Raw genomic sequence first — 72089 nt, forward strand, 5'->3', positions numbered from 1 at the left:
CCAAAAATGTATCTACCCAAGTGACCATCTGTAGTGTGCTAGGGTAGAACTCCTTATCTTTTCTGTTTCAAATTTGCAGTTGTTCACTTGATGTACTAGAATGGACTTTATAGTTAATATAACTAAGAGACAAAACTGCTGCTATAGTTAGGTGTTGGAATGAGACACATGCTAAGTTAACCACACAAAAAACACTGATATTAGCCAGTTATTGTTTAGTTAACAAATTATGACATGCTTTGTCAGGCATGGGTTCTGATCACACATATTAAATCACGGACTGATATCATATACAACATAGATAACTTACGTTTTAATCTTTGCTCGATTGATGTCACTGTAACTGCCCCTAGGTGAAAACCATCTAGGTTATTTACTGTTATCCATCTAAAATTCTATATTTCTTCAGGCAAGTGCGATTGTTAAGGATGTATCTAAAGCACATCATTCAGTCAAATGATGTGACCGTATTGAGCGTGTGTGCTTGGGCCAATTCATAACAATTATATTGTCGATAAATCTATATACCAGTGGTGGGCACACATCACATCCTGATGATGTCCTTCATAATGCCATTGGTGATAATGTCAGCCAACATATATTTGTTTTATTTCTCTATGAGTCTGAAATGTATTCTCTAGTTTACTGCTCATATTTAATTAAGGTATATCTTATTATATACACATTGAAAATATATAGTTATTTTCAATTGCATTACTGTTTATTTTTGTGAATAGATTTAGATTTTAATATTTGACTTTTCTATGTTGAGATTTAAAAAGTAATTTAATTTTACTGAAGAAGTGTAAACTAGTTAGGGATGCAATGTTCAATCAATCAAGGAATTATAAAGTGCGCTACTCACCCAAGAGGGTCGCAAGGCGCTGGGGGAGGGGAGGGGGAGCAGCTTTGGTCAGTTGAAAAGCAAGGTCTTGAGGGTCTTACTGAAGATGTGCAGGGTGGGGGCGCATCTGATGTTGATGTAGGTGAAAGATCTTCCACCTGTTCCTGTTCTGCAGATGTTTGGAGGGGTATGCAGTCTAAATATCGAGTTTTTTTCTCGAATGGAGATAATATCGAGTCAGGAATATCGAGTCTGCAATAATTTGAGGTAAGTAATATCGATTTTAATATTAAAAAAAATATCAAAGGTAGTAATATCGAGTTGTTATTATCGAGTGTGTAAAATATTGTTTTTGTTAGTAATTAATTATCATCAAAAGTAAAAATATAGAGTGTCAGAATATCGAATGTAAAAATATAGAGTGTCAGAATATTGTTCTCCTTCGCCTGCAGACGGTGATTGCTGGGATTTGTCTCCTGTGCCTCCTGAGACCAACGCTACTGTTCGCCGGACCCGCTCCGCGGGTCCCGCTTCACTTGGACCTTCGAGGGGGTTCGTGGCAGCTTACAGGGCTGCGAGCGTGACGGCAGGGACTCCAACTACCAGGAGTCCCTGCGAGGCCAATCGTTGTCACCTGGCCCGCTCTCCCTGTAGCCACGCCCACATTGCACCGGTGGTAAAAGCAGCCTCTTGATCCTGCATCGGTGGGTTCTCCTTCGCCTGCAGACAGTGATTGCTGGGATTTGTCTCCTGTGCCTCCTGAGACCAATGCTACTGTTCGCCGGACCCGCTCCGCGGGTCCCGCTTCACTTGGACCTTCGAGGGGGTTCGTGGCAGCTTACAGGGCTGTGAGCATGATGGCAGGGACTCCAACTACCAGGAGTCCCTGCGAGGCCAATCGTTGCCACCTGGCCCGCTCTCCCTGTAGCCACGCCCACATTGCTCAAGTATATATCCAGCCTAATACCCGCGTACGCGGTTCGTGACCAGCAGTGACCGGACCGGGCCACCCCTCTTACTTTTGTTGTAATTCTCCCGCACGTATTATTGGTCCATATGGCTGCTCGGGAAACACGGAGTAAGTCCTCGCTTGCTGGAGGTTCTATAACCGGAGGTATGGACAAATTTCTTATCAGGGCAAATACTATCATCGGCACTGAAATTAACCTCCTTGAGAAACGTTTGTCCAAAGAACTGTCGTCTATCAAGAGATCCTCCCTGGGGACGCTTGCTTATGCTAAATCACTTGAAAGATCACCTGATCCCGCTATCAGCATAGTGGCAGATCATCCCCCTCTTCTTGAAGCTGACAACCTGACCCCTGTGGAACTTGATATTATTGTGAACGATATTTTACCCGAAATCAATCTAGTACTGGAAACTAACAATGTCTCCATTGCCTCTGTATCCGAAGTCATCTCTAATAATTCTTTATCACAGGGGGCGAAATTAGGGCTACCGCCAAAAGGAAAAGATCATATAATAAGAAAGCTGGTAGAAAATCGAAATCAGCCAAGACCCAACACGATTCTGCCCCACCACCCACGATTCCTTTGACAGTTCCCTCTGCTAATAGAATATATATTGAAAGCCTGGCTACTTTATTTAAATCGATCCTATTTCCTTTAGAGGCTAAAATTGAAAGGATACAACTTAGGTTGTCTAACATCGAGAAAACTACTGCCTCTATCCTAGCTAATGTTAATAAACCCAGTGGCTCTAATACCCTACAGATCACACCTACCCTTCCTGTTACCCATCAAGCTAATGTAGCCCAACATCCTACCGGTCCACCTATGGGACCCCCCCCAGTACTTCAGGATCCATTCCAGTGTAATAATGTCCCCCCACAGTTACCTCCCATACTTCAACCCAGTAATATCTGTCCACCTGGACCAATGATTGACGGAGCAGAAGGTTCCCCAATTAAAGTGTCTAGAGCCCGTAGACCTCGTCTGCCTGACCTCCCCCGGAAGCAAATCGTTATATGGTGGTTTTGGCTGGCGCCCCTGCCCTGGAAACTGGAGAAACCGAAACCTTTAGCTCCCTGAAAAGTAAAGTTGTAAAATGGCTTAATTGGAATAGACCCCTCCCGGCACATCTTCATAACGAGATTATTATGGTAAGGAGGGTACCTTGGGTAGGCAAGATGGCTAAGTCTATTAACGGGGATTGTATCACTGTTAGCATTAGAGACCCCAGAACGGTATCTCATATTTGTGCCGGATTTAACAGGTCCTTTGACTCGACCATACAGACCCTTCCAGTGTCCTTCTTTTTTCCACCTACTTATGTAACCCATGGCAGAGGAGGGCCTGACTGGTTAAGGGTTGAACGAAGGGGAAGACTAAGAAGTTATGGTATGAGACCAGCTATTCCGCCCCAGTACACCCCCCAGTATAACTCTTTTTTTTACTATAACCGGTATAGTTGTCTAGATGGCTTGGAGGGAGTGGACTGACTACACCCAACCTGTGATTTAATGTCTCCCCAATCTGAGTTGGGCAATGGTTCAGTGGACAAGGTAGATGTGGTCAATGAATTGTGTTTAGTTGAATGCTTGCTGCCCACTAAACCATCTAAAATGTTGTTAATAGAACCCCCTCCACAAGTGGCGAGAACGGATCCCCATCAGACGCTTGAAGCCCTGGGCACGTCAGAGGAGTTGTTAATTACCGTGATTTTCCCAAATAACCGTGTGCTGACCGAGCCGGCAGTGGTGTCTAGCCCCCGAGGCTACCAAATGGCTAGTTGGAATATTGCAGGTTGGCGACAGAGGATGTCAGCCCTGGGTTGGAAGGAGTTTATCTCCGGGTTTGACATCCTCTGTTTCCAGGAGACCTGGTCCACGTCCGATATTCACCATGATGGCTTTACTTCCTATAATTGCCCTGCACAAGAATCCATCATGGGAAGGGCAAAGGGTGGTCTGTTGACCTTATTGTCTGTGCACATTCCAGTACGCGTGAGGTCCCACTCAATTGTGGGTTCACACTCTCAAATACTCAGGGTGGAACACAGAGGGGGCCGGAACACCTTGCTGATTAACCATTATAACAATCTATTTGACCCCACGAGTACCCGTGTTGTAGATGAGATATAGTCAGCTATAAATAAAATTTGTAATGACACCTACAAGTCATATGACCTTATCTGGGGGGGAGACTTTAATATTAAAACCTGCCCCTACTCATTTACTAACGTATGTGGATACGATGGGGATAATGGAGAGAATTTGGCTCATTTTACTCATACCCCTTACGGCGATTTCCTTAATACCCTCCTGTTAAAATATGATCTGGTTATCCATCAACCCGCCCTGGACCACGAGGGTAATATTGTTCCAACTTTTACTGGGAGAAATTCTACATCTGGTATTGACTATTTTCTGATACCAACACAGATGGTCCCCCCTTGTTCGGTCCCCATTATCGTGGACTATGGAATTAGTGACCACAATGCCATTACTTTGTCAACTCCCATCTGGGGTCCTAAGATCCGTTATGACAGAAGGATAGCCGATGAGATTATACCCTGTAGACAAAATGGCATCCGGATTAAATGGGGTGGAAATAATTCCAACAAACTACTAAAGAAAATTGTGAACTCAGGTCAAGAGGTGATACTCTGTTGCCTCGAAGTTGATGCTGCCCCAAGTTGTATCATTACTGACTTCGAAGAACTAGGTAATATAATTAAAAAGTCCCTTACCATCACTAAGGGCATTACCAAGCGGGCCACGCTAGGCAGGTTGGATAAAGCTTGTACCTCTGCGCTCCAAAATCTTAAACGGGCCCTTTCCAACCACCCAAGAGATAGGGAAACTGTAACTCTTTTAAGGGCTACTTATAGACACGAGCTTAAGCGTAGGAAACAAGAACTAAGAGAACAAGCCTGGGAGGACTTAACTAAGGCGGCAGCACTCCGGGACTACAAGCTATTCTGGAGCACTGTCAACAGCCCTTTCCTCCAGAAGGAGGATTTCCCAGTTTTGACCGCCCAAGTAAGTGAGGATAGTTGGGTTCAATATTTTACTGGGATTTTCGACCCAACCTGTAGGGCACAGGATAGATCTAGTGTAAACCCCATTAATTTTAATGAATGTCTGGGGATTACCCTCTCGGAAGTTGACCTGGCAATTCGAAGTAGTAAAGGAGGGAAAGCCCCTGGACCGGATGGGGTACCGGTCGATCTGTATAAATCAGACCTGGCCTTGTGGAGTCCCCTATTGACCCAAGTGTTTAATGCCGCTGTTAATGACACTACCCCCTCTACCTGGAGCGTATCCGTTATCTTGCCTATCTATAAGAAGGGAGATAGAGAAGAGGCTAAGAACTACTGCCCTACCTCCCTTCTGGATTCCTCGCTAAAAATCATGAGTAGGGTATTGTTGCTAGGCCTAGAGGAGTGGGCCGATACCAATAACATCCTTGCAGTTTCACAATTTGGTTTCAGGAAGGGCCTTGGCACTATTGAGCAGTGTATCAATCTAAACCTTAATATAGGAAAATACACCAAAGCAAAACAGGGTTCCTTGTTCCTTTGTTTTGCAGATCTCTCTAGTGCTTTGGATCTGGTTGACCACACTTTGTTGTGGTCTACCTTAATTGAAATGGGTGCTCTGGCAGCGATAATCCATTTTTTGGCAAGACTGTATAATAATTTATCAGCTCAGATTCGCTATGGTCAAGAGGGAGAGTGTACAAGGAAAATCAGGGTAAAATCTGGCATTAGACAGGGTTGTGTCCTGGCCCCTTTACTTTTTTCTTTGTTTATAAATTCCATGGAGTCTGAAATGAAAAATGTACAAGCTGACGCCCCGCAAGTTGAGGGACAACCAATCCCGGTGCTGCTTTATGCAGACAATACTGTTTTACTTTCGAGAACCCCATTAGGCCTTCAGAAACTTATGAATTGCTTTTATGATTTTATACAGGGGAAGAAACTAAAAATTAATAACTCTAAAACCTATATCATGCCATGCGGAAAAAAGGTGAATAATCTTAAATCATTCTATTTTAAGGAAAACCGTATTGAGGTTGTGAATAACTTTTGTTACCTGGGCATTACTTTTAATAATGGTGGATCCTGCGCCCCCGAACAACTTAATGTTAAATCTAGGATGGGCAAAGCATCCCTAAGGGTATTTCGTTTTGCTGCCAAACTAGGAAGCCGCCGCATACCAGATATGTTGAACGTTTACCGTCACAGGTGTGCATCTATTGCCCTTTATGGCTCAGGGGTTTGGGGTCACAGGCAACAAAAAGACCTGCAAGTTCTGGAAAATGCATTTCTTAAGAGACTCCTTTGCCTTCCATCTTCGGCATCCACGGAACTGACCCATAAAGAACTAGGGCTGGACTATATAACTGATTTAACCGGATTGAGACCCCTGTTGGCCTGGAGGTCTATCTGGCTAAAGGATGAAACCGGCTTTACCAGGGGAATAATACAAGACTGTTTACGCCTGGATAATGTACACCGGATTCCGAGGCTAAAATACGTCATTTCAACTTTTAAGGAACTATTTGACCTGGACGTTCTTAAAGACCCCAAGTGTGTTGTTGATATACCAAAGTTGGAGGTTAAAGGTGTTTTTTTGAGTCATAAACTTAACAGATGTAGAGAACAATCTAGTGACTATTCTACCCATGCATTCTATTTTTCCAACATGGATGAAGGGACCGGGATTCCTATGTATTTAAAAGTTATCACTAGATGTATTAACCAGGCTGAGATTAGGCATTGTGCATAACTTGGTAGCATTTCCAAGTATGAACATACATTCTGCCACCCCTTGCCCGTGTGACGGAATTACTAAGCAAAGCACGTTGCACTTTATGCTGATATGCCCTTTGTATAAATCTTTGTGAGTTTTATACCTCAAACCGTTGTTTAAGAAATATTCTATGTCCACCACTGCTAATGCTATGAGATTTCTATTCACACTTGCCACCCCGGATATTTGTTTTTTTATTGCAACTTTTATTCTCAAATCAGTCTGGGTTAGAAAAAGTATGTTTTTTTAGTGTTGGTTCATATCCTTTGCTGCTAGTCCATGTTATTTTTGTTTTGAGTACAATTATGTACTTTACTCCCCATTCTTTATCAATTCATAAGTGCCTTTTTTATTATTCTGTATACTTTTGTGATGTTTTTATGAACAATCGAATAAAGTTTAAAACTTGAACTTGAATGTAAAAATATAGAATGTCAGAATATCGAATGTAAAAATATAGAGTTAAAATATCGAATGTAAAAATATAGAAAGTTAAAATATCGAAATTATAAATGTACAGTGTAAGAATATTTATATTTGTTTATTAGTTTGTTAAATATTAAATGTAATTTATCTAAAAATATATATATTATTATATAATGTTTAATAAATAATGTAAAATAATTATTTATTTAAAAAAGTATAATACAATTTAGGAGCAGGATGTGGGTTTTTAGGGGAATAGGGTGGAGAGTGTTTTAAAAATTTGATTTGTTTAATTTTTTTTTTAATTTTTTTATAAAATAAAATTGTTATTTTAAATTTTTAAATAAATGTATGATAAAATTTAGGAGCAGGATGTGGGTTTTTAGGGGAATACGGTGGGGAGTGTTTCAAAAATGTGATTTTTGAATTTTTTTAAATTTTTTTTTATAAAAATAAAATTTTTATTTAAAATTTTTCAAATTGTGTATAATAAAATTTAAGAGCGGGATGTGGGTTTTTAGGGGAATAGGGTGGGGAGTGTTTTAAAAATTAGATTTTTGAATTTTTTTTAAATGTCTTTCATAAAAATAAAATTTTTATTTTTAATTTTTAAATAAATGTATGATAAAATGTAGGAGTGGGATGTGGGTTTTTAGGGGAATAGGGTGGGGAGTGTTTTAAAAAAGTGATTTAAGAATATATATATATATTTTTTTAATTACATTTTTTAAAATTATTTTCATAAATATATTATAAAATTTAGGAGCGGGATGTGGGTTTTTATGGGAATAGGATGGGGAGTGTTTTAAAAAATTATATTTGATTTTTTTATTTTTAAAATTAAAAAAAAATAATAATAATTTTAAAACCATTTAGAAGAAATGTGGGAGCGGGATGTGCTTTTTTATGGAAATAGGGTGGGGAGTGTTGTAAAAATGTGAATTTTTAAAATAATTTTTTATTTAAAAAAAAATATATAAAAAAATATTTAAAAATTTTGAAAAAAAAATAGGAGTGGGATGTGGGTTTTTAAGGGAATCGGGTGGAGATTGTTTAAAAAATTTGAATTTTTATTAATAACATTTAAATTTAATAAAAATGTTTTTTTAAAAAAAAAAAAATTAGGAGTGGTATGTGGGTTTTTAGGGGAATAGGGTGGGGATTATGGTAAAATTTTAAATTGTTAATAATTTTCAAAAAATTATTAAAAAAAAATTAAAAAAATTTACATTTACAAAATGTATACTTGCATTTAGAAATGGGATGTGTGTTTTTATGGGAATAGGGAGGGTAGTTTGCTTAAAATTTTGAATCATAACCTTTTTATTTTAAAATTTCTTTAAAATTTAATTATTTGATCAAATTTTGAAAAATGTAAATTAAAATTTAAGAGTGGGATGTGGCTTTTTATGGGTATAGGGTGCGGAGTGTTTGAAATTGTAAAATATTTTACTAAAATGTTACAATTAAAATACAAGTAAAAAAATATATAAAATAATAGTAAATTATAATAATTTTGTGTACACTACATTACCTGAGTTTGTTGTTGGTGGAGTGGGATTACTTAAGAATATTGTTTGATTATCCTGCATCTTCCCTGAGTTTATACTTGGCGGAGTGGGAATAGTAAATTATATAGGTTGATTGTCCAGCACTTTTCCCGAGTTACTACTTGGTGGAGTGGTAATAGTAAATTATATGGGTTTTGTGTCCAGGACCTACCCTGACTTTGTACTTGGTGGAGTGAGAATAGTAAATTATGTGGGTTTTGTGTCCAGCACCTTCCCTAACTTTGTACTTGGTGGAGTGGGAATAGTAAATTATAAGGTTTTTGTGTCCAGCACCTTCCCTGAGTTTGTACTTGGTGGAGTGGGAATAGTAAATCATATGGGTTTGTTATCCAGCACCTTCTCTGAGTTACTACTTGGTGGAGTGGCAATAATAAATTACATTGTTTGAATGTCCAGCACCTTCCCTGAGGTTATAGTTGGTGGAGTTGGAATAGTAAATTATATGGGTTTTGTGTCCAGCACCTTCCCTGACTTTGTACTTGGTGGAGTGGGAATAGTAAATTATATGGGTTTGTTATCCAGCACCTTCTCTGAGTTACTACTTGGTGGAGTGGGAATAGTAAATTACATTGTTTGAGTGTCCAGCACCTTCCCTGAGGTTATAGTTGGTGGAGTTGGAATAGTAAGTTATATGGGTTTTGTATCCAGCACCTTCCCATAGTTTGTACTTGGTGGAGTGGGAATATAAATTATATGGGTTTGTATCCAGCACCTTCCCTGAGTTACTACTTGTTGGAGTGGGAATAGTAAATTACATTGTTTGAGTGTCCAGCACCTTCACTGAGGTTATAGTTGGTGGAGTTGGATTAGTAAGTTATATGGGTTTTGTATCCAGCACCTTCCCTGACTTTGTACTTGGTGGAGTGGGAATAGTAAATTATATGGGTTTTGGGTCCAGCACCTTTCCTGAGTTTGTACTTGATGGAGTGGGAGCAGTAAATTATATGGGTTTGTTATCCAGCACCTTTCCTGAGTTACTACTTGGTGGAGTGGGAATAGTATTTTAAATTGTTTGAGTGTCCAGCACCTTCATTGAGGTTATAGTTGGTGGAGTTGGAATAGTAAGTTACATGGGTTTTTTATCCTGCACCGTCCTTGACTTTGTACTTGGTGGAGTGGGAATAGTAAATAATATGGGTTTTGTGTCCAGTACCTTCCCTGACTTTGTACTTGGTGGAGTGGGAATAGTAAATTATATGGGTTTGTTATCCAGCACCTTCCCTGAGTTACTACTTGGTGGAGTGGGAATAGTAAATTACATTGTTTGAGTGTCCAGCACCTTCCCTGAGCTTATAGTTGGTGGAGTTGGAATAGTAAGTTATATGTGTTTTGTATCCAGCACCTTCCCTGATTTTGTACTTGGTGGAGTGGGAATAGTAAATTATATGGGTTTTGTGTCCAGCACCTTCTTTGAGTTTGTACTTGGTGGAGTGGGAATAGTAAATTATATGGGTTTGGTATCCAGCACCTTCCCTGATTTTCTACTTGGTGGAGTGGGAATAGTAAATTATATGGGTTTTGTGTCCAGCACCTTCCCTGACTTTGTACTTTGTGGAGTGGGAATAGTAAATTATATGGGTTTTGTGTCCAGCACCTTCTCTGACTTTGTACTTGGTGGTGTGGGAATAGTAAATGATATGGATTTTGTTTCCAGCACCTTCCCTGACATTGTACTTGGTGGAGTGGGAATAGTAAATGATATGGGGTTTGTGTCCAGCACCTTCCCTGACTTTGTACTTGGTGGAGTGGGAATAGTAAATGATATGGGTTTTGTGTCCAGCACCTTCCCTGACTTTGTATTTGCTTGAGTGGGAATAGTAAATTATATGGGTTTTGTGTCCAGCACCTTCTTTGAGTTTGTACTTGGTTGAGTGGGAATAGTAAAATATATGGGTTTGGTATCCAGCATCTTCCCTGATTTTCTACTTGGTGGAGTGGGAATAGTAAATTATATGGGTTTTGTGTCCAGCACCTTCCCTGACTTTGTACTTGGTGGAGTGGGAATAGTAAATTATATTGTTTGACTGTCCAGCACCTTCCCTGAGTTTATAGTTGGTGGAGTTGGAATAGTAAATTATATGAGTTTTGTGTCTAACATCTTCTTTGAGTTCATACTTGGTGGAGTTGGAATAGCAATTTTTTTGGGTTAAGGGTTTAGCACCTTCTCTGAGTTTATACTTGGTGGAGTGGGAATGATAAATTATTTTGGTTGACTGTTCAGCATTTTGGAAGAATATATAGTTGATGAAGTGGGAATAGTAAATTATAATATATGAATGTTTAGTATTTTGTGTAAGTACATATAATGATATTAACTATGTTGAACTCATGTTGTATGGTAAAAATATTATGAGGAAGTTATAGTTAGGATTATTTTCAATAGAAAATCTCAACAATCTATTGTGAATAACTTTGGCGCCGGTTGAGGAATCTGCCTGAAAATTTCCTCAAATTTGCCTCGCGGCGCTCTGGTCCTTCCCTGGAAGTTTGGGGGGGATTTGTCAAGCGGGGGCCGAGAAAAAAGGGGGTCCCAAAACGTGTTTTCCCCATGTTAATTTCCGTAGGGCGGTCAACCTCACTTTTAGCCCAAACGGCTGAATGGATTTCCACCAAACTTGGCAAAATTGTAGGGACTGGTAGCCCAATGTGCCTTTGCTATGTCTCAAGATATGTGCTCCAGTGGATTTTGAGTAATTTAGGTTCCAAAAAATATATATATCTATAAGCGCGCCCCGGTACGCGCACTGGGGCGCTAACCAGCGCGCTACGCGAGTTCGCGCGCGGAAAGCTGATTGGCTCTCGGGTGTCTGTAAACATTCCAAACAGTCCGGAGCGGCCGCCATCTTGTGTCTCGGTAGGATCGACACACAAGAGGGGGTAAAAACAAAGGGGGAAATGACTATAAGGGGGCAGAGTAGACCCCCCCTGACCCTCTAGGTTTGATGTGGGGGCTATAAAAGGGCCCCGTGGGGCAAAAACAATTTTTTTTTTTCGATTTGTGCGGGGGGAGCGCCCGGTACGCGCACCGGGGAGCGTACCATGGGGAAAAAAGAATGATAGAGTTTTCAAAAAATGTAGCCTTTTTTTTATAATTTGGAGGTAGTTCTAAAAAGAACTGTTTTTTTTCTTCTTTTTGTTGTTTTATATTTTTTTTAATGTTTTTTTGAACATTTTGTACTTTTTTTGGCTTTTATGAACTATTTTATATTTTTTTGTTATTTTTATGGGGAGAAACAAAAAACAGGGAATTGAAAACGGCTCAACTGGAGCAAAACAAAATCAGGAAAAAATTATGGATTTTTGGGGCATTTGTGGTTGTCACCAGCACGGTTGATGAGCGTTATGCTTTGCTCACCATAGGTGATGGTCTTACCACAAAAAATACAAGTGATCTTGTATTGCCCAAACTTTGGTTGAATGTTTGGGACCATCTCCCTTGTCTCTGGTCCCAGTGGAGTGGGTTGCTTTCATTTGGAGATGCTGGGTGAAGATTGGGGAGGGTTGCTGGCCAGTTCTCTCACCTCTGCCGCAGCATAGTTGTTGGGATGCCTGCGCTGCATGTGCCGAATAATGGTGTTATTACCAAATGAGTATTTTTTTATTAGGGTTACCCCTTGAAAGTTCCATCTTACAGATTAGGCAAGTCACCTTTGGCGCATTGACTTTCTTCTTGCCCTCTGGGACTGAAAAAAACTCCCATACAATGTGCTGCTTTGGCCTATATGGGGTATTGTCTTCTGGTAGGAATCTCCTACTCCCCTCCTCCTCCTCCTCCTCCTCTTCTTCATCTCCACCACTGTGGTGTTATGGAGGTCCTCTTGGTGGTGGTGGTGGTGGTGGTGGTGGTGGTGGTGGCAGTGCAGATGCTCCAGCGGCTGCTGCAACTGTAGCCATTTTAAAGTACAAAATATTATTCACAGATCTCCAAACAGGTCTTCCTCAGTCAAAGGACAAAGTCAGAATAAGGAAAAAAGGTGGGGTCTTTCATCATTTGGAAAAAAAAACTGTCCTGAACCCATGAAAAGTGTTATTTTCAGGTCACATGACCTGGGCTTTCATCATTTGGAAACCAAAACTGTTCTGCACCAATAAAAAGTGTTATTTTCAGGTCACATGACCCGACGTGCTTACGCTACGCGCCTGGGGGCGCGCCCCGGGGCACGTCGCGTAAGTGCGTCAAATGCTTACATTGCGCGATCGTATTCGCTCGAGTGTTTCAGGGTGCGCTTACGCCGTGTGTATCACACGGACGCGGCTACGCGATACGTCACGATGATGTTTTCGTTCGCGGCAATAGTGCTAACTGGACGCTCACCGGTGCACACCCTGGTGCGCGCCGCAAGACTGCGCTTACCGGTGCGCTCACCGGGACGCGCATCGGGAGCGCTCCAGGGCAAAAAAATACAAAAATAAAAATAATTTATGAACAATATACATAAAAAAAATAGTATTACATAAATATAGAATATATGATTCATTTTTATAAAATATTACATTTCATAGCTATAGAAATTTGCTATTAAAAAACGTTTGAAATTCACTGAAAAAACCATAGGTTTCACACCAGTTATAGTTAGGAATTAGCATTTTAAAATCCTATGAAATTCACTGAAAAAACCATAGGTTTCACACCAGTTATAGTTAGTAATTAGCATTTAAAAAACATATTAAATTCACTGAAAAAACCATAGGTTTCACACCAGTTATAGTTAGCTGGAAAATTTACTGACATAAAACCATTGAAATTCCCACGTTATAGTTAGTTGGACTCACTATAACTTGCACGCCTGCAATGCACTGCTGATGACGTCACATATTACATCACTCATGACATGGTCAGTGACATCACTCATGACATCACTGATGACACCATCCTTGTGACAGAGTAACAGACCTCCTTTCAGTGTAATGTAACCCTTGAAACACATATTCAAAAATAGAAACTAAAATTTTCATATAAATAGAGATACCCATACCAGTTACAACAACCAATTCAGTAATACCACCATTTATATACACATCCACTCATTCACCAATAGTTCTATATAGTCACTCATACATATATTCACTCATCATATGTAGTGAAACAGCTATACATCCTGTTACACACTGACAGTCATCCAAAAGTTACTCACACACATAATCACACATGCAAATAAACTATTGAACTTCCATTTATTTGCATATACAACTATACACACACTACCACCTTACTTATAAGGAAACTTACACATACTTACTCTCTTAAACAATCGCTTATAGAAACACATACTTATTTAAACAGGAACTCTTACAGTCTCTCACTCTCACATATGCTCACTTATATACATCAATACTCACATATACAAGATTAAAACATATCTAGTTACTCATAAAGACACTAGTGAAGCAGGCATTAACTCACTAACACACACATATACACACTCAGCCACCCATACAGCCCTGCACATATGCTGTCTTCAAAACATATACAAACAGTGAGTCAGTCACTAACCCATGCAGCCACTTATACACAAAGTGAAACACTGATACATATATTTAAATATTTAAAAATTACTCGCTAATATAAGTATTCACTAAGATATACTTTATAAGCCAGTTAACCAATCAATATTTTATTTAAAAAACATCCATTTACACACTTATTTAAACATTTATTCGTCCATCGACCTTTACAAATACATATATAAAACATATTTATTTTTCAGAAAGACACACATTCACTGGATGGTGTCATCAGTGATGTCATGAGTGATGTCACTGACCATGTCATGAGTAATGTAATATGTGACGTCATCAGCAGTGCATTGCAGGCGCGCAAGTTATAGTGAGTCCAACTAACTATAACGTGGGAATTTCAATGGTTTTATGTCAGTAAAATTTCCAGCTAACTATAACTGGTGTGAAACCTATGGTTTTTTCAGTGAATTTAATAGGTTTTTTAAATGCTAATTCCTAACTATAACTGGTGTGAAACCTATGGTTTTTTCAGTGAATATTAATTAAATTTTGTTATTGTTAGTAATTTAAAAAACATTAATTAGAGTCACGGTATGCTTTAAATATTTTATTATTTTCAAAAAGTAGGTTATAAAATAAGAAATCAGAAAATAATTGTGTTGACATTTTTCAATGTTATCTGTACATTTTTATTTTCATTAAAAAAAATTAAAAATATTTAAATTTTCATCACAGTTGTACATTTGTCTCAAAAAATTATTATTGCAAACATAATTTATTACAATTATTTTGAAGTAAAGTAATATTTATTAATTGTACATTTTTTTGTTTATTTCACAGTTTTTAATGTAAAAATAAAAATGTATTTGACAAGTCATAAATAACAACTTTTTTTATAATTTTTTAACATTGTGGTAGTATTTTTAAACATTTTTTGTAGTACACATATTTATAAACATTAATACAAAAAGGTAGGTTTTGTTAACATTATTATAATATTTACATTTGTATTTTTTTAAATAATTTTTTACTATTAATATATAAACTATTAATATTAATAATTTTTACAGATACATTGCTAATGTTTTTAGGTAAAACATTGGTTTATACAAACGGTAAATAATAGTAATATTAATAACAGTATTGTACATTCATACAGTCATGTAAGTAATTTTTAATAAGATAAATGTTTGTTTATTTAAAATAACATATAGTACATTGGAATAATATTTATAACAATGTTACATTTTTGTTTAATTGAAAAAAATACAATAGTTACATAATGTATATTGTAACATGTGTAAAATAATTTTTAAATGTTATTTAATGTTAATAGAAATGGAACTATTTGTTTGTTGGGGCCTATTTTGTAACCGCGCCATGTTATTTTGGGTAATTTCGATTCGGAAGAGCTCATGGTTGGAGCCTGCTTCGCGTGTGGAAGGGTAAGTTTAATTTTAAGTACTTCATATAAGTTATATGTTTAGTTTGAGTGTTAGTGGAGTGTGTGTAATTTTTCTATTGTTTGGTAGTTGTAGGATGTGTGTGTTTTAGGAGGTAGTTACGGTTATCATTTTGGTTCCGGTTTACTAATTTTGGGTTAGTATGTTGATGAGGTAGAAATAGGGTTATAAATGTTCTGTAATGTTTTGTATTGTGTTTAATAATGTTTTATATTGTATGTTGGGGTGTATTGTGTGCGGGTGGGTATGTATTTTTTCTATTTTACAGGTACTTTATGTGGATTTCGTTTTTGGGAGAAGATTGCGTTTTTTTTCGTAAGAAGGGTCTCTATTATTTTTTAATGTATTAGAGACACACTTTCTATCATTTTTGGTTTTTCCTGGACCGTTTTTTATGTTTTACTATTTTCGGGTCTTTAATGGCTTATTGCTGGATCCATTATGGAGAAGAATCGTTATGGATCTGTTTTTTTAATTTTAATTCTATTTCATTTCCATGGAGCGTTTTTTCTATTTTTGTGAACTATTTTGGGGTTTTTTAAGGGTTTCTGAGTGGATTGTGTTAGCGGAATATTTTTGGATTTCGTGTTATTTTTGGATGACCCCTTTTGGATTGTTTTGGTGGATTACTTCGAAGGAATGACTTATTTGGTTACAAAGGTTTTTCTTCAGCAACAAAGTGAGTAAGTTTTTTTCATTTTTTTATTGGGTGGGATTATGTTATTTTTTATGTTTTTTTATGGTATATGTTAGTAATTGTAAGGAAAATATTTAGATATATTTAAATAAATATATTAAATATATTTCAATAATTTTGCTACAGTTTCTAACATGTGTTTAATATATGTATTTTAAGTTAACTATTTGAATATTGTAGGTATGTGACTTATGTTTAAAGAATTGTTTTAGCTATGGTAGATAGGTATGGTAGGTCTCTGGTAGTTGGGTATAGTATTACTTGACTTTGTAATGTGTTGTACATTTTCTTTCGTTTCTTTAGTTAGTTTCGGGCCTATTTCTGTTATAGATTGCTCCATTCGGAGTTCTTGATAGCTTTCTCTTCTTGTAATGCTTGAAGGAGTTTATGTAGGGTTAGGGAACCTCTGCCTGTACCTGCTTGGAAAGCATTGTGCCATCCTTCGACAGCGTTGTTGCTTTTAGCTTGTTTATTTAGTGTACTTAGGTAGACGTTCCACCAGGGGATTTGGAATTCGAGTTGCCTTCTGTGTCCAGATCTGTGTAGTCTCTCTACCCATGTATCCTCGAAATAATCTAAGCGAGGCCTTAGTTTAGTTTCATTTTTTTTATAATAGGGGCTGTCTATTAATAAGTTGTAATGTTCCGCTACGTCTGTAACTAGAACGTAGGCCAGTGCAATTAATTTTTTTACCTGGTAGGCAAAAGTACTGTCAGTGCAGTATTGGGTGCTTAGGGCAGATTTTTGTATATTTTTCCATATACATTTGTTAAAGTGGTAGTAGCAATCTTGAATTGCTTTGTGAGGGTAGGTTTTTAGCATTGTATTTATCATTGCTTTCTCAAAGTCAATGATCATTTTTGAGGGGAAGTAATTATTTATAATTGTTAGGTCTTTTATTTTATTTAGTACCTCAGTTTAAGTTGCTTGCTGTTTTTTGGGAAGTAGGGCATATATGAAGGGGATATTGCAGTTTTGATGGTGTCCATGGATGGTGTATAATTGGTAGAAGGGTTTTGGGCACACTGGGAATTTGTCATCCATCATCCATGTTTGGCATTGGTGTAATTTCACCATATTGTCAGCTGTAGCAAATATTATAATTCTTTTTTCTTTACATGCATTGTCATATATGATGAAAGGTTCATTATTATGGGTTATAGTTAGTTCAGGGGGTATTTGGACTTCCTCAAATGTTTTTGGGGCAGGTGGTGTAGCTGTAGTTATTCTTTTTTGCCTAGCTATTGTCCTTTTTAGAGAATCTATAGAAGGGACTTGACTTGATGCATGTTGAGGGAGAGTTCTTAGATGGTCTTTAAGAATAGTTGTAGATGGGCGGTCTGTGTTAGTGCTTGCTTCTTTTAGTGAGTCAAGCATTTGTCTAATTTCTATTTTGTAACGTTGAGAGGGTGGTTGAGAGGGTGGTTATGTTCTGTTGTGTTAGTTACTGTTGTTTCATTAGTTATAGCACAACCATAACATTTATTACTGTAATATTTTCTGCATTTCCAAAACACTTTCAATTGATGTTGTTTTTCTTGGGTATATATGTAGCCCATATAGCAAAGAAGCATTTTCCCTTTCTGTGAAGTTACAAATTTATCTTCTTCTGTCATTGTTCTGGTTTCTTTCTACAGTAAATAAATGTTACATAGAGAAATTTAGGTTTGTTTTACGTTTATCATTACATTTATCACATTTGCACAGTATATTTACCAGTTTTTTAGTTGTTTAGAGGGCTGTGCTCTGTGTTTTGCTGCTTTTCTTCTATGTTTCTTTTGTTGATGGCTCTGTTGGTAAAAGAAAAATAATTTATTGTATACGTTTTGCTCTCAAGTATTGGATTCCTTTTCACTTGGACGTTTTCTTTCTAAGTTTTGTTTTATAACTTGTCTCTAATATTTCAGTTTGTATACTTACTTTTTTTTGAGTTGATAGGTTTGTAAATGTTGAATGTGAGCTGTATAATGTTTTATATGATTATATCATGTGAACTTATTGCATTATAAAAATGTTTTATATGTGTTAAATGTTACTGTTTATTTATTGTTTAATTGTAGTATGTTATATTTTATATAAGTATGCTGATTTATGTTATGATTAAAGTGTTTTTTACAGATATATTCCTATATTTATTATGTATAGTGCAGTCGATAATTTAATTTTTCAAAATTTTAGTGGTCTATATTTTAGTTTTCGATATTTTTGATTATTTCTTTATGTGTATTGAAAGTCGATATATTTTAATTGCAATATTTTATAGGGTGGATTATGTTGTTTTCAATGTTTTTTAGTATCGATATTTTTGAGTCAATATTTTTGTAGATTTATGTTTAAGTATTGGGAGTCGATATTTTTGTAGTCGATATAATTACGTCGATAATTTTTGTACTCTATATTCGGTCCGTTGATATTGTTTCAGTGATCCGTGTGGAGGTTCAGCGAGGGGGAGGCCGGGCGATTGGAGGTTCCTCTTGGGTACGTGGAAGGTGATTCTGTAGTTGAGATGTTGGGGTCTGGTATTGTGGAGGCATTTGTAGGCGTAGGTGAGTATCTTAAAAGTTACTCTCTTCTCGATGGGGAGCCAGTGGAGGTTACGCAGGTGTTGGGTGGTGTGTTTGTGTCGCAGGATGTCGAGGACGAGTCTGGCTGCGGTTTTCTGTATGGTCTAGAGTTTGTGGAGCAGAGACTTGTTGACCCCGGTATAGAGGGAGTTTCCATAGTCCTGTCTGCTGGTTATGCGTGCATGAGGAGCGGTCTTCCTTGATTCGGGGGGGATCCATTTGACTATCTTGCGGAGGGTATTGAAGCAGATGGAGGTGGCAGTGTTGACCTGTCAGACCATGGAGAGGGAGAGGTTGAGTATGATGCTGAGGTTTCGGGAGTGGTCCATAGGGGAGGGGGGCTGCTGAGGGCGGTGGGCCATCAGGTGTTGTCCCAATGCGGAAGGGAAGGGTCCGAGGACGAGGACCTCTGTCTTCTCCGAGTTGAGTTTCAGGAAGCTGCTGCTCATACAGGAAGTGATATCTTTTATTCCTTCCTAGAAGTTGAGTCTGGTGGTGATGGGGTCCTTAGTGAGGGAGAGGATGAGCTTGGTGTTGTTGGCGTAGGAAACTATGCTGAATCTGTGCTGTCTGACGATGGCAGCATGGCAGGCCATGTAAATGATGAAGAACGTGGGGCTGAGTGATGATCCTTGGGGTACTCCCCAGTTGATTTGCGTGGGTTGGGAGAGGAAAGGCGGCAGTCTGATTCTTTGGGTTCTGCCGGTGAGGACGGAGCGAATCCAGTCGAGTGCAGTGTACTGAATGCAGGCGTCGTGGAGTCTGGTGGTGAGTATCAAGTGAGAGACAGTGTTGAATGCTGCAGGAAGGTCGAGTAGGATCAGTGCTGCAGTGTGTCCTTGGTCGAGGAGGGTGAGGATGTTGTCTGTGGCAGCGAGTAGAGTGGTCTCGTTGCGTGGTTTCTGCAAAATCCAGATTGGGAGGGGTCGAGGATGGAGTTTTCTTTGATTTTGTTAGTTGGGCCTTGACGGTCTTCTCTGTGACTTTGGCCATGAACAGGAGGAGGGAGATGGGCGGGTAGTTCTTGAAGTCCGTAGGGTCTGCTGTGGTCTTCTTGAGTAGGGGGTCTGTCCTCAGCACATTTCAAGTCATCGGGAAAGATGTTGGTTTTGAAGGTGGCACTGATGGTGCTTCGTAGTTTTCGAGTGATGGCGGCGGTGGCTTTGTGGAAGATGTGCCGGGCAGGGGTCTGTAGGGGCTCTTGAATGGATGCCTTTCATGGTCAATGCTGTGTCTTCAGTGGTGACTGGGGTCAAGTAGGAGATGGTGGGCTGGCCGACGTTGCTGGAGGAGGAAGTGGTTTTGGAGTCAGGTGTGTGGTCGTTGAAGTTGTCGTAGAGGCCTTTGATTTTCAGATGGAAGTAGGAGCGGAGCTTGTTGCAGAGGTCCTGTGAAGGGGTGATGTACGTGTATTCGACGGGGGTTTGGTGAATTCCTGGATGACGCTGAAGAGTTCTTTGGGGTAGGTGGAGTTGACGAGGATCTTGTTCTGGAAGAAGGACCTTTTGGTGGATCTGATGCGCTGGTGGTATTCAGTCACAGCGTTCTTGTAGGCGGTGAGGTCTTCTGGCATTTTGCTTTTTCTCCAGTTCTTCATGAGACGTCTGCAGGTGTGTCTGGATTCTTGAAGGTCTGCGGTGAACCAGGAGGCCTTCCTGGTACACTGTTTTTTGGTGTGGCGTAGGGATGTGAGCTTGGTCTGGAAGTGAAGGTTTTGTGTGGTGGAGGAGGGGTCGCATGTTGTGGAGGGGAAGAGTCGGAGGGAGCTTTTGTGTGTAATCCTCCTCGGTGGTTGGGACGGTCCTTCCTCTGGATATTTTATTCATGAAGGATAGAGGTGGCGATGCCGGGGGGGGGAGGAGGCATTGGTCCAGGTTTCTGTGAAGAAAACGATGTCTGGCATGAGGGTGTCGAGGAGGTCCCAGATCTCTATGTTGTGTTTGTGCAGGGAGTGCATGCTGAGGGGGATGCTCTTTAGGGCTTTGGTGGTGTTGGCATCTGATGAGGGACGGGGGCCATGGGGGTACCGAGAATGAGGAAAGTCTGGTGACAGCAATGGCAGTAGAACTGGCCATGGGTGGTGCTCGGCGTAGACAGCTGGCAGTTGTTGTTCCTTCCAGGGCTGAGTGCACAGAGGGCAGTGGGAGGCTGGAGATCCAGGGTCCCCGGTGCTAGTCGAAGACGGGCTAGCATTTGGGGTGCCTTCAGCGCATCTACTGTGCGTGGCTGCACATCGGCTGCCATTAAAGAGGGGGGGAGGGAATCACAGCTGGGAGGCGAGAGCGGGAAAAACCAGCAGAAGGGAGCCGCAGGACCATCAGCAGTGGCAGCAGGTTGGTAGACCTGGCATGGGGACACAACAGGAAAAAGGGAAAGAGCAAAAACAGCAAAGTAGGAAGAGAAGCACAATAAACAAAATTGAAAGGCACAATAGCAACACATGGACAAGTCTGGCACAAACCTGGCACAAGTAGAGAGGCAGGCAGAGTCCTCGAACACCTATAGGAAGAAGTGACGCGGGGTCAGCGGCGGTGGCTCAACAGCTGAGCTGCTGAAGGAGAGAGCAGGTCCCTGGCAAGGAGGTCAGGTGTCCTGCTTGCGCTCCCTCGCAGCGGCCGCCAATAAAAAGGGGAGGGGGAAGGAAGGGAAGCACAGCTGGGGGGCGGCAATGGGAAAAATGGCAGGGGCCATGGGGTAGCAGAGCTGGGCGGGAAAACAGGGAACGAGGACACAACTGGATAACGGGAAAGAGTAAAAACTCAAAATAGGGAGGGAGGCAAAATAACAAAAATTAAAAGGCACAATACCAACACATGGACAAGTCTGGCACAAAACGGGCACAAGCAGAGAGGCAAGCAGAGGCCTCAAACATATACAGGCAGAGGTGACGTGGGGTCAGTGGCGGCTGCTCAACAGCAGAGCTGCTGAGGGAGAGAGTAGGTCCCTGGCTAGGAGGTCAGGTGCCCTGCTCGCCTTCATCTTTTAGGGAGATTGGATCTCCTACGCTGGAACTACGATACATTTGTTCGTATTTCCTTGTACAGTGAAAGTGAGCTGAATTATTGGAGGTGCTTGGCTCCATTCTGTATACTTGGGCATTTTCTTCAATATCTACATTGTTTAAAATGTTTATGTTTTTACTTTTCTCACCTTTATTTTAATTCACATTGTTTTTCCAGGAGTTTTCACCAAAAAGGAAGTCTTTTGGAAAAGTCAGGAGTTGCTTGGCTAAAAAAGCGCATCACCAGGTAACTACATACCCTCCTCTGCTGGTGTGCTTTATCAAGCATTTGCACGTCCACGCAGTGGATGCACACACTTTGACAATCATTCAAACCTAAAATCCGAGCAGCTACTGGACTCATTTAGTGGATTCTGCTTACACCAACTGGTCAGTTCCCCCATATGTCAGGCAGGATACTGCTCTAATGTATTATGACCATACCTGGTTACAGCCAGAACGCTCAATCCTCTCATGTGTCTCTACTGACCAGATTATTTAGCCATCCCTTTACATTTTACAGCTTCTGACTGTAACACCTCTTGAAAGAATGTCCCATCTCTCGTACTTCACCCCCATGCTTGAGCCAAATCAGGTCTGAAGAGCATTGTCCTTAGCTTATTAGGGATAGATAGGTACTAGGGACTGATACCTACAAGGCTGCTGTTGAATTCATCAACTTTATATCCGATCTCTGATCAGTGCACCAAATTCTGTCATATAAAATGTTTCTCTGTAGAATAGGTAATAACTGTATGAACCTGGTAATACCTTCCCTTTTCCGTGCATTTTACCACAATTCCAATGAAAAAACCACTGACATCATCCATATGCTCATAGTAGACTTTCTGGTGCCCTAATTTCCCTGGCATAGGACAGACAATATAGAAGTTAACAGTTTCAGCACCTCCAAGTGAAAATAAACTTGCATGGAGGTGGAATCAAACAACGGAGGTCAGGAAAAAAGATGGGGCTGCAACTCGCGTGGTGGCATCAGGGGACTAGTACACCATGTGGAAAGCACAGACAGGGAGGAAGGTTGCTGTCAGCACTCTGACCACAGGTGAAAGGGCGAAAACAGGGTCTAGATAACAGCTGCCAAGTAACTGCAGTACACCACCTGCCCTCTGTGGCCCTCTCCCCTAGCCAGAATGGTTTCCTGGCGCACTGAATGACCCCTGAAGCTAATCCTTTCTTTTGCTTGCACTTTGAAAAACGTTAGAAAATTTGTGAGTTAATAATCTCGGCAAATTCGTACCCAGAACCATCTTTTAGCAGTCTAGACCTTATTTCATCAGGCCTCGTAGAGCATGGCTTTACCATTCTGTCTTGTGCCTGGAATCAGAAAGGCAAGAAATTGAAGAAAGCCTTTATTAAGTTCCTAAAAGTTAGAATCCCTTCCTACTATCTCTGTAAAATACTTTCGACTTAGTAAAAGGCTCATGCCATAACGCGTGCATTTTAACAGTAAACTATAGTTTTTTTAATGGTTTTATATAGTCTCAGTTTTCTGTCAGACTCTTGTGCTAACAAATCATTTTGCCTTAGAATACCAATGCATGTTCTGAAAATATTTACATTCAAATGAAATATTAGATGACTTTGATAAGACCTAGCACAGGAGATCCCATTTTAATACATTTTAGGATACCATTGAGTGGCTCTGGAATGGGAGGATTTAGCCAGTTTAATTATCATGGTTGACCAGTCAATCTTAATATCATTTGAGTAGTCAAATTAGCAATATAGCTCTGAGGGTTCTCAATTATCATTGCTTATTCCTATTTTGATTAATGATGGCTGGTTATAACTACAGGGGGTATACACATGTTTAATGATGTATCTTCTTGTGTACATCATCAAAGAACGCCAAATTAAATTTGGTTTCTCAGGTGTGTTTGTACTTTTTCGTTGTGACATTAACACTGTGCAGATCACTTATATCTGTTATAGGTACCAGGAGGGAGTTCCAGGCATCTTTCAAAAGTGAGAGAACCTTTATCCTCCCATAAACTTCATGTACTTTGTTAAATTAGCAAGACATGTGAACAGCTCATAAGGTCATTGTCCAATCTCTATCGCTATTTGGTCAGTCTTAGAAAATGAGGAATTAGTTGTGTGGCTGGCACAAGTAATGGGTCTACATTTGTCCTTTACTGGGAACCAGACATCCCATTGTAGTGCTTGACTCTCAAAACGTAGCGAAGCAAAGCAGTCCAAGCAGTGGCGGCTGGTGACATTTGAAAGTGGTGAGGCGTAAAACAATTGTCTTACCTTACTGCGGCCAGCAAGCCTAAACCACCCCCTGGAGAAAATATAGAAAAGAAGAGTGGATAAATGGTGCATTTTCAAGCAAAGCAGAAGGTGTGAAAAACAGCTCAGTAAATACTTCTGTTTAGAGTTAAGGGAGTTAAGAAACCTTATAGATGTTTGACAAATAATGAGAATGCTCTAGGAATATAGAACTAAAATTAACGACAATTTGCTGGTACCGCAGTAGCACAGCTCTTCGTAATAATACTGGATAGAACCACAGTATACATCCAAAATGAAATAAATTCCAGTTTGGAGTCTCATATAGCTGTGAATAGTATGCTTTTCCTGCTTCCTGGTCCAAGCCTCTATTGATAGCATTAATAAGGATTCCTCAGGTAGGCACACACACAATCTCAGTAAAGAAAATAAAAATATGCGCCCTAAATTTTACAAAAAAAAATAAAATTTTACAAAAATATGCGCCCTAGAGCGCACAAGTAGAGAGAGGGCAATACAAGATTCTTATTTGTATAGCGAATTGACTACAGTGCTTCACATACAACATTTGCATACAATTGTGCATCACTGGTACTCCTTTTATCAACATCCAGGATAGCCCACCATTACACTAATCTGGAGATCTCACTCACATCTCAAGATCTAGCTCTCAACTCAGAGCTCAATGTGGAAAGGGTGCTTGAGTGTATCGCCGCCCTGTACGCGCCTGATTCAACAATCCACTCACACTTTAGTGGGAAGTCATGGGATTACCATTAAGCATTTGAAAAAGGTGACAAAAGTCCACCCCTTGTAAACCCAATATAAACAGTTGGAAGTGTGTGCGTTCAAAATGTATGTTGAGCGCTTGTAAATGACAAGAGGCGCCCTTCCCTCCACCGAAAGACGCTTTTTAGACCTAAACAGCATACCCGACGATCACTTGTACTATTGGTATGTCTGTAAGTACTTGCGGTAGGCCCTTCTTAAGCCACTAACTCCAATGAAAAGTACCCCTCACTACACCCACCCCACCAGACTGGCCCGGTATATTGAGAAGGGGAGTGGACCCCAGAAGGTCGTGAGCCACGTGTGTTTTACATGCTTGCAATTCCACTTGCTTAATTGTCAGTCACAGCTAGCAATGCTCACAGGGGGGTCGCGCGAGGGGTTACCTGACCCGCGCTGGCTCTGCTGTTTGGCAGGGGTCCCACATTGGCGCCTTCAATGCCTTCTGCGACACTGGAGTGGCTGGCAACTCCTTTCAGCCAATCCAGATGCTGCTCCATCAGCTCCAGGATTGGCTTGAGCAGGGATACTCCCCACCCATTAGGAGAACGGGGGATGCGACATCAAGCAACCCTCGCTCTCCTAAGGGGAAGGCTAGTGCGCATGTTCGGGCTGGTTGTAAAAATGACCAGCCCAAAACCAAACATGCGCACTGTTGCTGTCTGGTGCGCTGTCACTCAATCCCTGAGTGCTGCCGCAGCTCCACCCCCTTCAGCATCCCTCATTCTACTTCTGACGCTAATTCCAATCAGGAGTCCTGATTGGAATTAGCGTCAGAAGTAGAACAAAGAATTTGTTATTTGTAATTTATTAAAACTTTGAATGGGGCCGTGGCATTAGTGGGGCAACGCCCCAACGCCCCACTGCTCCTGCAGCTCCCCCTGCACGTTGGCACCATTTTGGTAGTGACCCTGCTCTCCTGAGCATTATTTATTAAACATATGATTGCTTTTGGATAAAATATATTGGTATATTGAAATATAAAGAGTACAATCGCATAAATCAAAGTATGGGAGATGCAGTCACAGAAGACTCGACACTGAAAACACATACAAATAATAATCCAAGTACATAGATAAATTGTGATGATGTTTAGTATATATTGTACAAAACCATATATATAATATCACATGTCCCATGTAGAATATAACCCAAGAAAAGACATATACAGAAATAACTGTGACCATACAAACATAAAAACAAGGGTTTCCAGCACAAAAGACAAACCGCCTTAGTTTCACACAGTTTTACACCAAGCCTTTCCATTCAAAGGATTGGAATGTAAACTTTGTTGACTATTTTCAATGACGTTTCGACCCACTATAAAATAGGTCTCATCAGGAAAATATAATAAGAGTGACACTTGGGAAAAAGAACACAAACAGATGCTCAATAACAAAGTCTTATAATACAGACCATCATATACCTGTAGACAAATGATGAGGCCTACCTGATAAAAACAACACGCACCACCAAAAAGTGTACACCACAGAAAATTGACCAAATTGAAATTACATACATAGTGATCCAAAAGGAAACTATGTGAAAAGAAGAGAAAGCCATTTAGTCATTTACAATATATATCAATCTCATGAGGAATAGAAACGCCTGGTAACAATATACCCCCATACATGAGAAAACTGAAAACAATACTACAGGATCTGTATGCCACCAGAGCAAAACATGTCACAGCAATCCGTCTTAACACAGTCACAGTCACAGCAATTGTGCTTTCTATATTTCAGTATACTAATATATTTTTTTCCAAAAAGATCTGTATGTTTTATAAAGAATGATTTAAAGTTCTGGTTCTTTTTGAGTAGGGTTGCCTTTGTGTTTTGATAATCCCGCTGTCCTGGGGACACGACAAGCCACAAACAAGAGGTTTTCATTTTCAAATGCGGGTGAAACTGATGAGTCCCACAGGGCACTATGGGGCGCTTATCAACACTTTCTGTGAATTTTATAGCAGTGACTCTCCCTCTGCACTTGGGAGAGCCACAATTCCTTTCCTTCGTTTTATTTTTTCTTTCTTACGCAGTCTTGCGCCACTGCTTTTTTTCCCTTGGGTTGCCTGGTCCCACCCTGGCACCCCGCGAGCACTTACATTGGAGGACAGCCCAGGGAGCTGTTCTTGCTGGCTCCCTGTGCGGACTTCACTTGTGTGTGAAACCGTGGGAGCCAGCAATTCTTCCTTGTCTCCTGACCTCTGCCAGCAGACGTGCTCACTATACCTGGCCTTCCAGCTGGACACAGTGGGGAAGGCTCATTGCACTGGGAAGTGTGGCAACACTCCCTCACCTCCTCCTGTGGTGTCTCGGCCCAGGGGGGGGGGGGTCTTGGGGCCCCTCACATCTTCTGGTGCATATCTTCTCAGATTCCAGGGATGGGAGCCTGGGCCCCTTCACATCATTGTGGGGATACTGCCCCAGTCTTCTCTTCCTCAGAGTGTCTATGGATGGGGTCCTGGGCCTATTCCTCGTATTATGGGGTGTGCGACAGCACTCCCCTGCATTCCTCCTCCTCATGGGGAAAGGGTGACTGTGCTTCCCCACAATTTTTCCTGCTTTGTGAGCAGCCTTCTGGCCAAGGCCTACCCTGGAGGTGAGTTAAAAAATGGTGGCAGAGTCCCACGCACTTTGTTGCCGGTGCTGCTAAAGGTCAAAGGTCACCAACAATTAAAACTGAGATATCTAGGAGCAGTTGAGCCAATTTGGATTGTCTTTGGCTAATTCTGCTCCTAGTGGCAAGCCCAGCCACTTGCCGCACTTCCTTCATTCCTCCTGGCCTCAAAGGGTAACAGACTTGGCAGGGAGCTGGTTTCACTAGCTCCCTGGGCCAGCTTTTCGCTTGCTCTTCTTCTGGACTGCTATCTATTCCTGTGCAGAAGTTCAGTCTCTCTGTCATGGATCATATCCTTGACACCTCTATTGCCCTGTTTAAATTCCCTATAAAACACACTATAGCAAACGCAGAAGAGCAAATGTTGTATGACTGAGAGCGATGCCGGACATCGTAACGTAACATCCTGATGGAGCAAGGTTTCATACGTACAAAACTTGCTTAGACTCAGCCCTCTCGAAATAACCTATAACTAATTAATCAACATGTTTTGTTTACTAATATTTGCATTCCACAACATATTTATTATCTAGGGGAAGCTTTTTTATGTGCTTTTACTAACAGTTACTCAAGTGTCTTAAAATGGCCGCCAAAAACGTGGGAACTCTTCTGCACATGCGTCTGCCATATCTACGTGGTGTGACGTATCTGTGCTTTTGGTGGGAACTTTTGCTTCTGTGCACTAGTGCCTAGATGGCTGCTTCATGCTTACTCATACTAACGCACATGCTGCTGCTTGTACTAAATTTTGGTTCATTCTGCTTACCTATCAATGCTATAGTATAAATAAAGTAATTGGGTTGGAGTAGAGATAAGTGGTATACAGTGCATTCATTTATTTTTGTATTCTAATATGTTTTTCTTTGACTTTGTCACTAGCTCATATTTTGGCCCGAGGGTGACATGATCAGCCATATTGAATCAGCATTGCGCAGGCGCCAAGAACTTTGAGAGACCTCAAGCAATGGCATTGAATTGTTGCCAGAGAACTGTCTTTCCGGCGATGCGCATGGGAACCAAAATCCATAGACCTGTGAAAGGAAGAAGATTGCTACATTATTCCATTTTGTATATGGAAATGAAACAATATTGGTGGGCGGAATAAAGACATGGGAAAATAAATTGTTGGCGGAAACTTTGATCAACTATGTAGAAGTGATTTTCAACAGTTAGGGGTGGTACATTGCCCTGGAAATGGTATAACTAAGATAGGTTTAGATAGAGAAATTGTCCGACTTGTCCGAGTAGCTGACCTGTCACTGACCCAAAACATGCTATAGGAGATCGAGAACAGAGGTGCTGGCGGAGCACTCTGTCAGAAGAATCGAGATTTAGCTGAGAGAGAGTTATCGATTACCCAATCAGGGTATTTAAATTGGCCTAAGGAGAGGGGTGCGATGCTGGAGTTGCACTTATCTGAGGTCACCTGTCCTGATCAGCACCTGTCCAGTCCCATGGGCACCTGATTAGTTAGGAGCCCTGTCTTTGCCCCAGCCCATGGCCAGGTAAATATAATCCATGCGGTATGTCCTTGTGCTATTTCCCTTTCTCACCATTCCCAGGTACCAATGTTTAAAGGTGTTACTGTGATTTAAAGTTTATATGCTATTAATCTTCTTCTTACTTGTGAAATTTATGATCACTGTAATTTGGACAAAGACTCACAGAAACCTGCATAGATAAAGTGTTTAAAACTTCTCCTGAGTCTGTGGTTGTTACAGGAAAGGAAAAGTGTTAAATAACTACTCATTATTCTAACACCCTTTTCGATCCCTAGGACTTATAGCGTAGGTGACAAGGATTGGTAAGTCATGGTTTACAGATATAAGTCCTAAAAGGACTCAAAGTACTGATTGGCTGTAAGTAGAAAGCAGGACTACTAGCTCAAAGAGTGAATGTTTATAGGCCCAGGTGAGTATGATAAATTGAGCTGGTAGTCCAGCGTGCCATCATTTCCTTACTAGTCAACTATGTGTGAGGAGGAAGTATGACAAATCTATGCACTACCTGCTGTGTATCCCTTCTGACTTTCGGTGCTAAATGCGGACACAACAGGTTGGGTTCTGAAATCCGTGTCATATGGGATTTAGACCCTGGTCAGAAAACCCAATGCTGCTTCGTCCCGTGTGCTGGACGCTAGTTGTCACGCGTTCCAGGAGCAGTGAAGGAGCTCCTTTCCCAAGATTTTGTATTCCGAGCCTCTGCTTCCTGGGGCTCACTTCTTCAGCGGCACTCAAGCTGCAAACTTTCCTCTGCAACTGCGTTCACTTCATGCACCAGAAGAGCAGAGCAGCCTACCGATCTGTGAGTACACGCACTCATTGCACTTTTGTGTACTCCTACAGTTCTGCCACACGCTTGAAGTGCAATCTGGGCTTTTCCTTGTGTTAGCGCTGGAGCACTAAACTATATTTCCACATTTCTCTTGCCTTTACACTTGAAGCGCAAACTGTGTATTGTTTTTACTTAGCCCAGAAGCTCTAAACTGTGTGTTTAATCTCCTTCGCACTTGGAGTGCTTGTTTGGGTATTTGATTTTTTTCGAACGCTGGAGTGCTCAACTATTATTTTGTTTGTTTTCTTGCACTGAAACATTCAACTATTATTTTGTTTGCTCTCTCATGCTGGAACCCTCATCTTTCATTTTGCTTTCAATGCACTTGGTGCACTCATACATGCACCTATGACCTGTACTTGGAGCGCCTTCTCTGGATAGTGCTGTTCCTCATTCTAATGGATTCCCAAGAGCACCATTGAATGCATACCATCTGAGGGGAAACACTCCGCGAGATTAACTGAGTGTTGCCTGTGAATTCCTGGATTTCCCGATCACCATTCATATCCAGGCCTTACCCTCTCATTATATGGATGTTGTTTGTGCACGTGTACAAATGATATAGGTACTTACATTAACACATTCCTTTTCTCTAAGGTAGAAACTTTTGTGCTGAGTGGTGCAAGTATCTTTTTATTCCTTACCTCACAACTGTACCACAATAACTCATCCTACACTTACATCACATTTTTCAGGTAGTTATTAGAGTCTAGGGGTGGGTGGGAATTCACAGGGATGCCATATGTGTCCTCTGTTACAGACCTTGTCCTTTTCTTAGGATACAACCACTCATTCTTTGAAGGGACATTCACCTGATACGACAAGCCCTTCTGCTCGTATGGTACCACACCCTTCTTTCTTGTCCTGTTGATACATATTTATAACAAGTAAGAGGAAAGGGACAGTGGAGCTGGTACAAATTGCCTCTGCAAGGTGTCGCTGCAGACTCAATGTAACTTTGCAGTGGTCTGACACTCTGCCCCAACTGATCCTCATGGGTTCTAAGGGGACCCATTTCCCTGGTCCTGGAGAGTGCCCCACTAGTAATGAGGGGCAATCAGTGTCAGTCAGAGTCCTGAGGCCAGATGGCAGTCAGGGGGTTCCTCCTTTCAATTGTACATGGAGGTTGCCTCCAAGTCTAGTGTTTCACAGAATAACACATTCAAGAGAGAGGTCTCCCCCTGCACAATGCCTTCTAAGTAGGATACGAGGTGTCAGCATGAATGCACATCTGGCCTATCCTGAGGTGCCACATCACCTCTCTGCCCCTGTTTTAACATTCCTGCACAGTCTTATGGGATACTTCAAGATGGCATCACCCAATAGTCACTTGCCAAATGTGATCTGGGGGTTTCAGCTCCACCTCACGTTTACATCACTGCTAGGGCCTGCCTCATCAAACTTCAAAGGAGCCCTGCTGCTGATTCTGCTCCAGAGTTTGGGCTCCCTCCCTTTGTTCAGTGGGCTTGGGCCAGCCCTCTTCCAGGCACAGGATTGTACCTTGCTGATTCAGGCAGAGCAGACCCCCTACCATTTCCTATTCTGGAGCTGACCTAATCAAGGTTAGTTGCTCCCTTTGTGGGGGGAGGCTGTGGTGTTCTATGTATGTATTTGTATTGGGTTTCTAGGTTGTTAGGAAATGATGTAGGTAAATAGAATGTAAGCGTTGCCAGGGTGAAATGTAGAGTATTGAAGTGTGACAGTTGTTGGAGCCATTCGGTGGGTGAGGTCTCTTTTAAGGATTGTACAATAAAAACCAACCTTGGATTTCTATCCAATGCGTTGAAGATTTATTTAAGAAAAGAGAACACTTAATTTTGGAGATAAGTAAAAATCTAGACGGTTCCTCACTTTAATGTGACCTCAACACCATTAAATAAGGATCCGATTTCGGTTGAGACTATTCCAGCAAAAGAATTCGGTAAACCTTACCCTCAGCAGCAGGCTCCCTCCTGCTTTCTTTCTGTGGTTCAGCTGAAAAAATTTCTCTCACCCGAAGCATCGAGGCTGTCAAGGGCAGTGGCCGCGGGCGGAGGACGTTTCCTCTCTGCCAACGAAGTACGAGTGTCCTTGGTCAATTTATCCTGTGTGGCCCCGGCGAAGCAAAGATACTTCAATTTGCCTCTAACTGCATCAGCCTCACAGCACAGTATCTGTGTGGAACATAGGTGTTGGGCTTAAGTATTTGGACTTCCTCATGAGCCACGTCTGTGGGATTCGCACACAAATGAGACCGTGTGCCTTGCATTATGTGACATGTGTGGCGGCCATTTTAAAAAAGGCTTGTTTCACTGCATTTCAAAGCACTAACGCACGTAGCTGGGGATTTTCATCATCATAGATAGCAATCCTTTCTATGGAAGGATTTATGATTGCAACATTGGTAACGATCCATATCGCTGCAGTTTTAAAGTGCTGATGCACACAGCTGGGGATGCTCCTCGCCGGAGGAGTGATTTACTGTCTCAAGAGAGCTGTGTTTAGTTTGTTGTGCAACTAGAAGCGTTGCTGATGCACACAGCATTCAATATTGTGGTAGGGATTAAGCCACTTGTTCTTCACACTGTTGCACACCGCTTGAGAATCTTTTCACAGTACATTTCACTGTTGTGCTGATGTACACATAATTTTTAAGGTAATATGAACTTCATCCTTATTGTTTTATAAGTCTCTTTATCAATTCAAAGAGTCACATACTTGCTGTTATTTTGTGGTTGTGCACAAGCTTATATGAGGGCAGGGTCGCCTTCAGGTTAAATGTGGGGTTTAAGTTGTGTGATATAAGAGGTGATACAAGGAGCAACATTTTCCTGCTCCTCCGTTCTTTTTATCTTCTCCAGGAGATCCTCCTTTCTCTTGGTTGAAGTAGAAGAAGGTTTTCGCACATTATGCTCGGGTATGTGGTACTTCTCTGAGTGCTGAAAGGAAGGCATCTATATTTATGCATTGTTTGGGTTCTGAAGGTCAGGAGGTGTTCTTCCTTGAAAGAATATGAAATTTATGTCAGGAAAATGGATTTGCATTATCTTCCCGAATTTTGTATGGTGTTAGAACAATATCACTTTGGAAGGACAAAGCAAAGACAGGAAGAGTCTGTTAAGCAATATATCACCATTTCGCGTAAATTAGCATCCGCATGTTGTTTCGGTGGAACCTTAGAGGAAATACTTAGGGATCAACTGATTTTTGGATGTATTATTGATAAAACCAAATATAGTTAATGGCAAAAGGACAATCCTTCACTGGAAGAAGTTATTATAGTACTGAAAATGCATGAGCACTCGAAAGCCAGTTTCTACACTATACGCAAAGAAAGTGCCTTGGGGAAAGGTGATGGGGATGTGATTAAGGAAGTGAGCGACAGATCTCTGGACAAGTCTACCAAAAACGAAGCTGATAAAACCACTGTTCTCACTAAAGTGTCCAATTTTAAAACCTTTCAAGGTAAATGCTTCCGATGTGGGAATTCAGGTAATTTGGCGAATTTTAAAGAGTGTCCGGAGTGGAAGGTCATGTGTACCTCCTGTGGGAAGAAGGGCCATTTCTCAAAATTTTGCTGATCAGGCAAATAGCAAAAGCAAGTCAGGAAAGTAGACTTTTATGAGTAATTTAATGAAGAGGTTGATATCCTTCAGATTAGGAAACGTGTGAACGAAGGCCCGTTTTAAAGTGTATTGATTAATGATGAGTCAATGAGTATGCTTTTTAACTCATGGGCTAAGATCACGCTCATTCAAAAGGAATTGTATGACCCGCAGCTGTTAGTTAAGGTTCTTCTGGTGAAGCAGGATATCAAATCAAAGGGTTATGCGGGAGAGACCATTCATCTTTTGGGCTGTTTTTGGGGCACAATTGATTTCAAGGGAAGACGTATCCCTGGGAAGATCTATGCTTCTATGAAAGGAGACTCCTTCATTAGCTGATGTCAAATACGGGATTTGCATGTGTATTTGGATCCAAACTAAACTCCCTTGGTATGCTTGAAGGATTTAACTGCTGTTAAAATGGTGAGTGGGGGAGGTGACGTTTGTGTTAAAAGGTTTCCAGAAGTGTTCAATAAGACAGTAGGGTGTCTCAAGAACTATGTCCATCAATAAAACTTAAACGTTGTGCTGTTCCTAGGGAAGCAAAAGTTAGAAGTGTTCCCTTACTGTTCAAGGAAAGCTTGAGAGCTGAGCTAATTAAACTTTTAAAGAATGTTTTTTTCAGGAGGTGGAAGCCACTGAGTGGATTCCTCCATTAGTCTTGGCTCACAAAGCCAATGGTGAGGCAAGGTTGTGCATTGACTTTAGGGAACTCAATGAAGCGGTGGTAGTTGATCATTATACACTCCCTAACATTATGGAGATGTTGGGTTCTCTGGAAGAAGCAAAGCATTTCTTGACACTGAACCTAGCTTCAGCCTACCATCAGGTCAGACTTCATTTGTCATCTCAAGACCTTACAGCATTTGTTACACCATTTGGAACTTTCAAGTTTCTGAGAAGGCCTTTCGAACTTATATCTGGTGCTTCAGTATTTCAGAGGGAAATGGAGAGTATCCTAAAGTGAATTGAAGGGGTAAAGAAGATCTATCAAGAGGAAGATCTGGTTTTTGGGGTTGATCTAAAAAAACATAATGAAAGGTTGGTGACAGTGTTGGGGAAGCTACTGGGGTCTGGTCTCACACTCAGAGTAGCTAAGTGCAAATTTTATGTTAGATAAATTGAATATTTGGGGGATCTGGTCTCGGCAACTCGGATTAGGCCAAGCCTTCGTTGGTTGATGCCATTCCTAACTTGAATCCTCAAAAAAATAAGAATGATTTGGTAAATTTTCAGGGGATGGCGAGTTCTACAATAAGTGTATTCCAATGTTTACCCAGAAAACTGAAAGCATGCGAGGCTTACTTAAGTAGGGGTGTGAGTTTGTGTGGGGAAAGCATGCAATGAAAACTGAAGAGCTCAAAGTAATTAAGAAACATTTGAATAAGGCCCCTAGTCAGGCAGGTTTTGATCCCTCCAGGGTCTCGTATGTGATGACGAATGCGAGCTCAAAGGGGTAAGGTGCGGTCTACTACAAAAATTGGAAGGGATGGAGAAACCAATCCTGTTCACATCCAGCCGTTGATGAGAAGCTGAATGCAATTACTCATTGATTGAGAAAGAAGCTCTTGGTGTGTATTGGTTGGTACATACGCTAAAGAGATGTTTGTGGGGTAAGAGGTTTGCGGTATTATCTGATCACAAGCCTTTGAGAGAAGTTTTCACCAAGAAAGGCATTGATTTTGTTTCTCATTGCATAAGAAAGTGGGCAGTGTCCTTGCAGGAATTTGAGTTTGATGTTTCTTACTTACCCGATTCCAAGAACGTTTTGACTGATTGCCTTTCGTGGCTATGTTGGGATGAAATGAAAATGGTTGAGGATCCAGGGGTGCCTGAGAACTGTGATGTTTTTGCTGTAGAGGAGTTTGAAAAGGGGGTCAATGTCTGCATGATTAGTGAAGGCTTTATTACAGAGATGGAATGGAGAGAACATTTAGATAATGATCAGAAATTACAACAGGCAATGGCTAAAGTACAGGGCATCTGGGATGAGAAACATATTTGTGAAGAGGAGCTCATAGGATTTTGGCAGATCCGAGATGATTTTGCAGTGAGTGATGGCTTACTCATGAGGGGCAGCAAGGTGGTTGTCCCTGGTTGTTTGAGAGACAGATTGGTGACCAATGCTCATGACAGTCACATGGGGATTGCCAAAACCAAGGAAAGAATAAGAGGCATACTGGTGGCCAGCTATGGATATGCACATAGAGAGGGTTGTTCGTGATTGCTCTCAATGTGTATGTAGCAATTGGATCCTGAAGTGTAGGACCCAGGTAATGGTAATCAGATCAAGCCAGTGGCCCATGGGCGGACATTGTAGTAGATATTCTAGGTCCTGTCAAGTTGAAATCTCTGGACCACTAGGTTTTACTTTGCCAGGATGTGTTCTCGAGATGGCCTGAAGGAAAGGTAGTAAAATCAGTTGAGTTGGAGTAGTGATTGGCTTTCTAGAAGAACTATTTGAACGTGAAGGTTTTCCTGCTTCCATTTTTTCAGATAATGGGGTCCAATTTACATCTCGGATGGTGAAGGACTTTTTGAAGGAAAGAGGGATCAAGCATAAGAAAGCGGCGTTGTATCATCCTGAAAGCAATGGTGTGGTGGGAAAAATTGTAAAGATGCTTAGAGAAGCTATGCAACTGGCTGTCATCACAGGTGGTGATTGGGAAGGTGCTGTGAGAAAGAAGGGACAAGAGTACAGATATAACCCACACTCTTCTACAGGAGTGGCTCCCTTTTGCTTGTTCAAAGGCAGGGTAGCTAACACTGATGTAATTCCCTTGCGGGTCGGTGGTTGATGGTATGGATGGTACAGAAGGATGGAGAGAGAAGGAGATGGAGAAAAGGGAGGAGTGAAAAGAGAGGTACGATGTGAGGAAGGCGGTCAAGAACACTTTGGTTGGTGTTGGTGACTGGGTCAGAGTCAAGTTACCATGAAAAGGGGTGAGTACATCAAAGTTAAGTCAACCAGTGAAGATTATTACATTGTTTCGGAATGCTGTAAAAACTGACGATCATAATATATGGAATCTTCATAGAATTGCTAAATGTCAACCAAATGAAACTGCTTGTATAAAAGGACCTGTTATGCAAGAGGAAGGGAGGAGGCTTCATTGGGCAAAGGAGATTCCTCTTCACTTACAAGATTGTGTTTGGTAATGGGTTTCGGATTCGTGTGGAGAAGGTTATTCTTGCTTACAAGAGTTAGGTTGCTAATTGGTTTTGATTTGTGTTTTTCCTGTTTACCTTACACTTTCTTTTCTTTTATTGCATTAGTAAAGGGGAGGTGATATGGTGTTCTATGTATCTATCTGTATTGTTTCTAGGTTGTTGGGGAATGATGTAGGCTTCCAGAATGTAAACAATGCCAGGGTGGAATGTAGCGGATTGAAGAGTGGCAGGTTGTTGGAGCCATTCAGTGGGTGAGGTCTCTTCTAAAGATTGTACAATAAAGAAAACCTTGGATTTCTGTCCCATGTGTTGAAGATTTATTTAAGAAAAGAGAACAGTTCGGAGGCCTTTGTTTCTGATGCGGAAGGAAAACTAATTAACCCCGCCCACAGGGTGACAACAGGCCTGGGCTCTTATCCTGAGCTGGCCCGGAGAAGCATGACATTCCTAGATGACCCATAAGCTGTACAGTTATGACTTTTGACTTTACAGGATTGCTGTTGTCAGACTGGTTACACTGTACATTGGGATGACTCTAGTGTATCTAGACCTAAGGGGGGAGCAACTGAGTTCTAAGGCAGTCTTCCCCATGGTTTATAAGATAGGGTGTTGGAAGGTGTTTATTAGTGGCGGTAAGTATGCACCTATCACCAGTAACAAGGCTACCAACACTGTACTGGGTCCAAAAAAAGAGTCGCTATAAATGTGTCCCTTGCTTAACCCTAGGTAGCTGACACTGAGCAATAAGGCTTAATTTAGGAGATCCAGCATGCAAAGCATTTAAAAACACAAATTCAGTAACTGAGACAGAAAACACAATAAAAATACCACACCAATTTCTAAAAATAGGAAATTTTATCTCTAAAATGACACCCAAATAACTCAATTCCAATATAGGGAACCAGAGATTTTTAGAAAAGAAACACTTTCTAGTGCTTAGAAACTAATAGCGCCACTCTGGGACATCTGGTCACGCTTGGCCAGTACAAATTCAAATTTTCAGGCCGACCATGAGGGAGCTCTGCACAGATACACTAAGCGGGAGGCCTAGGTCAAAATGTTATTTTCACAAACTTTTCTGGAACTTTGTCTTCCGAGGGCCCTAGTTGCTCATTACCAGGACGGATTTGGTCAGGGTTCGCCGGCTTGACTTTAAGGGTGCTCCCAGTCAAATCTTGGAAGTCGGACCTCTGGAGCTCTTCTTCAGGACAAACCTGGAATCCAGGCCAGGTTGAGGTTAAAGGTGACCGGCTTGGCCCTAGCGGTAGGGTTGGTCACATTATGGAGCTTTTTTTCCAAAAGTTCCCAAAACTTTCCCAAACTTCTGGAGATCCTTCTAGAAGGTCTCCCTGTAGGTTCCGAGGGTCCAAAACACAAATCCAAGGGTCTGGAATCTCCTAGATGGTCTTTGACAGGCCATGACTACACTTCCAACAATGCACTTTGTCAACCCCTTTAAGTCCACTGAACTGCACTCTAGAAGGGGGACTCTGGCTCCAGAGGGGTCAGTTAACCTCTGTAAACCTGTAGCTGCAGGGACTCTACTCCTGATTCCTTCTTGAAGTAAGGTAAAGTCCTCAGTGCTATAGTACCAGATAGTGCAGCAGGTGTAGTATTCACCACGCAGGCCCATGAGTGCAGATCAGGATTCCAGCAGGACAGTCCTCCTTTTTATTGGAGTTTCAGGCAGCAGAACTGAGATGCTATGCACCTCTCACATATTTATTCTCAGCTTCCTGGTACAAGAGGGGAACACCCTTGACCAATGAGATGCAGGGTGCCACCCAGTCGCATGACCACTTCCTCAAAAGTGTAGCATCTTTTTGTTCCAGAAAGCAATATTCTTCCAAGTTCCATGATGGTTGAAATTTCAGTAGAGCAGTAAGACCTAACTAAAACAACTCCCTGTGTGGCTAATTTCCATAGCTCTCCTCCCCGCAAAATCTGCAAATTCCTTCCTTAAGAATGCTATCTGGCTGGGGAACAGGGTACTGAGGGTAGGTAGGCCTGGCATTCCCTGCCTGTCCTGTGGTTCTTTGAATCCTCATGCTTTATGACCCTCCCGCTTGCCCTGACAATCATGGGTAGCTGTAGAAATTTCCCAAGCTGATAGCATCTCACATGGATAGCCACTTATCACCTAATCAAGGCAGCCTTGATAACCCTGTTAGCACAGACCTATCAGGGAAGACTGCAGGAGGGCTGGATTTTGGTTTACAGACTAGAAATTGTTATAAATTATTGTCTGATCAACTTATGATAAATTAAACAAAAACAATCTGTTGGATTTTTCAATACCATTTTGTGAAGTGTTTGAATTATATTTTCATACTTTCCTAGCAATAGGTATGTGTCTATAAGTATTGCCATATTAGCCTATGAGGCCAAAAATTTACAATGTGGAAAATGAAAATGGCGATTCCTCCCTCACCAGGGTTTATAAAACATCTTCAATGAGGACCCTGCTCATAATTACAGGACCACCCAACTTTGGGACACATAGGGAGACATGGGGTTGCCTAATGTGTAAAGATGATGTAGATTCATACTGTACAGTACCCACACCACCAAAATCGACTTTGAAGGGAATTTCCTACACGGGGGAAAAATAAAATAGGCAGCTCTTTCCCTCACCATGGTTTATAAAATAACCTTTATAGGGACCCTGCTTATAATTACCTGACCCTCCACCCCTGGAACACACAGGGAAGAGCTGGGGGTTACCTTATATGTACCAATAAAGTAGGTTATCACTTTTATAGTGCCCCTGCCACCGCAGTCAAGTTTGCAGTAAATGTACTTTCTAAAATCAGTGCTGCAACGCAGTGCTACTTCTAAAAATTACCTCAGGCTCTCAGCAGTGCATGCATTCAAGTGTAAAAAAGGCTGCTGGCCTCTAAACTGCAAGGCCCTATCACATATTAGGGACTTATAGGTAGTTTTCATCCCCTTGCCTATTATCTACTAGGATCCTACAGGGTAGGTCAGACCAATTATAAGTGTACCTCTATGCATGTGGGTGTTTAACATAGCACTGACTAGCAGGGCTCAGGGCACAGTCAGAGTCAGCTACTATTAGTACCAGTCAGCACACAAACATTGGGGGTTTACAGGCCAAAAAAGTGACTTTCTAACAGAGCTTCACTGCAGGCCAGACAGTAAAGCACACTGATTTTCCCTATCTTTGCACACCAACATTATAATGCTTTTTTCAGGTCACTTCACAACCCTGCATAGTACCTTCTGCACCTGGCTACCTGTGCGCAGTTCCTGGGCTGCGCACAACAGGTGTCTCCCATGTGCAGCCATTTCACATGTGCACACATGTTCATGTATAACCAGCAAATGCCCCTGACTGTGTCGAAGTGGCCTTAGCTTAAAAGACTGACACTAGCGGTAAATCACTCAGGCCATTTTACCATGAGTTTACTGTGGGTGAGTAACAGGATATGAGGCTCTCCCACAGAAAAAGGTCAAAACCCAGGTGATCAAAAAGCAACAAATCCAGGCAGATTAGATGTTCAGAAGCACCTTCTCACAGGTATTGTGATTATTTTACACTGGCATCAGGGAGTAAATGCACACAAAAAAATCATAACATTTGATAAATTTTTACACGCTTATGGAGAGTGCTTTAACCCCTTGCGTGCTCGTGACGGAACGGTTTTGTCTCGAGCCTCGGGTGGGCTGTGCTGGTGATGGAACGGTTCCTTCATGGCCCGCTCGCAGCACCTGCACGGCGCGAATTCCACGCCTGCGCTGAGCGTTCTATTGAGCGGGTGGGGCCGAGACGGAACCGTTCCGTCACGAGCACAGCCCACCCGAGGCTCGTGACGGAGCGGTTCCATCACGAGTACGGGAGCGCCGCACGCCACCCCCTCCCCCTTAGCACTGCGGCGGAATAGCCGCCGCAGGTAAGGGGTTAAAAGTACTTTAAAAGTGGGAAATTATTGAAGGCGCAGGCAGTTTTTTTTCATCGCCTTGACAACATGTTCAACTAATATGTAGACACTCTCTTGGAAAGATGTAATAAAATAAAATTAGATTTAAGTCAACATTGCAAAGTAGTGAGGGCCAGGAGCAGTATCATGATCCTGTTTTCTGCACTGTGCAGGCACAGATGGGGTCTGCATTTCTTTTTGGTACCTTCAGTGCATATATTAACTCGAAATATCTCCAAATTTGTGCATGTTTTGCTGACTGCAGGACACGGAAACACATAGGCAATTGCTGCACTATATTTCCCTGCTTTGTTGTCGCAAAAAATACACTAACCCAGTGATTTTCTGAGTTATTTTACATGAGAAAATTACACCAAAACGAAACACACAGATCGCTTCTGCACTAAGGCAATGGTGATGGTTCGCCATAAGGTGATTAGTGCGCTTAGCATTCCTTATGACCCGACTGTTTGCAAACTTCTAAGTTCCCCTGCTGCCATGGCAGACTGGCAGAATAGAAGCTCATCTAAAAGTATTATTCAGTTGAATAGAATCAAATGTTGAAAAGAACTGCAAATAGATTTCACTTTGGTTTGCATCGGTGTAATTGTAAACAAGCTGTGGCAAATTTTTAACGTCCTGTTATCAGCAGAAAATTGCAAAGCAGGATTTAGGTTAGGAGAGGAAGAAGATGATTTAAAGTGTGGAGAAGATGTATAGTTCCTAAGATTGGTAGTTTACCTTCACTTGCTTTAGAAGAGGAAGATGTACAGATTTCCCACAGGCGGAGCCTCAGTTGGCTTTGCTGGTTAAACGTTGGACTTGGTGGAAAGTCAAGACGTAATGACGCTCATCATACCCCATTTAGGGTGTGCCAACTTTCACTTGATTTCCATGCCTAGGATTGCCATTCAAAACATGAAGTTCCTGGGCAGGAATATCAAATAAACACCCTGATGTGCAGGAGAAAACTTCCTGTGTTTCAGGGCCATAGGTTTTTTGAGTTTTTGGAGTTACTTTTTGAAAGATCTTTGTAGAAGAGGGCAAAAATACCAACATGATGTCTGATTGGCAATGTGCTCTTCAATGAATCTACCTACCACACCATCCAACATGTGTTATTGTGGCAGTCAGATCCCCTCGGGCAGGAGGGGATTTCAAAATATGGTAGGCAGACCTGGCAGACTGGAGAGTCTCCCAATAGGATCCAAATGACCATACATGTTCTAGTAAAGGACTAGGAATATGAATCTAACCTTACAGTTCCAAAGATGTTAAGTTGGCCTAGGTAAGATGCCCACTCAGCCCACTTAGGCAGCCTGATTAACACAGTTGTAAATTTGCAAATTATCTTCTTACTCATATGCTCAGAGCAAATAAAAAAATGATTTGTGAATTCACAAATTATTCCAGCAGGCCTACTGAGATCCTGCAATGTATTTATTTATGTAGAATCTTATAAAGCACAACTGATACCTAGAAAAGTGACCCAGAGCTGATTACAGCCAAAAGCAGATCATAATTAACCCCAAAGAAGATTAGAGGATAGCAAGCCAGGATTTTAAGGATTTCTTGAAAAAAAAGGTTTATTTGATAGAGCGGCAAGGCTAAGGAAGGTTGTTGCTGAGATGAGCAGCTTGGACAGAAAGTGCTCTAGCACCTATAAGTACTCTTTTGAACTTAGGATAGATGAGTAGGTTGGTATCAGCAGATCGCAACAGGCACTTAAGGGGATAACAATAGAATATTTGTTGAAGATCAATGGGTCCAGCTTGGTGGATCACCTTGCGGGCAATAAAAATTTAAACATAATCCTTTTAGGCAAGGGTAGCCAATGATATGAAACCAAGGTCTCTGATTCTGAGGAAAGTGGTGGGAGAGACTAAGCTAGTCCAACCACCGCAGTTTGAATTAGGTGAAGGCATTTGAGGAAAAAATCAGGACTGCACCCCCCAAAAAAAAGAATTGCCATATTCCAGCCTGCTCGGACTGGAAGCCTATACCACTGACAGACAACTGTGGCTGGGAAGAAAAGGAAGAATTCTGAGAAGTTTCTTCAACATTGAAAAGCAGGAAGGGTATATTTTATTGACCTGGCTAGAACGCATGAAATCCTCATCAAAATAAAACCTTAGATTTCTCATGGAGGAAGAAGCCATAGGAACAACCTTGCACAGCTGCTGAGTGTGGACGAGAATGACTTTCTGTTGAACAACAAAATACCTTGTTAACGATCAGTTGGTATCATCTGTATAATTCATGAAGTCAACTCCATGATTACGACTCAGCAGAGCCAGAGATCTGAGGTAAACATAAAATAAAATAGGTCTCGGGTACGATCCTTGGGGTACCTCCTTGCCGATGGGTCTGAACTCAGAATGAAAATTTGGTAGATGAACCGTTTGACTTTTATTTTCACTCTAAGACTGAGACCACTTTAAAGATGTGCCTTTCACACCAACCTCTGCCAGCCTGTAAATCAAGATTTTGTGTGTGATCATATCAAAGGCAGCTGATAGATCAGATAATACAAGGGCCATGAAGCTTCCTTGTCCACCACCATTTGAAGGTTATTAAGGACAGAAACAAGAGCAGATTTGGTACCATGTGCAGGGCATAATGCAGATCGAGCAGCATCAAGCAAATGGTAATGTTACAAAAAATGTGAAAGGCTCCTGTTAACAATTTCTTTCAAACTCTTTACAGGACACATCAGAAGAGATATACTAGCAGATGCATCAAGCAAAATACCTCCCGGTAAATTAGCGATTCGGTAAAACAGGCTGATACCGAACGCAAAACCTGAAAATGCAATGCATCAACCCCAATTCCTATAAAAATAAAGAATCGCTAAATAATCCCAGCGCAAAATTAACGAATCACAAATTAGCCAATCGGTAATACAGAGAGAGAAATCAGCCTCCGGAAATAATGAATCGCTATTAAAGATTCGCAACTAAATGCATCAAAACCTGCAAATACCGAAAATGGCCAAAATCGCTATTTTGCTTGAGCAAAATAAGGGGAATCACAAACTGGAGGTAAAGTTATTGGAAGGAAGAAAAAAAATAAGAAAAATACACAGGTGCAGACAGTCAGAAACCCTTCGAATATGCCTCTGGAGACCCTGTATGTCTACCAAAATGGCTGCCCCCTACATGCTTGTTAGGAGGAGGAGAATCAACGCTCTTGCACAGGCAGGAGGATGATCCAGGACAGGGTCTTCCGGATGCGCATCACATTGCTGGGCCAGACAGAGGAACTGATCTACGACAAGTACAGGCTGAACCGGGCTATGATCATGCGCCTCATTGCCGACCTGGAACCACTACTGCAGCCCCAGACCCGTAGGACCAACGCCATTCCAGCCCATGTCCAGGTCCTATGCAGCCTGCACATGCTGGTGTCAGGAAGCTTCCAGGGGGTCATAGCAGAAGCCGGAGGCGTGTCACAAAGCGCACTTTCACGCTTCTTCCACAAATTCCTAGATGCCATGCTGACATTGATACATCACCACATCACCTTCCCCACAACCCCACAGCAGTTGAACCGCACCAAACAGGAGTTCTACCAGGTGGCACAATTTCCCCATGTGATAGGATGCGTTGACTGCACACATGTCCCCATCTGTCCCCCCTCAGCCAACGAATACATCTTCCGCAACCGGAAGTCATATAATTCCATCAACGAGCAGGTCGTGTGCAATGCCAAGCACATCATAACGGACATCATAGCCCAATTTCCAGGAAGCACACAAGACGCATACATATTCAGACACAGTGGCATCCACAGGCGTCTGATCAACGGTGAATTTGGAGAGGGACACTTACTTGGTAAATATAAATGCCTCAAAATTAACTCCATCCTCACATATGTAAATGTATTCATGCTGCTAACCCTTTGCTCCCCACCCTGCAGGTGACAGAGCCTACGCCTTGCGTGAATATCTCCTCACTCCCTACTTCAACCCTGCAACACCTCAGGAGCAGCGCTACAACACAGCACACATCAGCACCAGGAATAAGGTAGAGTGAACCTTTGGCATCCTCAAGAGTCACTTCTGGATACTACACAAGACAGGAGGTGCCTTGCAGTATGACCTAGTGATCTGCTGCCGGATAATAGCAGTCTACGCCATACTGCACAACATTGCCACAAGAAGGGGGATACCAATAGAGGTGGACGGAGAGAACGACCTATGTGCATAGCAACCCCCCCACAACACCAACAGGCACACATGCCTAACACAGCTGAAGGCCAAATGAGGCAGACATACATCACACAACATCACTTCTGAGACAGGTATGAATGAGCCATTACAACATGATCTTGTTTGCAAATGTTTAATGCACATGAGCACCTGTTAGGTGCATATAAATGAGACGCCAACATGATGCAGAATAAAAAAAAAATGGGATACATGTCCGTTGTCATATCATGTGGCAGTATAGTTGGCCCATGGTTACGACACCATGGCCAGGGAGCCAATGGAACATGGCTATTTGCGCTTGCCACGTACCCCCAGCCTCCTGTCTCGTGACTCCTTCACATCACCACGATGTGTGTCAGTGGCTGTGGAGCAGCGCGCACTGTGCCTCCTCTCGCTGGCCTCCGGCACAGAAATGCTGCTCAGGCTTGAAACACCCTCACTCCCCTCCTCCCCTCCCAAACTGCTAGCACTGAAAGTGCCAGACTGCAGATGCTCCAATGCAGTGGTCACTCTTTCTAAGGACTTTGCCACATATCCACAATAATGGCCCAAGTCAACCTGCAGGGACACGGATCTGCGTGAAAGCACAGCTGTGCTGTTGCACAGCTTAGTGATGGCCCTAATGGAGGCATTGGAACGGAGCATGTTCTGCTGATGCCTCCGGCGCTCGATCTGTTGGCCTGCAATGATAGCACGAGTGAGTTCCTGAAGGCAGAGTTTAATGTCTCTGTTGCCCTCAGCAACGGCTGTGGTCATCTCATGCACAGCGTCAGTCATGGTGCCAATTCTGTTTGCCAATTTGGTCATGATAATGTTAAAAGCACCCATGTGTCTCCCCTGAAGGCGCAGGACACGCAGCATCAGTGTCTCAACCCCTCAGTACCCGTGTGTTGGATCCTCAGATCTCTCTGCAGCTCTACCCAGGGGCCTGGCCCGCTGTCGGACTCGGACACTTGCTGGTGTTTGGGCGGTCAGAGTAACGGCTGTCTGCCGTGGAATATGTGTTGCTGCTGGCCTCTGCTCTCTCTCCATCACCTGCAGGGAGGAGACATTTGCCCTGCGGCTTTGTGTAGTTGTCCGCGGTGGTGATAGTGGTGGGGTTGGCCGCCGTGGTGGTGGTGGTGGGGTTGTCCGCCGTGGTGGTGGGGGTGTTGGTGGTGATGGTTGTGGCGGTGGTGAAGGTGGTGTTGTGGGTTCACGTCCCTGCGGGGTCTCAGCATCGGTCACCACTGGGGTTTCAGAAATGACGAGGCGGCCGCTGTCATCTGAATCAAGGGGTGATGCATCTGTGTGTGAAACAGTGCATTGTTATTATTTTGTCATGATGTATCTGTTTTGAATACTTTCATCTACATAAAGGACATATTTGGACTGACATTTGGCCCTGTGCTGCTGGTTTCATTTCATTCACATCAAGGGTCAGACATGCACTCTTTCATGATATGACTACAACTCCCATGATGCAACACTCTGGTGAGGGGATATCTGTTAGGCACGGCTACATATGCCCTGTGTTTGGCCTGGAGGAATGGGCAGGGGTTGACAACACACTGCACATCTGAATCTTACCTTCTCCTCCTGCTGCAGCGCCGGAAGTGTCCAATTGGGTGACCCCCACAACAGCTTCTGGCTCAGTGGAAGCCTCAACGAGGTCCTCGAGGGCTGTGTTTGGTGTGACGCTGGATGTTCCGCCTCCTGTGCCAGCTGCATCCTTCACCCTTTCTGCAATCCTCTCCTTTGCCCTCTTCCTGAGGTCATACCACCTCTTCTTCAGTTTTTGTCTATGCTGCGGTGGGTGACTCCTACAGCATTTACTCTCTCCTTGATGAGAAGCAAGATTTTGCGCTTCTCTGCCTTAGGCACCTTTAGGGACAGCTTGCCAAAAAGCCTGTCGTGTTTGCTGCTCACCCCCTCGATAAGTAGTGCAAGTTCTTTGACAGAAAGTGTTCTCTTCCTCTTCCTGGGCGTGTCCTTGTCCTGGGGTGCATCCTTCTCCATCCTGGATGTCTGTGCAATAGCTGGTTAGTGCTATCACTGTCTCACTCCTCAACTCCTGTGCTCTGCCTCCTCCTCTGTGCTCCTCAGAGCACTGAATGAAGCATGGGCTGTGTTACTTCCTGCTTGTGATGTCATCAACCTGCTTCCGATGCAACATTTTTTTAGCGAATTTGCTAATAACGAAATCGCAAATACCGATTCGGTATTTGCTACTTCAGTATTTGCTATTCTTTGATTTTGAGTCTCGCAATCGTGTTTTCTGAATTATTTAACGATTTATCGCGATTCGGTATTTTATACCGAATCTGTTGATGAATCGCGGTATGCGACTTCTTATTAGCGATTCTTTATTTTTCGCTAATAAGGATTTGTTTTACCGAATTTTTATGCATATTCCCAACAGTCTGGAAGTTTCTCAAATTTGATAGGTCATGTGTGGTTTTTTTAATGAAGAGGAACCACTATGGCTTTTTGCAAACTCAGGAGGCACAGAACCAGCCAATAGAGAATGATTACACACGGCCCGTAAACGGAAAGGGACAGCAAAGCAGAGTGCAATCTCTCTCCAGGGTCTGGGTTGAAGAGGTTCGAAAAGGAATCCAGAAGAGATTGACTTAGGCAGCTTTAAAATAAAAAGCAACCATAATGAACTATTTATAATCAGTCAGCATGGTGATTCCCTGTTCAATTGAGGGGCAGCATTCTTCCCTGTATCTGGAGTGCCACAGAAATCTGAATCAATGACAATTTGACTTAGACTATTGACAATATTGAGGATTTTATGAATAACGAGAGTGAAATTGTCACAGAACGCTTGAGAATGTTCAAAAGTGTGAGAAGCACAGGCCATGTAAAATTTGCCTGTTTACCTCAATCTTCCCTAAACAATGCACTATTTGATTCAGCAATTAAGACAGACAACCTGTGTGAGTGACCACTAATATCCCCTGTTAAATTATCAGGAAGTCATTGACAGTTATTCACATTTGTAACTGCAAAAAGCACATTAAAACTCACACTTTCTGTAAACCTTGTGTAGGAAGGGGGAGGCTCTAGTTGGCGCAGTGCAACACTAGCGACAAGCAGGGACTCTCTCTTCCTCGTCAGGGCTGAGGGTTACCTTCCAGACAACCTCTGCTTACCCTCTAGGTAGTGTGGCTTAAGCAGTCGTAGGCTAATCTTTGGGGCACATAGGGTTAAACACTTGCAATATTACACCGTCACAACCAACCCACCACACAGTGAGACCAGACTGTATTCTGTAAAAATATATATCTTTATATAGAATTCAAGCAGGCTTACGAATACAGTTATCAGACTTTCAAGTAGCGGTTCCAAGTTACTTAGTTCAAGTTGCCACAGTTCTTTCGAGCAATAAGAGTTCTTTTAGGGCCTTCTGCCCAGTTCAACAAAGTTCTTGTGGAGCAGGCGGCTCCCAGGGGATCTGTCCCACGTCGCGTTGCCTTCCCGGGGTCGCTGTTCGTTGCTGCTCTCAGCCGAGCAGTTCACGGGTCATCCGGGGCAGCGGAGTTCTGTGGCGGCAGGGTCCTTTCCTCGTCGTCCGCTCCGACCCTGGAGGCGGCGGTTGCGTGGTGGCGGCAAGTGGCAGTACGGTCCTCAAGTGCAGGACGTACCCAGCCAAGTGCCGGTGCAGCTGTGCGCTCACAGCTGAGCTGTCGGGCAAGGTACCGACCTAGGGGACTCTCACAGGACAACTGTCCGTCTTTGCAAGTGGATTGGCTGCTCGTTGCGCAGTCAACTCGAGAGCTCGGACCGGACGGGTCCTCCTTCTCTTTGCTCTCGGGCTCCCGGTGCAGTTGCGGTCACGGTGTTCGGACCAGCGGCGGCTGGTCCTCACTTTGCTTTCGCGGTTGCTTTGGGCCCCGGTCACGGTGGTCAGGTGGATGTCGTTGCCTTGGAGGAGATTCCTCCGTCGGTACTGCCACGAGGAGCAGCACACGCAGTTGCTTTCTTCAGGGTGTAGCGCCCACTGGTCCTGGGGCGCTGGTCAGGGGGCAAGTTCAGTTTCGAGCCCTTGGAGATCGCTTAGCAGAGTTTGGCACAAAGTCTTGTAAAGCAAAAGTCTTTTCGTAGTCTTTCCTTTTTCCTCTCCTTCGGCAGCAAGGCACCGGACACCGGCAAGAGACAGCACTCTTCCTTGTCCTTCCTGGTCCTTCTCGTCGGGCAGAGTTCCTTCTGTAGCCCAAACAGGATCTAAATTTCAAGGAGCAGGGCTCCTTCTTTTATATGGCATTTCTTTTGTTCTCGCAGGCCAGGGGGGCCTTTGCATAGCCACTCTCAGCCCTTGAGTACCCTGGCGGGTGTACTCTGGCTTCTGCTTTCAGTGTGAGGGGCAGGCACATCAGACGCCCCACAGGAGGTGGAGCCAGCATTGTGCGGACAGGGGCAGCAAGAGTACCTTGTTGATGGGGCTTCGCCCTTCCTGGGCCAGGTGTCGGTTGAATCATCCGACGCTCCCCAGGAGGGTGGAGCCAGCATTGTGGTGGCAGAGCACAGCAAGATCCAGAGTCAAGAGCCACTCCTACCTCCCACTAAGGTGTAATCTGCGCATTCACCACCTGTCATCCTCCCAGCCCTGTCACTCTCACGTCCCAGACAGTCAGATACACATAACAGCAGAGGCGGGCTGAAATGGTTAGGCAAGCAAATGCTAACTTTCTAAAAGTAGCATTTGCAAACCCAGGATACTAAAATAAACTTTACTAAAAGAAATATTTTATCATCCTGAGTTCAGGCATACTAAACACGACGCGCTACCATGCTCCTTGAGCCTGCTGGGATTATAGGGTGTAATAACTCCCGCAGCTCAGTCTGTCCTAATGGAGCAGGTAGCCTTCAATAGTGAAATACGGTCTTGGGTGTAAGTCACTACTAGGACGGCCACACTCTTCAGGGCTTGTCCTACCTTGCACCTACAACGCACCCTGCCCGCAGGCCTACCAGAGGGGTGACTAATATGTAATCAAGGGAAGGTTCGGGGGCTGGCAAGTGGGTGCACTTGCCCAGTTAGCGTGACGGTACGAGACCGCACGCGGGTTCTGCGGTCGCAGTTCCCGGACATATCTTTACGGCTGCTTCGGTGGGTGGCGCAACCAGCGCTGCAGGCCCACCAGCAGTATTGGCATCTACAAGCCCCGGCACTCCTAGTGCACTTTACTAGGGACTAACAGTAAATCCAATGAACCAATCATGGATACCAATCGCATGTACAATTTACAGTAGGGAGCACTTGCACTGCGGCACGGGTCAGCCGTGGCGCAGTGCCCTGAGTATCGGAAAACCAGCAAAACATCGGAGGCACATCAGCAAAAAGTGGAAGGGAGACTCACGCCAAGGTGCCAGGTCTAACACCTTGTCTAAAACTTAAATTAGAATACATGGTAATGCAGAATCACCTCCAATCACGAAAGCAGGACCTGAGGTGTTCAGAGCAGCCGCAGTCGCAGTCGGCATGGCTCACAGGTGGGGGGGCGGGCGCGGTGGGCAAGCGAGGGTTCATGAGGGGAGGGGGGTAGCTCAGGGATGGGGGTTCAATAATACAAATTAAAAAAATTAAACCCTATTTTTCTGCCGGCCCGGGTCCTGCTTCTTCCATGATCGGTCTGCTCCTGCTCCCTTGCCTTTGGAAGGAAAAGGAAGCAGGCAACCTTCATCCCCTCCTCTAAGTCAATCACAATGCTCCAGTGGAGCATTGTGATTGGTCAGGATGTCGCCCAGCCAAAGGCTGTAGGGGAATGCTTGTTCTCCTGTAGGCTGCAATGCAGCCTGCATGGAGAAGTGCAGAGTGCGCATGACTGGTTTAGGTGGCCCATGAGGGTAGACTGAAACAGTCATGAGTACTCAGGAGTGAGGAAACCTCTACTGCCCTGCCCGGGCAACTACGCCCACCCGTCCACAATACGGAAAGAAACATTAAATGTTTATAACCAAAGGTTATTGCTTTTTCATGTTTTGGCTTTCTCGCAGTGTGAGAAAGTAGTGGAGAGATGCTCCTCGGCCCTAGTGGAGGAGCCGCCCCTGATTCAGAGGCTGAATGAAAATGTTGTCTTGAGAGATATGCGTATCCTATTGTGCTTAAATTAGGACCCACAGTGACTTTGCTATGCCAATGAATGCTTCTGGTTCTTGGACTCAAGGTCTTGCATCTCCCGTTTGAAGCCCTCTGCACTAAACATAGAAAGGTTTTTGGGAATAGACCGAATCACATTGAAAATCTGCAGGGCTCTCATTGGAGCTAACCTACAGTTTCCTCTGCATATATAGAGATGAGTTAACTACAAGATTTATGGCAAAGGAGCCTTTTTTGACCTCACTGTTGAAAACCTATAATGTTTTTAGAACCAACAAAGATAATTTCAGGTTGGATTTTCATTCGAAACAACAGTCCCTTTCGTGAAACATTTTGTAAACAATGGGCATACAATGAAACAGCTCAAATGGACTGCTCTTGATGTAATCAAACAAAATCCACGAAGGTGACGTGTGGAAAACATTCTACTTAGAAGAGAGGCCACATTAAGGGGCTTTTCTACGAGTTTAGCGGTCGGGGACTGCCATGTCTTCGTGGGCAGGAACACCGTCACCAAGTAGGCAGTCCGATCGCCTGATTACGAACATGGCAGTGGGAATCCCAAAAGACTGCCACCAACTGCCAGGATCCTAGATCCTGAGGAGGTGGCAGTGGGACTAGTGGGGGTATTGGAGGCGACACCGATGTCAACACAGCCGTGCCAATTAGTTGTTGGATTTTTGGCAACATTTTCATGGCAGGGACCACGCCATGAAAAGGTCAGCATAAAGACAGTAAAGGGGCCCCACATTGGACATTGTGGCTGGAGGCACATGTTGTGCCCCCCCATGCTTGCACTGTTGTGCATGATCTGTGTACCGTGCACGATGTCGTGCCTGGAAAACCCTGATCGCACAACAATGCAGGTGCTGCAGTGCGGCAGCATTGCCTTCAGGCACACTCTGTGAGCAGAAGCATGCAGCCACCCCAGCAGTTACCTTGCTATGCTTCAGCCAGGATGCCGCCAGCTTGGTGGCATTCTCCAGATCATCACTGGGGCGGTCTTGCAGTCAGACCACCAAACTTGTAATCAGCCCCTAAGTCTCCTGCTAAAATCCTCACTCATTGGTATATTGAGGAATCAGAATTACAAATATCCCGTGGTTGGCATATTGATTTCTATCTGCATTAATACCACTAAATAAGAAATGTCAATCCATGTACAATTTACAATTCACAAATAGCCAAACAATTTATCTTCCCTCCCATAATGAGGGACATTTGAACTGATACTCCATACTGTTCTGTTACCCACAGTGTTTGTTCAGGGAATAACATGAGTATTTAGAAGAAATACTGTGGGAATGGGCTTAAGGAGGAGAAACTTCAACAGAATCACTAACTAAAGATCAGTCACAGGAGGAGAAGGGATGAGCTCAAAGATAGGTAAATGGAGACATAATAACATGGTAAATTACACACAGACAAAGAAAGACAAGTGCATTTTACTTTATGCTACAGTTTGTCTCATTCTATTTATGTTCACCCAAGAAAGACACCCTCAACACCCACCTCAAAGACAGCCTAAACCACAGTAAGGAACTCTTCTGCATTGTTAAGGTGTTATCCAACTGCATTGCTACAGAGAAAACTATCATCTCCTTCCAGGATCTCTGCAACTCCCTCACAGAGTTTTTTCACAATGATATTGCTACCATCTACGAACACTTTGACCCCCAACTGCCCCTAGACAGCATCAACACCCTCCACACTAACAAACACCATTCACAGCAACTATCACTACATGGGACATCCTTGCACCACAGACTACCACCACCATCATGAGCGTCATACACTAAGGAGCACCCTGAGACTAATTGTCCCCACCATATGTTCAACAAAAGAATCAACTCCATCGGCCAGGAGCTCACCACCATCCTCAACCCCTCCACCTCCTCAGCATACTTCCCAGCAGCCTGGAAACACTCGGAGGTCAAAATCCTCCTAAAAGAAACCTCTGCAGACCCTGATGACCTCAAGAACTACTGACCAATCTCCCAACTCCCTTTTCCAGTCAAAGTCCTGGAAAAAGCAATAAACATCCAACTTACCAATCATCTGGAGAAGTGTGGCTCAACGGTTAGAGGCGGCAGACCCAGAGGCTGAGGTCGGTCCAGGACCAGGGTTCAATTCCCGACGTGGCCGGGTGCAGGACCAATGTCAGCGGGCTCGATAAATGTCGCCTCCGCACCACTCTAACCATGGGGTCCCACGCTGCAACTCTGGGCAATAGCTTGCTTAATCTCCACTCTGGCCCCATCACCACCGGGGATGCCTGGCTGCACCTTGGGGATACCCAGTTAAGGGACCATCTCACAGGGAAAGCCAAGACGGGTTCCCCAGTGGTACAGCGCTGGGATGCTCCAGGGTAACCACGTGCTCTATAAATCCAACATTCATTCATTCATGCATCTGGAAACCAACACACTCCTGGACCCCGTCTACACCAGGTTTCCACACTAACCACAGCACAGAACCAGCCCTCATAGCAGCCACTGATGATATAATACCCCTCATGGACAAAAGAGAGATCACTGCCCTTATCCTCCTTGACCTTTCTGCAGCATTCAAGACCGCACCTCACTACACACTCCTACATGGTCTCAAACAGACGGGTATCCAAGAAAAAGCCCACAAGTAAATTGGTTCATTTATCACAAGAGGAGCCCAGATCAGCAGCCTCCAGGCATACTTCTCACCTCCCAAGGACATCATCTGAGGTGTCCCTCAAGGATAATTCCTAAGCCCAACACTCTTTAAAACACCTATGTGGCCCCCCTAGCCGCCTTGGTAAGATCTCACAACATAAACATCATATCCTATGCTGATGACACTCAGCTCATCCTGTCCCTCTCCTCAGATCCCTCCAGCACCAAAGCTAACTTCACAGATGCATGACCAGCATGGCCAATTGGATGCAGATCAAGTGCCTCAATCTTAACACCGACAAAACCGAGGTACTCATCTTTGGAGGCACCACCTCTCCCTGGAACGACACCTGGTGGCCTGCCAATGTCGTCCTGTTCACACCCACAGAACACTCCAAAAACCAGGCATCATACTCGACAGCAAGCTCGCAATGAGAAAACAGGTGAATGCTGTCTCATCAGCATGCTTCTACATCTTCTGGATGCTGAAGAAAATTTTCAAATCGCTCCCCACAGACACTAGATACACCATTACCCAAGCCCTTGTTACCAGACGCCTGGACTATAGCAAAACACGGTATGTGGGGATCACTATCTAAAGGATAAATAGGCTCCAGAGCATTCAGAACACAGCAGCAAGACTCTTCTCTGACCTTCCTAGGAAAACCCACATAACATCCCACCTCAAAGCACTGAACTGGCTCCCCATTAAAAAACAATGCCAGTTCAAATTCCTCACTCACACCAACAAAGCCCTCCAGAACACTGGCCCAACATACCTCAACCACAGAGTAAACTGCCACCAACCCACCAGACTACTATGCTTCACGTCCCTTTATCTTGCCCACACTCCACGCATCCTCAGAAGCAGAAGTGAAGGCCGTGCCTTCTTCCACTTGGCCGCTAAACACTGGAAAGACCTCCACCACTGAACAGCCCCAAATCCTCAGGAGTTCAGTAAGAAACTTGGCTATTCAAAAGATAGCCCAGATCTGCGGCACTCCCCTTCCCCATGTGCCTGGTTACCCTCCCGGGTGATAAGTAGCACTCTATAAATCTGCATTGATTGAATGATTGTTGCATATATGTGCATATTTACACATGGTCTAGTCCCACCTCACTAAAGGTTGTGATAACCAAGATTTCAAGGAAGAATATTAGGTTGCATTGCTGGGAGGCCGTTGGAGAACCAGACCTTATGGGCCTGGCGGCGCAGGGCATGCCTTAATCCCCGAGTTCACTTGCCTTGTATAAAACAGAGACACGAGACACTCCGTTGGGCGTGGAAGCCAGGTTTATTAGCTGCAGCTAAGCACAGTTGTCCCATAAGTTACAAACGAGGTGGATTCTCAGGAGACTGCCACTTCAATCCGTGGCGTACAGTCTTTTATAGGAACTTATTTACAGTACCTCACTCCTTACACATACAAAATGAACCAATGAGAAAAGTTGGAAAACAAGCTATCAAGTGTCTCAAATACGCCCCTCTCTCAGACCCCGTGTGCTACCCCTCCCGACAAATTTATCAGTGATGGCGTCCAGAATCCCTTCTTGCAGGTGGCAGGACGTATTTGTGTGCCTCAAAAGATAGTTGTGTAATAGGAGCATACAAGGAGAGAATAGCGAAGGCCAGTCAGATAAGATAATATAAGGAAAGAATAGGAGAAGGCAAATAGTCGTCCGAGACAGGGATCAATCGAGCCAGACATGGATTAACGAACTCAGCCAGACCCTGGCATCGGGTTTCGTAGACAAGTGCAATGGAGTTACTTTTTAACTGAAAGGACACGTAGCAGCGGTAAACGCAAAAACAAATCGTTCGCCATGCTGCCTGAGTGAGGGCAACACAAAATGACGGCAGGACACAAAATGGCAGCTAGATACGGGACAAAATCAGAAATCGTAGAACCTCAGACCCTCCTTTTGCCATTACTCAGGCAAAACACCAGGTACTCAAGTTAATCTGAGTCGATGTCAATGGCCATGAGGTCATTGAGCTGTTGCTGTAGCATCATTCTAATATTCTCTGTTTTCTGTGAAACAGGCTTCGGGGCACACATAGTGGCACAAAGACCACATATTGCAGGTCCACACTGTACAAAGAGACAACAAGAGAAAATGATGGCCAAAACCATTCCAAGGAAAGTTAATATCTTCCATCCCCATGTGGACAGTAGTCCCCAAAACCATCCCATCATATGCTCTTTTCTCATCTATGGGAATCTTACTAATCTGAGCAATTTTAGCCATAGTCACTATTCCCTTAATCAAAGAACTGTGAGTGAAGTCTGCTCCACCACCATATGGACTACCAGGAGGATACCATAGCTGATTTTGATAAATGTTAGAGAACATAGCTAAATAAGCCCAGGCGGAGCCTTCATAGGAGAATGGAAAGACTAAATATTGCATACCTCTCTATGTATTATGAGGCATGAGCCAACAAACCCAACAATTAGTAGTATTCATCACCAGTTGGTGTTGATGCAATAACTGAATAAACGAATTGTTGAAATATTCGGTTCTCCTAATCTGTTTGTGTTCTGAAAGTGTATAAAACCGATGTGGAGAGGCAGTAGTAAGGAGAGATATAGAGACAGAGGTAGGGACAGGTAATGGCTGTATAGCGTAAACAACCCAACTTCCACACGCTAATAAAGTACATAAACAAATCAGAGTACATAATGTTATTCCACATGGACTAACCTTCAATTTCTTAAATCTACTTTTCATGTTTACAGTCTAATTTCCACTTTAACACCCATACTCTAAAGCGTTGCTCACAGCAATCTTCCTAGATCACTTAGCTGTGGTTGTTAGCCGTCCTATGACACTGCAAGTCCTGCAGACCTATGTCACTACTCAGGTCACAGCTTAAGACTCCTACCGTGACCCTGCAACTTGATGGATAGTGGAAGAAAAAAAATTAATGCCTTTCAAAAAATATCATCAGAAAAATCGAAAAAAAGAAAAGTTCAATTGTCTTTAATCACTTTTGGCCGTAAATTATATAGAGTCTTATTAGGGATCGTCTGGTCCTTAAACAAGGCTTCTGGAGTCACCGTGTTCAAGCGCAGATGTGTTGGGACGGCCTCCTGTAACACGTCATCGTCTTCTTTCTCAGAGTTCGTTTGTTCCAGGCGTGCACTACTAAACGGTACAAATCTAGGTACTCTTTCACTTTCGCTATCACCTATGCCCTTACGAATCCATTGGTCAAAAGGTAAAGGCAAAGGTACCCTCTTACAGTGCACGCCATGGATCAAGTTCTTCTTTCCAATGACTTTTACTGCCGTACGTGTCGTCAACAACACTTGTCGCGGTGGGCCCCAACGAGGTTCCAAATTCTTTTTCCGCTGAAAGTTTTTCACGCAGACCCAGTCGCCAGGTTGGATGGAGTGACCTGGGTCTGCGAAGGCCTCCGGCAAAGCGTTCTGAACCTGTTGATGAAGAACACGTAATTTAGTGGTGAGGTCATGCAAATAGTCAATCAGCATTGGGTATGGAATATCAGAATACTTTTTAGGTCGAGGGACTCCCCAGACATTTGCTGGGCGCCCAAAAACGACCTCATACGGACTCAGACCTAAACGAGAATGCACAGTAGTTCTCGTGGACAGAAGTGCTAATGGTAGGGCTTTAGGCCAGGCGAGACCTGTGCTCGCCTGAATCTTTGCCAAATTCAACTTGAGAGTGCCATTATAGCACTCTACCAATCCTGCTGGCTGAGGGTGGTTTGCCGCATGGAATTTCTGTTTAATACCGAGACCTGTACACACTTTCTGCATAATTTGGCCTACAAATTCACTCTCGTTGTCAGACCAGACAATGCGCGGCAAACCAAATCTCGGGAAAAACTCCTTCAAAAGGACTTTGGCAGTAGACAAAGCAGTATTGTCCTTTAGGGGGTAGGCCTCTATCCATCTGGAAAAGGCACAGACCACCACCAGAACATACTTGAGGTTATTACAACGATCCATATGAATATAATCAATTTGTAATACCTCAAAAGGATACGTAGGAGGAGCAAAATGACCTGCTGGAATTGGGGTTCCCTTTCCTGGATTATGCATTAAACAAACAATGCAATGCTTCACCACGTTTTCTGCACATTTAGGAATTCCTTCATTCTGCTATACTGGGGCCAAAATCTTACATATGCCTTTTGCACTAATGTGGGCTGGACCATGCTCCATAGTAACTACAGGTAGTACATAGGCATCTGGAAACAGCCATCGTTGATGTTCTGACAATTCCGTCCGACACCCAGTCGCGTCCAACATTCCCGTACTTTCTCTCCACTTACTCAGTTCTTTCTCAGTAGCCTCTTCTTGAATCATTCTCACACTTTCTATAGTGTATTCCACACATTCCTCCTTCTCTGACCCATCTTGCCGGGCCCGCAACACACATACGACTTGTAGCATCTCTCGCTGTCTCCTTTGCTACTTCATCTGCAAACGCATTCCCGCGACCCACATCATCAGTAATCATTTTATGAGCACTACACTTGATTATTGCTATTTGTGTAGGCAAAGCAAGTGATTCGAGAAGGTCAGTCACAAACTGACCATGCTGTATTTTAGTCCCATGGGAAGTAGAGAATCCTCTTTCCTTCCACAAGCGACCAGAACTATGAGCCATACCGAAAGCATATTGGCTATCAGTGTAAACGTTCACTCTTTTTCCCTTTGCCAACACACATGCTCTCGTCAAGGCAATTAATTCAGCTGCTTGGGCTGAATTCTGTGCAATGCGTGCTGTCTCTACTACCGTATGCAAGGTAGTAACAGCATAAGCTGCAGTCGTCTCGCCATTTGGAAGCTTGAAGCAAGACCCATCCACCCACTAGGATCCCATCCGGATCCACAAGTGGTGTGTCTTTTAAATCTATTCTACCTTTCGTTTCCTCCTCTGTTCGGAGAAAACAATCATGCTGTTCTTGAATGCCTTTCTCATCCGGGATGGGCAACAATGTTGCTGGATTCAAAGTATTACACCTCTTGAAGTGTATATGGCTAGCCAAGAGCGTCCGCTCATATCCAGACAAGCGAGCGCTCGTGAGGTGTTGTGTTTTGTCCTATTCAAAAGAGTATCTACTGCATGTGGTACTATGAAAACAAGAGTGTTATCCAATACCAATCCAGCAGATTGGCGAATGGAGATCGCTGCTGCCGCTGTAGCTCTGAGACAACTAGGCAATGCCTTGACTACTGGATCCAACGTAGCCGAAAAATAGGCACATGGCCGTTGTTTGTCTCCAAATTGCTTTGTTAAAACTGACAACGCGCAACCTTCTCTTTCATGAATGTGAAGTGTGAAAGGCTCTGGAGTACCTAACACAGGTGCAGAACACAAAGCAGTACGTAAATCAGAAAAACTCTTTTGGCATTCGTCAGTCCAAGGGAGAGGATGTGGCATATCTTTCAACATAAGTGCCAACAAAGGCTTAGCCAGCAAAGAAAAATTAGGAACCTATTGTCTACAATAAGAAGTAATGCCTAAAAAGGCACATACCTCTCTTTGTGTGGATGGCTCAGACATTTGTTCAATGGCTTGAATTCGTTCTGGGGACAACCGTCTTCCCTCCTTCGACAACAGATGACCCAAATAGGTAACCTCTTGGCGGCAATATTGCAACTTAGAGGGGGACACCTTATGATGCAAGTCAGACAAATGACAGAACAAAGAAACAGTCACATCCTTACAGACATCCTCCGAATCAGCAGCAATCAGCAAATCGTCAACGTATTGAATCAAAGTGGCACCTGGAGGTAGAATGAAAGCATCAAGCTGAGATTTCAAAGCCTGACTGTAAATGGAGGGACTTTCGCCATAACCTTGAGGGGCACGCTTGAACCGGAAACTTCGGCCTCCGAGAGAGAAGCCAAAAATATCCTTACTTTCCTCAGCAATAGGAATACTAAAGAAAGCATTCTTTAGATCAATAACAGAAAACCATGCCGCTGAGGCGGGTATCATAGTAAGCAAGGCAGTGATATCTGGGACAACAGGAATCTGGGGGACAACAATCCTGTTGACCTCCTGAAGATCAATCACGAAGCGATACACAGGAGGCTGAGAAGGATCGCTGCGTTTAAGAACGGGGAGAACAGGACTGTTACAAACATTAGCTCTCGTTTCTTCAACCACACCCTTCTGAACCAGATCATAGATAATTGCCATCAAAGTTCGTTCACCATCATTAGAAATCCTGTACTGTGGAATATGTGGCAACTTAACATCAGGCTTAATAGTAACCACATAAGGAGGAATCTGCAACAAACACACATCATTCGGACCCGTAGCCCAAAGTGTAGCAGGAAGAGATTGCAACTCAAGCGGAAATCTATCTTTCGATAGATATGTGGGAGAAACCAATTACTCACCCAAAGTAAGACGCACATCAGAGGGGGAACAAAACAAAGTTGCATAGAGACGTTTTAACAAATCCAAACCCAACAAGTTTTCCCCACAACCAGTCGTTAGAATAAGTGGAGCTTCCAAATTGTAAGAACCAATCGAAAGATGCAAAGGACAAAAAAGTGGGTTAGCAACTGGGGCACCTGAAAATCCTACAGAAACGTTTGTTAAGCCAGATAAAAGGTACCCCAGGGAGTTTTGAATGAATCATAGAACTTATCAATGCACCAGTATCCAAAAGAAATGGCTCTGCAACACCCAAAGCAACTACCTCAACATAAGGCCCATTCTGATCCACTGGAACTGATATGACTCCCTTACTTTGTCCATGGCTGTCCTAACTAGAATGAAAATCCTGAACCTCACCTTCAACAAAATAATCGTCATTGTAATATTGCACAGACTGAGTATTCTGCTGATCAAAATAATTTGAAGAAATCTGAGGGGGAAAGGAATGCTGCACTTGAGGCAACGCACCTCACCCTCTACCCCTAGGTGTTGATTGAAAACCACCACAGCCTCGCGGCCCTTGAAATCCACTATTACGCTGCAAAAAAAATGGACCGCTATTCTTAAAATGGCCTTCCTCTTCACAATAGGCACACTGATTAGGACCAAGCAAAGGTCGCGGAACAAAATACTCAGGTTTCTTTAGCAACCTCTGTAGCTGAGGAGGTTGCTGAAACTGACGCTGACCAGAGTGAAGGGGATAAGCATGTTGAAGAAGAACTTTCGTTTTTAATTCCTTAGTCTTCTTCTCCATCTTATCTTTCTCTTCCTTGTCCCTATTCTCATAATATTGAGCAGTGGGGTAAAATTTAGGCGGATGAAGAAACAGCCCAGGAGCTTTCAGAATATTTCAACTTATGGGACAATTCAGGAAGCAGATTAAAGACAAATGTATCCACAAATAATCGCTGTCCACCTTCAGTACTCAAATCCTGACCACTATGATCAATAAATGTCTACTCAAACCAAGTAAAGAAATCAGAAACACTCTCATCTTTCTTCTGTTTACACACAGTTAACTTATCCCAGTTAACGCGTAAGGTAGGCATCATCGTCTTCATTAAAGTGATGATTCTACCAGGCAACTGCGTAATCAAATCATCTGGCTTAGCACCACCTACTTGTCGTGCATCTGCGGCAACTATAGCAGCCCAATTACCTCCTAAAGCCTGATCGTGGTCCTCTCTACGAATCCGAGCCCACAACGCCTGTGGAACCACATTTCCCATTAGCATATCGATATCGGCCAAATTCATAATACATGCTTCAACAGTTTGGGACAGCTCTTTATAATATCCCACTGGATTTTTACAAGGGTCCAGAAAAGTCTGCTTAAATGCTAAAACTTCAGCTCGTTTCCAAGGGACATGTACCCATATACGCTGGAAATGAGCAGGAACACCTGGAACAGAGCCTGCTTGTGGAACCCCTTCTCTCCACACTGGAGGAACTTCCCTCATAGTATAATTCTTCGTTTTCTTTCTAACTGCAGGATCAGGTTCAGAAAGAGTCTGGGAAGGACCTAAAAGTAAGAAGTGTCTTTATAGCACCCTCAACTTCAGGACCCACAATGAGTCCTTTATCAAACCTATCCTGTATATCCAATAGACCCTGAGGAGTTAAATCCAACTCCATATCCTCCCATCCATTAACAAGTAAGTCACACATGGCATTAAAAACGTATCTCTGCGTAGACGCATTCCATTGGGGAAATGTACTCAGTATATCGGGTACACTATACAATGGACCATTCATCATCCATTTATGAGCAAGAGAGTCAAATACAACTCGTTCCTCAGAATCTGGAATTTGACTATGGGATTGCCTTTGAGAAAAAGCAGGAGTCCTAAATGACTCGAAGAGGGGGGATAAAAGACCAGAGACAGTATCAACTAACCGAGTACAAATCGGAGAAGAATCAGAGAGTAAAACCAGAGACGCAGTATTGAGCAAAGGAAGAGAAGGTTTAGCCATTACAAGAGAAACTGAAGGTGAAGGAGACTGAGGTACAGAAGTTGGTGGTAAAGGAGGTGCAGGCGGCAATGCAGGAAGAGGCAATTGCGGAGGAGCCGGAGCTCCTGGCTGAACAACAGGTTCTGCACAGGTGGCAATAATACGGGTGCATTAGCACCTGGCGCATAAGGCGGAGGTAATTTCTACAAATGGGACATTAAGGGATCTTCATCAAGATCTTTGCGCTGTGGAGAAGTAGGCAACACGGGATAGCACCTATCAATTGCCATCCGATGCTGTCTATCTGAGACCTCAATCGCTCGATCAGTCTCATCGTCTTTGAACTGCTAGGCAGCCTGTATGACCGTCATATCTTTCATTTTCTTATCCCTTTTTGCCTGTTTAATTTCTCTCTGTTTGGCTTCCTTACGCCAAAGGCGGAAAGAGTCAAACATTGCCGGCCGGGCTTTTCTTTAAAACAGAATTGATTCCAAATTATCTAATATATCGGGCTCAAAGCTACCATTTTGTGGCCACCGCAAAATACCATCTTTCTTCGTGTATCGGATCCATGCCTCATTAAAGGCAATGGGGCCAACACCATGTTTGGAATAGAGCTCATAAGTGGGAGTTCCAACCGGAGGAATTGGACATGAATCCTCGAGCCGGGATTCCCTAGTACAGCAAAAGCAACAAAATTTCCTAAATCCGCTCAGGCCAGACATTTTACTGATCCGTTTACTAACTTCAAGGAGTGAAAGCAAAGAGCACAGTACAAATGTACTCACCCCTCGGCTTCGGCTATTGCAATAGTCGAATAACAAAAGTAAAAAACAAAACAAAGAAGTGGGCGCTACCCACGAATACTTAACTAAATGGTCTTCTCACGCCAACAGAGGTCCGTCTAATGTCTCGCGATACCAGTCATCACCATAGGGTCCAAGGCAGGAGGGCGGTAGTCAGGGCAGCAGTAACCAGCAGCCATCGGAAAGGAGTAGCCGCGCTGCAAAAGACCTTCGGTCCACTTCGACATATAGGGGTCGCTTGACGTGGCTCGCGAATCCTCTGGAATTTTCTTGCGGGGCTTCTCACGACCCTCGGGCTGAACCGCTACCACTGAAACCGCCCCACATTGGGCGCCAGTTGGAGAACCGGGCCTTATGGGCCTGGAGGCGCAGGGCACGCCTTAATCCCCGAGTTCACCTGCCTTGTATAAAACAGAGACACCAGACACTCCGTTGGGATTGGAAGCCAGGTTTATTAGCTGCAGCTAAGCACAGTTATCCCAGAAGTTACGCACGAGGTGGATTCTCAGGAGACTGCCACTTCAATCCGTGGAGTACAATCTTTTATAGGAACTTATTTACAGCACCTCACTCCTTACACATACAAAATGAACCAATGAGGAAAGTTGGCAAACAAGCTATCAGGTGTCTCAAATACGCCCCTCTCTCAGACCCCGTGTGCTACCCCTCCCGACAAATTAATCAGTGATGGCATCCACAATCCCTTCTTGCAGGTGGCAGGACGTATTTGTGTGCCTCAAAAGATAGTTGTGTAATAGGAGCATGCAAGGAGAGAATAACGAAGGCCTGTTGGATAAGATAGTATAAGGAAAGAATAGGAGAAGGCAAATAGTTGGCAGAGACAGGGATCAATCGAGCCAGACATGGACTCTGCCAGACCCTGACATCGGGTTTTGTGGACAAGGGCAATGGAGTTACGTTTTAACTGAAAGGACACGTAGCAGCTGGAAACGCAAAAACACATCGTTCGCCGTGCTGCCTGAGTGAGGGCAACACAAAATGGTGGCAGGACACAAAATGCCCGCTAGATACGGGACGAAATCCGAAATCGTAGAACCTCACCTTACCATATAATATTCTCACAATACACAGAGATGATACTTGGATTCAGCAAAATGAATCCTTAGCTCAGTCCTGGTAGTGTGAAAAAGAGCAGTCAGGCATTACTGGAGGATATGGATTAAGCGGCAGGGGCTCTCCGGTAGTGGGTAAAACGGCATCAGGTAGTCTTAAGGCTAGGAAGCATTGATATTCAGTGTGCTGACATTTAATTGCACCAGCCACGGGCTTTTGAGCAGAGTTTCGAGCACCGGCATTCATTCTTTCACAAAGTAAGCACTGGAAGACTGTGAGGCGAATTATATAAGAATAATCTCTTATGAGCTCATGTGTATATTAGTTTTTGTCTTGCACAAGTGGTTACTTCTGAACTAAATCGTGCACAGCATTGACGAACGGAATCGTAAATCTGCAATCCTGCACAAACCTCGGCCGTACTACACCTGCAAAGCTTGCATGGGGCAGCAGTCCAGACGTAACACCGAGAGTGCCACAAGCGTGCATTAAAGGCTCCTGTTTCCCCTATGTGAAGTTGTACATAGCGTACAGTTGAGAGAGCGCCTAATGTGCAAATGCACATTTATTTTTTCTCCATGTGGAAAAAAAAATTCCCAGTTGGGAAACCCCTTCCATTGCATCCATACCAAGTTTGTGGGTGATGAATACATGCTCCAAACCTAGAAGGGAATCAATTAGGCTCTTTGCTGTGTAAAAAAAAAACATTTCTAGCATATATTGGAGATTATGAAAATTTACAAACCTACAAATGTGCGACGACTGTTAAGGCAAAATACACCTTCTCTCTCCCATTCCCCACCCTTTTTTTCAGTTTACTACTGCGTACGTAATTCCATATAAAGGTCATGGAGAATTAAACAATAGGTAAACCAGTTTTGCCTGAGAGCAAGCTTATCGTAGCTAGCAGTCAGGCCTAAACAGAGCCAATTGCAGAGGCGGCCACGGACTCGGGCACGCCGTCACTTTGGCGGTCCCGCCGGTCCCCCGCATCTTGGGGAGGTTGTGCCTCCCGGCGGCCTTCCCCAAGCCTCCCCCTTTTTTGGGGCCCCCCTCAAATTGGGCACAGGTGCAGGTGAACCGGAAGCCCTTCAAGTGCTTCCGGTTCCTCCACCCCCCCGGAAATCCAAACATCGGGCGAGCCGGTCTAAACCAGCTAGCCAAAGCATGCTATATAAAGTCTGGGGAGTGGAGAGGGCAACCCCTCTTTCGCCGCTCCCCAGGTTTCAAAGCACTGATCTTCAGGTTAGAGGGCATCACCTTTATCAAAGGGGGACGCACAAGGGGAGACAGAGGGTCTCTCATAGAACTCCAAGGGGCAGTTTCAGCCGGTAGGCTGAAGGGGTGTGGGGGCCGGGGAGTCTTGCTCCCAATAGGCCTAGTGGCCACCCCCGCACACGCATTCGCTCAAGGGTGCAAGGATGCATACTTGCAGGGCCCTTTTATGTAGTTAAGAGTCTGGGTGTAGGGGGGGCCTGGGGGAGGTATCTCTCCGGTAAATTGGACCCCCTCCACAACATCCCTCCGGTAGGCGTCTTGGGATTACAGCCGGTAGGTTGGAAGTGTGCGGGGGGAAGAGAAGTCATGCTTTCCATAGGCTTTTTGGCCAATCCCCGCACGCGCATGCGCTCAAGGGAGCAGCGCAAGGATGCTTATCAATTGCAGCGGCCCCTTTATGAAGTTAAGACTGAAGGCGTAGGGGGGGCCCAGGGGAGGTATCCATCAGGTAAGCTGGACCCCCTCGCAACACCACTCCGGTAGGAGTTCTTGGGACCTAGAGTTATTGGGATCTGGGCCGCCAGTCATTGACCTTGCCGTAGGCTCTAATAGGGATACCCAGAAAGGAAATCACCTTCATTGCTTAGCTTACGATAGAAATGTCGATGTATTAGAAACATGTTAAAGTTAGCTAACTGACATACTTGTACCTATCAATGTATTGGACTTTCTGCGTATTTGTGTACATAATGAAAATTGATATTTATTTCAATGTTTTATTATTTTATGTAATAAAATTGGATGGGTTCTACAACCCCTAATCAAAACAGCTTTGTGTCTGCATTATGTGATGGTTGCCTTGGGAGAGAGTGAGAGAGGAGAGGGCTACTCATCGAACCACGAATCTGTTTGGTTAATGAATGGGAGGAGGGGGAATCTAAGGTGGCACCAGACCATATTACTTCAGTAACCTCAGGTTTATAGTCTAAGTCCGGACCCATGACTTTTTACCCAAACTCTTGTTGCATATATCCCTGTTTAACACTAAAACATGTTTTGTAAGATACAAAATGCACAGAAAACCATGTTTATCTCTATAATGCCAGTAGTCATAAAAAACTGCATATTTTAAACATTTAGAGAAATGTTCTGCCAACAATTTTCAGCATGACATGAGGCTAAACAAGCAGTATAAATCGCACTCCAACCGGCATATTTAACTTTGCTGGGCACTATTGGTGTTCTAACCAAGTGGAGAAAAACCTTTATGCTAGGGAACAAAACGGAAAACTGTGTGCCTTTTATAATATGAAAAAATAGGACAATACGCAAAACTTTACGGATAAACAACTGTGCACCTCTAGCACAACCTAATTTCTATGCTCATCCAAATTTAGCTGTAGTGTTGAATAACTGACCATTTGTCATGTATATTGTAAATGAAAATGTTAATACCATATGTATATACTTTTTTATGTGCATTATGTGCTTCTGGTTCCAGTTAACCAAGCCCCCTAGATAATGTGCATACTTCACTGTTCAGAATCATGTTTGTTTTAGATAGATCCCGCTGTTTTGCTTCATGTGGATACCAATTTTTAAAGATTAAATCAGACAATTCTATCTGTTTCCATATTCAGGCTCGCTAAATTCAAACTGCCATAATAAGGCTCATTATACACATATGTCCTAGATATCCAAGAAGCAGAAAGAGAATGAAACGGAATAACATATACAGTCCCTGTTCTGAGTACTGCTCGTCTGCATCTTTTTAATGTAATTAGTTGTGACACAAATGTGAACAATACATTTTTAAATTCCAGAATACACAGCATTCATCCGAAAAATGGGCTAATTGAATCTGGAATGTCGAGTATTGGGATTTCAAAAATGGTGAACGGGACTAATTTGTTTGAATTTTACCGTTATCTTGAATATTATTTAATGCAGTATCTGCCGCTCGCTGGTTAAACTGGAGATGCAAAGCAGCTGCCCTATAAATAATCGTTTTAGCGAGCTTCATAAAATCGCCGCCATCTTCAGCTGCATCCAGACACGCCCCATACACTACTAATATCTACCAGCTCTTTATTACTTTGCTTTAGAAGCTTGAAATGCCGAAAAATGTCTTATTGTATATTCCAAATTAACTGTATTGTCTTCAAATAGAACGACATCGAGAGCCGTGTTTTTATGTGTTGATGGTCCTATTTGAAGACAATACAGTTAGTTTAGAAAATATAATGAGGCATTTTATAGTATTTCAAGCTTTTACAGCAAATAACTAACAAAGTGCTAGTAAGTAGTATTAGTTAATTGGGCCTTGTCTGGATTCAGCTGAAGATGGCGGTGTTATACTTATCTAGGCGGCGATTATATGAAGCTCCGCTGAGCCTCCGAAGAGACTGCTCTTACCGAGAGCACTGGGGTAGATTTAAACCCCTAGTGACACGTTTCTTTTGACTCATTAGCATCTCTGGAACACCATGTGGCATTGAAGTTCCATTTTAGTGACAATGACTTTTTAATCCCATATTTCTTTCGCCTGAGGTTTGCAACTGTAAAATTCAGGGAGGGGTCCACGAGGGCCCCACCCTCCCGCTGAACGCCTTGGGACAATACCGCTAGTAATGCTGCTAAATAAATGCACACACGCAGCTTTATACTTTTGGCGAGGACTGCCGTTCAGCTCCGCCCATCTTTATTTAAAGGGGTGCCCACTATGAGCGCAGGGGCGGGGAACGGCTGGCACGCACTAGCGGCAAACGCTAGTGCCCTAACCTTCACATCCCATCTCAACTCAGTCCTTGGCTGGATTCCTCGCATCTCAGATTTCACTTACTTGACAGGCAAAGTCTCTCAGTTGGGTGCAGGGCGGAGGGCTTTCTCTCAAGGAGTATCTGGACGGACCCCGGCCGGAGGTAGAGGCAGGAGTCGGGGTGCTGGGGTCTGTAGGCAGGTTGGGCGGCTCAAGGGCGGCCTTTAGGCTTGCCGGCCCAGCAGTCGCTCCTGGCAAGTGTTTGTTAGCCACTTGAAGGTCCTCATGGTTGACCTCCGTCTCCACAGTGTGGGTGGTGATGTCAGCGGGAGGAGCGGGCCTGTCCACTTGTTTGAAACACGAGATGTTGCGGGTTACTGTTTTCCCCTCTTTCTCGACAGTCACTAGGGTTCCTTGTCTGTTGACCACGGTCCATTATCCTGGCTCATACCGAGACTGGAACTTCCCTCCGGGCCTTAGGCCCTCAATGATGACAGTATCTCCTTTCTGTAGTTGGCGGGATACTGCTCCCCAGGTTTGGCTGGTGGTGTTATTGTGTTTCTCTCTCCTTCTGAATGTGCGATCTTCATCATACGGGGGAGGGGACCATTCTGATGCAGTGGGTAGCCCGTCTCGTCGGGCCCTATTGAACATCAGCGACCAGGGTGCCTGTCGAGCTGTGCAGTGTGGCGTGCTCTGACACTCTCTCAGGAATCTCTGCAGTTCTTGCTCAGGGTCACTTAATTCCACTACTGCGATTTGAAGCGTCTTGTTGATTGCTCTCATGAGGCATTCAATCTCTCCATTAGCCTGGGGCCACTGTGGGGTGATACGCCGGTGCTTGATGCCATGGTGCTGCTTGAATTTGCAAAATTCATGTCCTTGGACAGGGGGCCCGTTGTCGCTGCGGAGCTCTTCCGGGCATCCGAACATTCCAAACATTTCCTCTAGGGCTGGGCCAACATGTAGGAAAGCCGTTGAGTTCACAACTTCTACCACTGGGTACTTGGAGTAGCTGTCGATGAGGGCTAGTGTGACCCGCCCATCCGGAAAACTCCCGAAGTCCACGCTCACTTTCTCTCAAGGGTTTTGGCCGTGTTCTTCCGTGTGGATCAGTGCTTGCATTTTGGGCCCACTTGTTATTTGGCAGGACGGGCATTTCCGGACCGTCTCTTCGACTCGGGCATCCATCCCTGGGAACCAGACTTTTTCTCTCATGCCGGCTTTCATTTTCTCCATGCCTTGATGCACTCCGTGGGCTAGTTGTGTTGCTCGCTGCTGCAGGGATGCTGGTATAACTATTCGGGATCCTCTGAGGAGAATGCCCCCTTGGGTGAGGCTTAGCTCATTCCTCACCCTCCACATGTGCATCAGATCTTCTTTCTCTGGGCTCGACCACGTGTTTGCTGACTGTAGGAACTGGCGCCACAGCCCTCCTTGGATGGTGTTCTGACCTTTGGCCATGACGGGGTCATGCTCCTCTGCCGTTGCTACCTCTTTGAGAATCAGAGCTCACGGCGGGTGAGAGCTGCAATCCTGTCAAGGTAGGCCTCAGTGTCCTCATTGCCGGGTTCTTCGCTCTTATTGCTAGAGATGTCTGGGTGTTGTGACAAGAAGTTGGCTGGGTTCTTGGCGCCGGGTCTGTATACCACGTCCATGTCGTAGTGTTGGAGCCCGATGGCCCACCTCTCAATTTACGGCGGTGGGTGGGGTGCCGACCCCCTGAACATTGGCACCAGGGTTTGGTGATCTGTGACAACAGTGAACAGGTGTCCACAGATGTGCAAGTGAAAATGCCGGCAGCCCCACCGAAGGCTACTGTTTCTCTTTCAATTGGGAGTACCGCTTCTCTGTCGGAGATAGGGCTTTGCCGGCGGGTGCAAGGGCGGCCTATCGGCCATGCTCCTATTCCTGCATGAGGACTGTCCCTAGGTCTACAGGGCTGGCATCTACGAGGATTTTGGCCTTCTTCCCTGGGTCAAAGTACACCAGCGTGGTGTGGTCAAGGAGGGCCTGCTTGACGGCTCGAAACACTGCTTCTTCGGCTGGGCTCCATTGCCACATGGCCTACGCCCGATTGATATTCCGGAGGGGCTCTGCTAGAGTAGCTAGATCCGGGATAAAATGGCCACAGTATGTGGCCATTCCTAGGAAGCTGTGTACTTCTGCCACGGTGAGAGGAGCCGCTGCCACCTGGATCACTTGGGACTTCCGGGGGTCCACTTGTATGCCCTCTTGGGTAAACGTGTAGCAAAAAAACTCTATCTTCTGCTGGAACAACAGGCACTTTTCCTTGTGTAAGGTAACCCTGTTATCTAGGATTCTTCAGGGTGGCTCTCACATGGCGGTAATGTTCTTCTGCCGTCTTAGAGTGGTTGAGGATGCCATCACTCACGTTTAGGACACAGGGTAATTCAACCAGAATCTCTTTGATGGTGTTCTGGGTGTCTCTGCGGCGGATGATATGCCGTAGTTGCTTATTTCTCCTGAACCCTAGGTGTGTGCTGAACATCGTTATATACCGTCTGTCTTTGGCGAAGGCTAGTTGGTGATGGCCTGCATTTAGATCCTGCTTCGAGAACGACCTGGATCCATTCAGGTCGGCCACAATGGCGACCATGTTCCGCGTTATGTTGCGTTCTCGCCGAATGGCTTTATTTGGGAGGCGCAAGTCAATGCAGAGTCCGATCTTCCCTGGTTGGCGAGACTTTTCTGCCATTACCATGGGTGTCACCTAGGGTGTGGGTCCGAATATCTTCTCTATTACTCCTTGGTCTTTGAGTATTTGTAGTTCCTCCTCTACTTGGCGTCGGAGATGAAACAGGATTCTCCGATGTCTTAGCACTGTAGGCGGGATGGTGGGGTCTATGTGGAGTCATATGGGGGCTCTCTTTATCTTCCTCAGACCTTTGAACACATCTCCGAACTGGCTCAGTAACTCTTTCGTCTGGTCTGCCTGTAGTCTTCTGGCAAACGTCACCAGTTCTAAGTACTCAGCTGTATGACTGCTGATCTGCCTGTCTACTTCCTGGTTGATGACATGGATGTCAATGGTGATCTTAATGCCTCCTGACAGCACCGGCACGGTCAATTTGCCTTGATGGCCTGAGTTCCGGCTTGGGTCTTAGTTTGTTGTACTGCTGGATCCCCATCACTGTCACCAATGCACCTGTGTCAATCACTGCATTTACCTCTGATCCTGCAATTTGTACGGTGCAGCGGGGTTGGGGCCATCTCCTACTCTTTAGGGCTTGGGTGAAAGAGACTAGGTATGTCTCCCCTTCGTCTTCCGATGTGGAATTGCCCTCTTGGTAGACTGTCTGCTCTCTTTTCTTCCCTCCTTGTTGAGATGTAAGTGAGGCATGCAATAGTTGGTGAAGCATCCTCCACATTTGTCGGGTTGGCCTCCTTCCTTCGGCTGTGACTTCCTTCTGCACATTGACGCGAAGTAGTTTGCAATGCCGCAGTTGGTGCAGGTTTTTCCTTGTGCCGGGCAGGACTGCACAGGGGGTTCCTCATACCCACAGTACCAACAATGGTTCTTGGGGTTTATGGCTGTCGATCACGTGGCCTGTGGGGCTTGTCTCTCGTCCTGACTGCGTCTGTTCTTTCTGTCTTGACAGCGACGCTCTTTTCCGTCCCACGCACCAATGCCATATCCATTTCCTCTGCTCGTGCTGTCGAGAGGTCATGCAATCGTGCTAGGACCAAAATGTTATTCATGGGTATGTTCTTTTGCCTGAGTATGAGGTCCTGCAGGACTTTGCTGCATATCCCCAGAATTCGCAGGGCCCTGATCTCATCAGCTGCTCGGTCTCCCATAAGGTGAGTGTCGGCTAGCTCTCTGAGCCTTGCGTGGGAGGCATCCACTGACTTAACCCCCCTTTGCTTGGCTTGCCTCAACTTAAAGTGTTAGAAATCTGGGTTCATTTAGGGGTCAAAATGAGTGTTTTTAATTTTTTTTATATATTTTCCAGTTTTCTTATATAATAAGTAACCAACAATATCAGTGCGGTACATTGTCAGGCATTTCGCCACACATCAGTAACATAATGCAATATTTAAATCCCAATACGAGGCAACACAGTTGGAAGGTTGGTCCAAATAAAAAAAACAAAAAAAACACAGTGTTATCCAAAATCTCGGTTCGTCCAATCAAAATTTGCAATAGAACAGTTGTGATTAATTTGAGCATTTGCCTAACCGTTTGTCTACTCTAACCAATGATACATGCACATACTACAAAATTGCAGCTGTGGGCGCACTAAATAACAGAAATCCCATGTCTAACAATGTAACCCATCACCCCACCCCCTCTTGTACTATGCCGCTTTCAATCTGTGTGGTGGACTCTCGGCATCTCTCAGCAACATATGCACTATACGGGCCCCATATATCCTTAG

This window comes from Lissotriton vulgaris, chromosome 5 (assembly GCF_964263255.1).
Source record: "Lissotriton vulgaris chromosome 5, aLisVul1.2, whole genome shotgun sequence".
NCBI classification, from domain to species: domain Eukaryota; kingdom Metazoa; phylum Chordata; class Amphibia; order Caudata; family Salamandridae; genus Lissotriton; species Lissotriton vulgaris.